At 36.5% G+C, this 72089-nt stretch overlaps 1 long non-coding RNA gene across 1 annotated transcript; it reads left to right on the top strand.

The window, feature by feature from the left end:
- The first annotated feature begins 41522 nt into the window (after positions 1–41522).
- On the top strand, positions 41523–50967 carry LOC118765748. Its single transcript, XR_005001620.1, has 3 exons — positions 41523–41593; positions 46520–46525; positions 50955–50967. It is a non-coding gene; the product is annotated as an uncharacterized LOC118765748 (long non-coding RNA).
- The last annotated feature ends 21122 nt before the right edge of the window (positions 50968–72089 follow it).

The following is a 72089-nucleotide window of genomic DNA, read 5'->3' as shown; positions in this document are numbered from 1 at the left end:
GTGGTAAAATACACAAAGGAATATGAAATCAAACGCCAAATGTAAAAGACACAATAAATGTGTCTGTGCCATTCTACTATTCTAAAAAGCTTCATTCTGATTCCTCTAAAAATTTCCACTTTCTAAATGTACAACTGACGTTGATATATATATTTCTTTATTGCCCATAAGGGGCTAAACATAGAGGGGACAAACAAGGACAGACAAAGGGATTAATTCGATTACATCGATCCCAGTGCGAAACTGGTACTTTATTTATCGACCCTGAGAGGATGAAAGGCAAAGTCGACCTCGGCAGAATTTGAACTCAGAGCGTGACGACAGACGAAATACCGCTATGCATTTCACCCGGCGTGCTAATCTGTCTGTATAATTGATTTCTATAACTTCACTAGGTGTGAAATAGTTTAATACTAAACAACCTTTTCCTAAACAAGAGGTTTGTTTTGTTTTTTTCACAATCAGAGTTAAACCAGTGGTTCCCAAGCATTTTCAGGCTGCCACCCACTTGGCACCCGGGCCACAGCAGCCCTCTCCCCCACCACAAACGTAGACCACTTTCATTTTCAAATTCAAAGCAGCTATATTTCACAAATAAAACTTAACCTAATTAATCCCTTATTTTGTTGTTTTTACATCCATCACCCACTTTTGGTCACCCCATTAACGTCCCACTTTTTCAATGCCCCCACCTCTCTTTGGAAACCACTGAATTAAACTGAGTGTCGTAAGTCACCCCTTATCAGTTTTATAATGCTGTTCCTGTATGCAACAGGGAAATAAACCACTATGTAGGTGCAGGCATGGCTGTGTGGTAAGAAGCTTGCTTTCCAAGCATGATTCCAAGTTCAGTTCCACTGCATGGTACCTTGTGCAAGTGTATTCTACTATAGCTTCAGTCTAACCAAAGCCTTGTGAGTGGATTTGGTAGGCAGAAACTGAAAGAAGCCTGTCGTATATTTTTATATATATATGTATGTATTTATGTGTGTCTTTGTGTCTATGTTTATCCTCCCACCATTGCTTGACAACTGATGTTGGTGTGTTTATGTCTTAGCAGTTCAGCAAAAGAGACTGATAGACTAAGTACTAGGCTTACAGAGAATAAGTCCAGAGGTTGATTTCTTCAACTAAAAAAAAACAAAAAACGCTGTGCTCCAGCATGGCTGCAGTGAAATGACTGAAACAAATATAAGACTATATGGTTCCTACCTAGTTTTAGTTGAATGTGGTTGTTGAAAATCAAATACGCAGGGTATGAATGTGACTCTTTGTTGCTAATAGGACGAGTGCTGCTAACCTGTGAGCATCAACACACCAAACAATCTCCATTTGCTCACTCGATCTGCAACAGATTGCCACTAATTCTTCCTCAAAGTACAGCCTACTGCCTTAGAAAACGAATGAATACATTAGATAAATTTATCCTATATATCTGACCCAGTGGTTAAGTTGCTTGGCTCATGACCTTAAGGCCATGAGTTCACTTCTCATACTGAAGAGCACAGTTTGTCCTTAAGAAAGGTATTTCAATTCAAGTTGTTCCAGTCCACTCAGCTGAAGAGTATCAGTAACAGTTGTGGGTTAACACTGTAACAGGCTGGTGTCTCATTCAGGAAGGAGTCATGTTTAAAGGAGATCTGGCTGCTATTTCTAACATAAAGAACGACCACATAGGGTTTACCTCGTAAGTCATTAAATGACTATGTGTTTGTCAAATACCAGCGAGGCTGTTTTGTGACTGTTTACTAAGGTACTAAATGAAGTCAACATGACAGGCTGGTGTCTCATTCAAGCTGATCATCTCTAATAGTTGTGACCTCCAACTGAAGACATGCGAACTGTGAAAATCCAGTTTTTTCTAACAAATCTCTTTTATCTTTTGTTTGTTTCAGTCATTTGACTGTGGCCATGCTGGGGCACCACCTTGAAGCATTTTAGTCAAATAAATTGACTCCAGGACTTATTTTTTGAAACCTAGTATTTATTCTATCAGTCCCTGTTGCTGAACTGCTAAGTTATGGGGATGTAAACACACCAGCACTAGTAGGCGAGCAGTGGTGGGAGACAAACACAGACACACACATATATATATATATATTAGTGAGTGGACAAACAAAAGAAGGGCACTCAACAAATTTATTGGGAGTTACATGTATGGATCAAAACAGTTTGATTTAAATTCATTGGTGCTCATGAGTTTCAAGTGTGATGCTAGTCATCAGCTATTCAAATTAAAAATGGCTGACAACTAGCATCATGCTTCAAACTCAAGAGTACCAACAGATTTGAATCAGACTGTTTTGATCCATATGTATGAATGTATACATAACACGCTTCTTTCATATTTCTGTTTACCAAATCAATTCACAAGGCTTCTGTTGGTCCAGGGCTATAGTAGAAGACATCTAGCGAATGTGTCACACAGTGGGACTGAATCTGGAACCATGTGGTTGGGAAGCAAGCTTCTTACCACACAGCCATGCCTGCACCTATATTTCTATATCAAGAACTAAATAATCTAAGATGCCATTTCCCCCATTTTGTTTCTCTTTACACAAATCATGCATAATTTAAGGAGACTTAGCTACCATTTCTTTTAAGAGGAATGGTCATGTAGATGCTCTCATCGAATCAATCAGACTGAGTATATCCAACATACACTCTTTGAATTAGGCATAGACATTTTCTTATAAATATTCCATTAAACAGACAATGTGGATGTAGTAGTCAGCACTCGTGGCATTTACACAAGAGATGCAAAACAACAATTAACTTGGTTGGCCTTTGGACAGAATCAAAGAGAGGCAATAGCAGGTCGTTGGTTACCAGATGAGGGGGACTGATTGAGTAAAAAGGAAAGGTGGGGGGTTTTGTACTAGCTACTGCTCATAGCAAATTTCACTTAAGACTAATCAAAAGAGGTGATGATGATAGTTGTGGTGGTGGTGGTGTTAGTGATGGTTGCAATGATGATGGGGTGGGTGATGTTGATGATGATGGCGATGGTGACACTGACACGGGTTGTAATTGATGATGGCAAAGGTGGTGATGTTGATTATGATGGTAGTAACACTGATGATGGTGGTACTGCTGGTGGTGGTGACAATGATGATGGTGGTGGTGGTGATGATGAAAATGATGACACTGACAAAGGTTATATTGATGACAAAGTTAGTGATGTTATGATGGTAGCAATGATGACGATGATGATGATGGTGCTGGTGGTAATACTATTGGTAATGGTAGCGATGGTGACAATGATGAAAGTTACATTGATGACGACAGAGGGAATAATTTGGTAGTGGTGGCAGGAATGATGATGATGATAATGGTGCCAATGCTGATGGTGGTGATATGATGATGATGATGATGATGATGGTGGCGACAATAACAGATATATTGATGATAACAAAGGCAGTGATGATAATGATGATAGCAACAATGATGGTAATAGTGGTGGTGGTGGTGGTGGTGGTAATAATGCTTTGCTGTATGAGCAAGATTTCACTGGAAACAAAACCAAGGCAAACCACACCGCCCTATCATAATGAAGATTTGAACAGCAGCCGGGATTTTCCCATCATTGCTTTGCGAAGGATTGAAATTGAAACTGATCAGTGTAACGGCATCTTTCAATTTTCTTCTTTTATTGGCAAACTTCCATTGCAATATTGGAGGTGTCAAAGGTCGGTGTCTTTTAGTTTGTTTATCTATGTAAACTCTCCACATCTCGGTACGCTCCTCTCATCTTGGTTATAGTCATTCTAATTCCTCTTTTCTCAGAATAGAAAAGTAGCAATAAAATAAGAAAACCATAATTTTCTAACGAATTTTATACATAATATCCTTGTGCGTCTGCATATATGAACACTAGAGTGTGAAGAAGAAGAAGGAGAAAAGAGTCTATTGAATAGTGAAGGTGGAGTTTATTTACTGTATTTATTGGAATCTGGAAACTTCACAAATCGTTACTCCTGAATTTCTCGTTTATGATCTTCGGATGATTGAGATCAATGGATCAGGGAGAAATATTATAAATAGAAAATGCAGAAACACACACAGATACATGCATATTTATATCTATATCTATCTCTATATAACCACATGTCACAAGGCTGAACATTTGGAAGCAGGTACAGTCCATTCAAATAGGTTACTACATGGTTTTGCATACTTGCTGACACAAGGCTACTTTGAAAGACATTTGCCCACAATGCTGCACAGTGAAGTTGAACCCAGGACTTTGTGGTTCTGAAGCAAATTTCTTAACCATTCAGTCATACCCGCATTGAAGACATGGCAATCTGAAATTGTTACACAGTGTAGAAATCCTGAGTGTGATATGTGTGTGTGTTTCTATGTGTTCTGTCTTTATGTTGATACTGTTTAAAAAGAGATGCTCTTTGCTTATGTTGTGACCTAACAGTTTGACAAATAGTTATCGATAAAATAAGAACAAGACTTGAAAATAAGTACTAGGGCCAATAGGAAATCAACTAAAACTATTCAAAGCAGTGCCCCAACACAATGACTCAAACAAAAAAATAAAAGTGTGTGTATGTCCACACACACACAATCATCATCATCATCATCATCGTTTTAATGTCCACTTTTCCATACTTGCATGGAATTTTTGTTGAGGTGTATTGCTTATGACCAGATGCTCTTCCTGTCACCAACTTGTACCTGTTTTTAAGTAAGGTAATATTTTCCCATAACCAGGCATGTTTCATTGAAGACAGGGAACAAAGGTTACCCCTTTACATGACAATGATGTTTATTTACAACTACCATGTGGTGTCAAGGCAAAGAGGCAGTGACACACACTTGTATATATATGACAGGCTTCTTTCAGTTTCTATCTACTAAATCCACTGGTAGAACTTTAATCAGTTCGGGTCTTTAGCAGAAGACACCTGCCCAATGTGCCATGCAGTGAGACAACCCAGAACTGTGTGGCTGGGAAGCAAGTGTCTTAACCACATAGCCACATCTGTACCTATATATACATATATATAGCTACACCTGTGCCTTTGTGTGTGTGTATATATATAGAGGCGTATTCATACACACTATGAGAATATGCTTCAATGTCTTCAATATATCTCTTTTGAATGATGTGAAGGAAACCTGCTTTAATTACAAGAGAAGCTGAAGCCTAAATCTGAATACCTTTTATGGAATTGGCTCTATAAATTAGAAAGTAAAATAAGATTAAATTCTAGGTAGAAAGAATCTAATTAAACTTGTTTCCTTTGCTATCGGAATCTAATGCTTCACTAACTGGCAAATTCAACATCCTCTCAATATCAACACTACTCTGATCCACTTAGCAACAGAGAATCTACACAACTGGGAGAGTAATTTAAATTTTTAAATTATGTACATTGTGTATTGTAAATGCCCTGCAGAAAATAAATTCAATTTTCAAGCAGCAGTTGCATGCATGCATACACACCACTTCTTCTTCCTACATCTCTTCCAACCCACAACAGAAAAGTTGTAAGTTGATAGTTGTAGTATGTGTTTTAGTAATAGTTTAGACATTGGCTGATACTTAAATCTCAAGTGCACAAGCAAATGTAAAAGTGAAAAATAGATCATATCGCTTCTCCGATATCATATATTAGCAACTTTTTGATGTTTGATGCTAATCTTTTATCACAATTATAGATATTAATCTCATGTGTATCATTCCTAACTAAGGTATCACAAGAATTAATCAAATCCCTAGGACTTTAGTTTTAGGGCTTTGTATTACAGTAGTTATTGGTAAATGTTTTAAGTGGTATCAGTAGGAAGCCATCAATCAAACTGCTTCTCCTGGGTGTAAGTTATACTGACCAAAGGTCATTGAGGTTTCTTACAGACTAGCAGAACATTCTCCAATGGTTGAAAAACTGTTATGTTTGTTTGTTTATCTATCCTTGTTTAAATAATAAGCTTTCTAGTGAATGTTTTTATTGATAAACCATATTCTGCAAAAGGAAACAAACTGCAGACCTGTTATAGAGGCTTACATTGAATATAATGATAATAAGAATTTAAAACCATTTTTAGATATTGAATTTTTTTTCCTTTTTCAGTAATTTTACTTCACACTTATTTTCATATTCCTTTGTGATGTTGTTGTTTACCCTCTTTCCATCTATGACCATCTCATATATTATTCTTGGTCAGACATAGTGCATCTATGGCTACAATATTCAAAGTGCCCTACTTTTGAACACAATCATCATCGTCGTTTAACGTCCATTCTCCATGCTAGCATGGGTTGGACGGTTCGACCGGGGATCTGGGAAGCCAGAAGGCTGCACCAGGCTCCAGTCTTATCTGGCAGTGTTTCTACAGCTGGATGCCCTTCCTAACGCCAACCACTCCGTGGGAAATTTGGCTTCTATTTCTAGCAGGTCATGGGACCACATAATGGCTCCTTTGTGGTTTATACTTTATTGCTGATTAGGTAAGAAAAGTTTATACACTTGAACAGTCGTATGGGTACAATATGATATGGGTAAATAGTAGGGTGTTCTTACTAGCACCAACTGCCTCTTATGATCTATTGATTTACCAAACAGCAAAGTAAATAAGATATCAAACTTCATTTTTCATGCCATGGTTTACTTAGCTGTGGAATAGGTAGGTGGATATGGTTCACTGAACAGAATCCACTCTTTCAACCACTCCTACTTCAGTGATAAAAATGAAAAATTAACCAACTTACAATAATATGGAAAATGACAGAACCTCTATGTAATCACTCAACCTGCTAGAAATAGCAAATAGATTTCCCTCAAGCACATCCTACAATTTAGAGAAGAAAAAATATGATAGACACATTCAACAATGTACTCCTAGATATACAAAAGGATGGGACGGTCATGGTTGGAACATGTTTGATCATGGGTCTGCCTCCATCAAGTCTAACGTTCTCATGAACAACTACAACTACATCAAAAATATATATCTTTTATCTTTTATCTGTTTCAGTCATTGGTATGTGGCCATGCTGGGGCAACAGCTTGAAGGGTTTAGTCAAACTGCCCCTAGTACTTATGTTTTTTTTAAGCCTGATACTTATTTTATCAGTCTCTTTCACTGAACCAATAAATTCGATGATTTAAACACCAGTCGTCAAACAGTAGGGGGCAAACAAACACACACATATCTCTGACAAATTTCCATTCATTTTCAAGGCATTGGTTGACCCAGGGATAATTGAAGACACTTGTCCAAGTTACTGTGCAGCAGAACTGAACCGAAACCATGGGACTGAACCTGAAACCAAACTGACCCTCTTAACCACATGCACACACACACATACACACAGCTATGTCCGCACTTATATATAAATATTGGTTTGAAATTTTGGCACAATGCCAGCAATTTTCGGGGGAGGGAGTAAGTTCATTAGATCAACCCCAGTGCTCAACTGGTTCTTATTCTATCAACTCCAAAAGGATGAAAGGTAAAGTCAACCTCAGTGGAATTTGAACTCAGAACATAAAGACAAGACAAAATACTGCTAAGCATTTCACCTGGTGTGCTAACGATTCTGCCAGTTCTCCGCTTTAACCTGTGTATAAATATGAAAATAGAAATGTATGTAATATTAAAATAGTAAAAATGTTTAACTTATTTACTTCTTTAATGTAGCATTTTATGAAAAATGTAGTGCCATTGGTTACAGGATTCCAATAGGCCAATCTCTGCTTCATTGCATTTACAATGGTAAAAACGATTCTTTGTGTAAGTCAGGCGGAACAAATACCACAAAGGATTTTCATCTCAAAGCACAGTTTATCGGTGTTCTCAGCAATGTTAAAATTTCATGCTGATATACGGATATAGATATATAGATATACTGTATCCATATGTGTATGAGTGTGTGTATGTGTTTGTATGTGTCTCTCTTCACACACACACACATATATATATGCAGATGATATTTACATATAATATACACACATAAATATGTACATTAATACACACAAACTTATACATGCAGGGGACATGGCAGTGTGGTTGAGACGCTTTCATCTTAACCATGTGATTTTGTGTGTGACACCTTGGGCAAACATCTACTATAGCTCCAGGCACCAACCCAAGCTTTGTGAGCAAATTTGGTAGACGGAAATTGAAAGACACCAGTCATGTATGTATATATGTGTGTGTGTGTGTGTGTGTGTGTGTGTGTGTGTGCCCTTGTCTTTGTGTGTGGTGTGCCCTTATCTTGACATCAAGTGATGGTTGTAAGTGAGCAGCATCCTCATACAAGCAGTGTTGCTTTGTTTTCAGTCCTCTGTGAAAGACATGTTTGGCCATGGGGAAATACTACCTTGTTTGAAAAAAGGTGAGGGTTGGTGGCAGGAAAAGCATCCGGCAGTAGAAAATCTACCACAACAAATTTTGTTTGACACAGGCAAGCACATGAAAGTAGGCATTAAAATGATAACACACCAACACAAACACACACATCAGGCTGAGTATAAAGTAAGCAATGTCTTGAAACATGAATTTCATCACAATATATTTCAACAATGTGGAAATTTTGTTCATCAAAGTAAGTACTATTAAAATCAACACATTTGTGCCAATGAGTTACAAGTTTGTTTATTCCGGTAACATAAAGATCTGGAGTTCTGGAGCTGATGAAGTCTTTGAACAAATATTCAGCATCAGTTTGAGTTTTTACCTATTTCTCTTGCAGGAAACCATCAAGGTGCTTGAAAAATTGGTAGTTGGTAGGAGAAAGGTCTGAGGAATAAGCTGGGTGGAAAAGAACTTTATAGCTTAGTTCCCTCAACTTCTGGATTTTCATTAGTGAAATGTGTGGTCAAGCATTGTCATGAAGAATGATTTGCCCTCTTCTTTTGACCAGTCTGGGATGGAGGAGTCACAGTTTTTCATTCATTTTGGCAATTTCATGGCAATATGTTTCTGCAGTAATGGTTTTTCTGAGTTTTAAGAAGTCATAGTGGATGAGTCCAGCAGTACACCACCAAACAGTCACCATAACTTTCTTTTTGAAGAGCCTGGATGTAGGGAAGGTTTTCGGTGCTTCATTTTGGTCCAACCACTGTGGAGAATGCTTTTTATTATTGTACGGAATCTACTTTCCATTGCAAGTTCCAATGTGGTTGAGAAATGGATTTGTCTGGTTACAGAGAAGAAGTGACGGGTAAATTTCATATCTGCGCATTTTCTGATTTTCATTCAAACCATGTGGAACCCATTTGTCGTGCTTGTTTGATTTTTAGATCGCATGCAAATGGTTGCAGGCAGTTTTCCGACTAACTAAAGTTCTTTTACCAGTTTACGATCGGCTTTACGTGGATCTTTCTCAATGACAGTCTTTAATTGGCCATCATCAATGGCAGATGGACATCCAATACGCTCAAAATCTTCAAGGCTCAGGTATCCACTGCAAAATCATTTAAACTATTTTCGAGCTGACCTCTCACTGATCATTTTTTCATCAAACACTTTGTTGATATTGTAAGCAGTTTCAGCTGCTTTACATCCTTTTTTGAAGTTGAACAGCAAAGTTGCTTGAATATCGTACTTTGACATTTCAGATTATTGTAACAACAGTGAAAAAAACATCAATGTTAATTTATTGATACTTTTGGGCAAGTTTATGTCTGTATCATCAGACAATTGCAAAAAAAAATGTTTAAAAAAAATTCAAACCCCTGTAGAAATCCGGTACAAATTCTTCATGATTCAAAATATTGCTTACTTTTTACTCAACCTGATATATATATATGAGTCATAGTGAATTTTTCATTAGCTAATTACACAACCATGGATGCCACCTGTATGGATGTGTTGCAGTTACTCTCTTGAGAGGGCTGGGTGACCCTGACCGTTGATTAAGATTCCTCTGCTCAGCATCAATGTAAGAAGCATTTTTGGCTCAGTTGAGCTCTTCTGCTGCCTCTTCACAATCTGCCATGCTGCAATCCCACTTTGCTATATCTCTGGCAGGGTGACTGGACAGGTGCTATGCCTTGCCAAAGGGCAGCCTATAACCATGCAGAGAATGGTTGCCATTCCATAAAGTATTTTCAAAATACCTGCACACCCATGGATAAATGCTGATAGTTTTCAACTGCTCAGAGAATGTTGATTCATTCATAATTGTTGCATCCAAGCAATTTAGAAGATGGTTCAAGTGGGGTTTCATAAAAACTTGTAAAAATTAAATAGATATAGAACCTAAAAGTCACATAGTCTGATACAATCTCATTGAAAAGAGATACCCTTATGCAAAAATTCTGCTACCAGGATGCAAAATTAGAATATATATACTTTCACTTTTATATATTACGATATTTCATCTTTAACATTTTTGTTACCATATTTTGTTAAAATACTCTAAACTTATTTCAATTCCATTTGAAAATAATGAAGAATTTAGTAAAATAACTGCCATTATTAAGCTGGTGTTTGGAACATAGATAAACCTGAAATTTTGTATTATTTGAAAACCAGAAGTTTTGATCTAATAACCAAGGGTGGTCTTAAGGAGACTGATTTTAAAAAGGGTTAAAGATAAGGTTAATTGTCTTAGAAATTATAAATTTTTAAGTGTTTAGTTTCTATTCTCTGTGTTCAGAGTTCAAAGCTCACCCGGCTCTAATTTTACATATTTATCTATCAGAGATTGATAAAATAAGGAGGAGTATATAGCACATAATTCATTCAACTGCATGCCATTCTTTACAAAAACTAACCCTTTTTTTTTTTCTTTTTGATTTCGAAATAAAAAAGAAGTCGATATTATCAATCAAAATTTTCTCTTCTTTCTCAATATCATTTTTACATATCTTTTCTTTCCAAATTAGCATTTAAAAAAAACTCACTCTTCCACTGGCTTTTGTCAATAAACTGCAGCTATGCTTTGGTTCTGCTTTAATGGACAATATTGACTCCAATATTATTACAGTCTGGTACTTATTTTATAATTCTCTGTTTATTGAACTGTTAAGTTACAAGACACAGAGGGACACAACATAAACAAACACACACATATACACACATGTATATTCACAAAGAAACTCATATGACTAAAGTGGGATTGAACCTAGAATCATCTAGTTACAACTTCTTAACCACATGGTCGTGTCTGAACCTGTAGGATTGATTGCTTTATCAATTCATACACTTACATATACAGTCAAAGCAGGTGTCATTAGATTTCTTTTTTAAGGTTTTTTTTTCTTCTTTTTTTCTTCTACATATAAATAACTAATAGTGACATTTTATTTTTCAGCTACATATGCTGAGTATTGCCCAATGACTTGAAGTCATCTCACATTATTTATGGTATGAATTAAGTTTATGGTTTATGGGCCAACAAGCAAAAGGTTAAAGAAATTCTCTGGCAGAATCCTTATGGGATACTCGCAGAAGATCAACACTACAGGAAGTTAGAAGAACTTGGTTTAGGAAACTGCTTGTCTAGTCAATCAGGAAATGGCTATGATAAATGTAATTTCAAATATTTTATAGAGAAATGCTTCTTTCTCTTTAAAACTTTTGTGGATGATTTATTATTATGTTTTGTTATCAGTGGAGATAGCAAAGTCAGTAGAGGGCCAATTTAAATAGCCATATGTTGTTGTTACTTCAGCTCAGGCCAGTTTTGAACCAACAAATCTATGATCAAAGGCATTCCATCTATGATTATCCTGCATTTTTTTTTCTTGTAGATTAGTATATCTAGAACTAAATCCTTGTAGTATTTGTCCTTCATTCTTTAAGATGGTAGAATGTGATGAGAGAGAGAGAGAGAGAGAGAGAGAATTGGTGTGTTGTTTCTAGGTCGAGAGACTACACACAGAATTGGGTTTTGAGGAATGCTGAATGTTATATGCTAATTCAATGTTGCATTCAGTGAAGCTGAGGTATTACTGCTGTGAATGTGGCTTGGTGAATCACCACTGATGATGATGATGATACTCTTTTACTTGTTTCAGTCATTTCACTGTGGCTATGCTGGAGCACTGCCTTTAGTCGAGCAAATCGCCCCAGGACTTATTCTTTGTAAGCCTAGTACTTATTCTATCGGTCTTTTTTGCCGAACTGCTAAGTTATGGGGATGTAAACACACCAGCATCAGTTGTCAAGCAATGTTGGGGGGGGGGACAAACACAGACACACACATATATATATACATATATATGACAGGCTTCTTTCAGTTTCCATCTACCAAATCCACTCACAAGGCTTTGTCAGTCTGAGGCTATAGTATGATGGCAATTTCTTTTATAATATTAATAATAATGAGAATGATGGTGTTTTTTTTATAATAGCTTTTTATAATAATGGTTTCAAATTTTGGCACAAAGCCAGCAAGTTTGAGGGAGTGAGTCAATTACACTGACCCCAGGGGTCAACTGGTACTTATTTCATTGAACCTGTAAGATGAAAGACAAAGTGCACCTTGGTAGAATTTAAACCCAGAATGTAAAGATTGATGACATGATGCTAAGCATTTTATCTGATGCACTAATGATTCTGCAAGCTCAACGTTACATACCATAATAATAAAAAAAAATAATTGTTTCTAATTTTAGCACAAGGCCAGCAAGTTTTAGAGGAGTGGGGAAAGCAAGTCAATTACACTGGTTCCAGTACTCAAATGGTACTAAATTTTCTTGTTCCTGGAAGGGTAAAAGACAAAGTCAACCTCTTAATAATAATAATCCTTTCTTATTATAAGCACAGGGCCTGAAATTTGTGGGGAGGGGATTAGTTGATTACATTGACCCCAGCACTCAACTGGTACTTAATCTATCGACCCCGAAAGGATGAAAGGCAAACTTGACTTCAGCGGAATTTGAACTCAGAACATAAGGACGAACTAAGCATTTCGCCAGGTGTGCTAACAATTCTGCCAGCTCCCACTCCTTCTCACAGCTGAGAGGTATTTCTCTTATTGATGCTGGTGCCACATAAATTGCAATCTTGCTGGTGCCACATAGAATGTATTTGTGCCAGTGCCACATAAAATGTACTGATGCCGGTGCCACATAAGAGCACCCATGCTGGTAGCATGTAAAAAGTACCCAACACACTCTGTAAAGTGATTGGTATTACAAGGGGCATCCAGCTGTAGAAATCATGTCAAAACAGACAACAGGAGCCTGGACAGCTCTCTGGGTGGTGATCTCCTGTCAAACTGTCCACCCCATGCCAACAGACATCAAATGATGATGAAATCTCTGTTGATTCACCAGAAACAATAAATTATAGAACTCAATACAAAAGTAGAGTATTCTTTAATACATAATAACTGAAAAGCTCCAATTGCCAGTACTCAGGGTTACTCATTTCCGATCATCAGCTGGTGAACTAAGCTTGCTTTTCTTTTGAAATATTCACTGTCTGATTATTTATTTGAAATATGGAATGAAAGTTTGAAGAAAACGCTTATCCTTATGTGCTTTGGTTTAAAAATCTTTGTGAATGCCATATACAAAATTGGAGGTTGGAGCCTTTCAGTTATAATGTGTGTGTGTGTGTGTGTGTGTGTGTGTGTGTGTGTGTGTGTGTGTGCGCGCGTGCGTGTGTGTGTGACAGCTGAAGATGAAATGTACACATTAGATATGCTTATTGACTGTATTTTGTGTTTTCATGGTTTTAAATTGACCTTCATTGGAATTCTAGTTCTTTTAAGACTGAGCTTGCTTATGGGTTCTTGGCTTCTTGGCTTATGGTGATTTTATTATATATATATATATATATATATATATATATATACATATATATATCATACCATACATTAATATTGTGTGATTATTCTTTATTGGGATTCTAATTATGGTAAGGATAATACTCATTTGGGGATTTCTAGTTTAATGTTTCGTTGCATATATAGAAACACCTAGGTCATGATTAAAATACTTTTTGTTCCAGATTTGTCTGTTCAAGGTTGGCATGAATTTAAACAAGAAGTACAGCATAATACACTTCTGGCTGTGTACTGAAGGTAGGCCATGATACAAATTTGAACATGTCATGTTCAAAGGGCTTCAACAGAAAATTCAATTTGCTCCACAGGTTGGTGGTGCTCAAACTGTTTGTTAGCTTGGGGTACATAATACGATAAATATAAGTGTTTGAAATGAAATTTTCTTTATTTTCCTTTGATAAAAAAATATTTCATATTTTTCCCAACAATGAAACACCTTGTTACAGGATATAATAATTCTATTTACTTAATCTAGGGAAAATTTTCATCCAAGTGAGAAATTTTATGATTCAGGGGTAATTTTGGAATTCCATTGGAGGAAATTGCTTTTAGGTTGAACAATATCATTATTGGCACCGTTTTTACTAGATTTATTTTCCTAAGTTTTGATTTTTTTAAGGATTCTAAGTAATATAAAGTTCTTAATATTAAGCAATGAATTGTGTTGTGAATAGGACTGCTTTTCCTCTTAGCAAATGTGAAGTGTGTGGGATTGGAATAGTGAAACTGATAAAGGAGAGAAATACATGAAGATAAAGGTTAAAAAAACACTGCCTTATTCTCTTCTTTCTTTTGGCCCTATTAACCAATTGGCAAGTTATTTCACTAAATACTCTCTTTTTCTCAAAATCTCACTTCACTGACTTCTTCACAACATTTAAAAACTAATGACATCTTTCTTCTGCATTTACAAGAAGTTAATCAGAAGGTGAAAGGCAGTGTTTATGATCTTTGCAGGCTTTCTTTTTGGAAGGATTGATGGTGGGGTGTTAACACCCATCCTATAGATCAACATTTGCAGAAAAATAAAATGGGTGTAGATGGATTAGAAGTTTGGGCTGGATATTTGCTAAAGACATCCAAAGACCAAGTGGCTGATGTTGTTTAGCACCAGGTCAGTCATAACCTGATATACCAATGATGACAGGCATTCAAGTCATGTCTTTTCTGAGGAATGGTATATACTGGATTGCATCATACAATTACAGTCATGGCCAAAAGTTTGGAACATATTTTTTTTTAAATTTAAATTGTTATGCCCAAGTACAATTTGGTTCAAATATAACTTTGGGCATTTAATATATAAATTCTAATTTTCAGACCTATGTTCCAAATTTTGGCCATGACTGTAGGTCCTCCTTTAAGACAGCTTTTAGTGGACATTCTGACTTTCCCCCATGATGTTTGAGTGTAGGAAAGGAATATGATAATTCTAGTGTTATTAACACTTTAGCATATAGATTACTCTTTCAAATGAAATGCTCATTTCTTCACATTGTTTTGAATTAATCATGAATCATCTCATAGCTTTAAAATTTCAACGATGTAATTGCTTATTGTTACAATGACATTGTAAGTAGGTGTGAGAGGCCAGAAATGGCCAGTTTGAATATAAAAGCAAGTTGAATATTTAAGCTGAATATGGCTGGTTTAAATGCTAAATGGTTAACGATTCTTTCATATACAAACCAATATTTACAATAAATATTGATTTCTAACATTGGCTAAAAATTTTGTTGCAGTGTAATACAGTCAATTACATTGATCCCAGTACTTGACTGGTAATTATTTCATCAACTCATGAAGGATGAAAGAGAGTTGAGTTTGGCATGATTTGAAGTCACAATGAAAAGTGATATGTCTAAATGCCACACATGCTTAGGAGCAAGAATGTCAAACTCATTTGGCTTTGGAGGCCAATTTGAAGCATAAAGTAGATAAGTCAGATAGGGACAATCATTCCCAAAATCCCTATTTGTAATGTAAGTCAAAGTAAATGGTTAAAGGGATCAATATATGTTATACCAATTTTATCAACAATAAAGAAAGGAAAAACATGAGATGTTAGTAAAAGTTGTGTTGCAGAGACGTGTTGGAAAACCTCCTCTATTTGGTGTATTACAGTTCTCTTTAAGTAAGAGTCCATGCAGTAAGAAAGAAGATAGAAATAGTCTAAACGAATACACACAGTTCTTTAAAATTTCAATGCTTGGTAGAAATCTTGCATTGTTTGAGCTGCAAAACCTTTTATTATTGTTTATATATATCACTAGAATCCATTCAGATATATATACATCTGAATATATATCACTAGACAACTGGGTGCATAAATTTGAAAAGAAAACAACAAAAAAGAACTGAACTATTTCCATTTAGCTTTGCCTGCATAGACAAAAAGGAAATGGGTCACATTCTTCAGTGTATGGATCCATAAGCTTCTTTCTTATTGGTTGAGATAGAAAAGATTCTCTTAGATGTGCTGATTTGACTAATCAGAAACAGTGTTAATCTTAAATCTGGTTGGGCACCTAGTCCCAACAAATGCTAGTGATGTATATTATACAATATTTCAAAATTTGTTTTACAAAACTGAGTTGGGGGCCATAACCAGCCCACTGGCAGTATGCTAGCCATTCTTGCATTAGAGTCACAAACAAAATGTCTGGTCAGATTTAGTACAAGTAATGCTACCTAAATACTCAACAATGGGCATGGCTGGAATGGCATCAAACCAAAAGTTTTTTGATCCGAATTGAAGATTCATAATCTGGTCATTCAATCCCCAAATTCCCCCAATTACCCCAAAGTAAGATGGTCATAGATAGGGCTGGTTTTAAGCCAATTAGACGGATTTGTTCAAATTGGGCCCTGCACCAAGAAAGAACCCCATGCACACGCTCGAGTGGAGGATGCTATGATGAAGTTATAGTACATCATTGTGGCTAATGACAGAGCCTCAAGCCCTCAATACCTTTTGGCTGGGACTGGCATACTACACAAAACATAAAACGTTAGCTTTTGTAGAGAAGAGGGCCTCACTGACAATTCTCTAATTGGGTCCTGCACTTCCTAGCGCTGGCACTGGTCACAAATGACTTGCTCAATCAGAGCTGACCTGGGTCTAAACAACAACGAGACCCTTCAAAATGCTGTTGTTGTTGCTTAAGTCAGGTCAGTCCTTATATCAAGTAAGTTTGGTTGCTAAAGATTAAGTTATTAAATATCCTTCGATAACACTTGGACTTCCGAATTTTATCTAAGTATTTCTATTCACCCTAATACTCTGAAGCATCTCCACTTTCTAGTGCTGATATCTCTTCATTGTTCTTGTTGTTGTCATGGATATAACAACAACAAAAGAAGAAATGGCTAGTTAAATTGGAAATATGCCAGAAAATGGAGGACGGGATGAGAAAGAGGAGAGATAGATAAGGAGGGGAAGTTTGCTGGTCATACAGAACCACTAGATATCTACTAATAAATAAATGAATACATACATAAATGACCAACAAATAATGTTAACATAAAACTCCTTCTTCATCATTGACTGAATGAACAAATTTAATCAATAGTTAAGTTAGGAAATTACCATAATATTTGCGTGTAGTCTTTGGAACTAGAAAGTCGATTTGAAACAGAAAACTATAGTGAGACAAAAACAAGCAACTCTGAGACTAGGTATAATGGTAGACATATAACAAATAATTTCATAATTTTTGAAGACATAAAAAATGTGGTGGGGGGGGGGGTACCATGAATGCTTAAAAAAATAAAAACTAAACAAAACAAAGTATAAAGAAAGACAATCTTAGGATTTAAGTAAGAAAAGAAGAAGAGTATGTTTAAGTGTTTGGGGTATTAGGAAAGATATTAAAAAGGGGGTAGGAAAGAAAAAAGCGTAACCTCCTTTAGGGACAGTTTATTGACCTAAATTCCAAATCAAAATAGATTGGAAGGGTCATGAAAGGAAATGGAATTGGGTTGGAAAGGGGGTAATATTTGTTATTAGTCTGACTATCTCCACCCCATACAGAAAAAAAATATTGTCTGGGCTATATAATTTTTTTGGTTGCTGGATTTACTGGGTAGCAGGGTAGGATAGAAATATTAGTATTGGTTCCCAAGGGAACTGAAAAACAAGAAGAACTACTACTGAAATCATCAAAACTTACCAAGAGGAAGAAAACTTCAGTAACATTGAAAGAAATAAATCAATAAATTGTTTAATATTGATGTAGATAAGGAAACAGGCTGCTGCTGCTGCTACTACTACTACTACAAGATACTGCTGCCAATGATGATGATGATGATGATGATGACAACAACAACAATATTGATGTTTGATGGTGGTAGTGGTGGCAGTGACAAAAGTTGCTTAAATGTTGTTTTACTGATGTTTTTATGTTGTTGTTTTGCCGAGGTTTTTATTATTATAGAATTGCTATGGTAATTATTTCAAAAGTCATCATTAGAAATCTTTGGAATGCTGTAAACCATAGACAGACAGAATTAACGAAGCATACAAGTTGTTTTAAGAAATTGCTTTGGAGAAAAAGTTGTGAGTTATTCAAAGCAGCAGCAACAAAAAGAAAATAGACTCAAAAATTCTTACAAGAAGAAGAAGAAGAAGAAGAAGAAGAAGTAAAAAGGCAGCTGTGACCTAATATAGGCACTCTTGGCAGACCAGAAAGTCATTCAGAATAGATCAAATAAATGGTGACAGCATCAATTAATAATGGCAGCAATAGACATCAAATGTCCCTCAACAGACAGCTTACTCTCTCTTTAAAATACAAATTCCATAGCTCAGTTCTAAGTCTATACGCAGTAGGAGTAACACAAGTTGGTGAAACAGCTGTGTCAGATGGGTCAGGAAGGCCATAGTAGTTGCACTCGGAGAAGCAGGAAGAAAGAGGAGACAACGAGAGAGGATAGTGAGTCTGTGTGGGTTAGATATGCGTGTCTATAATGTATAGATGCAAACATAGCAGAGATACCCATTATTGCCTGGATGCTGAAATATGTGGAAACAACAGTAATTTCAATGAGAATGTGCTTGTAGAAGACAAAGGTAAGCTATAGATTTGACTTTTGTTGTGATGAGACACTAAAGGAGCTGAGGATAGGATGATGAACAAGCGAAAGAAAATGAGAATAAAATGGTTCCTTGCTTTGCTTGGAGAATGCAAGACTGAGAATGCAATCCGTATCAGTCTGCATAATCTTCCAAGAAGCATCTTCTCTGGTCAGCTTCACAGTATAATGTTGCATAGACATATCAAACAACTACTTTGAGATCATAGAATGAAGTCGGACCATGAATGTTGTTCTAGAACTGTCTGATGCTTTAAATAGGTTACCAAAATTGCTTATTAAAATATCATTTCATCTAGCACAGAGTAGAAAATAATTCGTTCTTCCATTATTTCGCATTTAAATTTCTATGTAACTATAAAATCATGTTTACTTCGTGATCTACCAGTATCTATCTATAACAACACAAGGAGACAATAATATTTCACAAAAAAAATCATATAGGCAATATATATATATATATGTGTACACACACACACACACACACACACACACACAGCAATGCTGTCATTACACATTAAAAAAAAATATTTTCAAAAAATTATCATGTTGTTTCAAATATCATGGAAGATAGAACATAATTTATCGCTTCAGTATTTTACATTCAAATTTGTTTATATTTTAAAAATCTTCAGTCATTATGCTCTATAAATCACACTTAACTTTTATAAAATTTGAAATATAATTCAAACGTTATGAAAATTAACAGTCTGATTTATAGGGCATAAAACATGAATATTTCAAAATTATAAACAAATTTAAGTGTGAAACAATGGAAGAAATTAATTTTTTGTTTTTTGTGATATTTGAAGCTAACTTCAAACTTTTGGAAGATGTGACTTTTAAATGTTGAACTATAATAATGACAGCGTTCCAATTACATGCGTACATTTTTAGACAGAAAAGGATAACAGCGGTGCCTATAATTTGATGAATGATAAAACCTATCAGGACTTTGCCAAACTGTAGGAGGGGCTTTTATAGATGATACAAACATACACACATTGTACAAACATACACAATCATCTTCATTTAGCATCCATTTTCCATGGTTTCTATGGCTAGATGCCTTTCCTAACATAAACTATACATTACGTGTATACATACATACATACATATATATATATATATATATATATATATATATATATAGTGCTACATAAAAAGCACCCAGCACACTCTGTAAAGTGGTTGGTATTAGCAAGGGCATCCAACCATAGAAACCAAGTGAAATCAGACTGAAACCTGGTGCAGCTCCCCTGCTTTACAGAGTATGCTGGGTGTTTTTTACATATATACATGTATATATGTATTTACAGTATAGCCATCACTTCTGTGAAAGTATAGCATGGTAACATGTATCATGTTCTTGCTAATTATTTTAGGTGCCAATGTAACCATGAGCAGACACAGAAACCATTTTTGCCCATGCACACATGAGCAACCAGGATGTAAGAGCTGAAGGAAGAGAGAACTTCAGCAGTTCCTGATTGGTACTCATCCCAACTGCGTAGAGTGGAGCAATGTGAGGTGCCTTGCACAAGGATACAGTACACTAACAAGTTCAGTAATTGGACCCACAACAAACATGAGCAAAACACTCTAATCACGAGTGTATGGATCTAAATACACACACACATGATTATATACACATCATCATCATCATTGTTACAAAGTCCAATTCATTGAAGTTGATTTTCTATGGCCATATGCCCTTCCTGTCACCAACCCCTCGTCTACTTCCAAGCAAGGTAATATTACCTATTTCTTTACTACCCACAAGGGGCTAAACACAGAGAGGACAAACAAGGACAGACAAACGAATTAAGTTGATTATATCAACCCCAGTGTGTAACTGGTACTTATTTAATCGACCCCGAAAGGATAAAAGGCAAAGTCGACCTCGGCGGAATTTGAACTCGAAACATGGCAGCAGATGAAATACCACTTAGCACTTTGCCCGGCATGCTAACGTTTCTGCCAGCTATATTACCCTTGGCAAAACATGTTTTCCACAGAAGATTGGAAACAAATGACATCACATGTATGGTGACACTTGTTTACAACTGTCTCACAATGTCAAGACAAGGACCACACACACACACACACACACAGAGGACGGGCTTCTTTCAATTCTCAATTTCCTTTGAATGTTGGGGCTAATGACAAGCTGATGACAAGTGACTGAGACCTTTGGTGATATGCTGTGCTTGAGAAAATTCATCAAGCCAAGTGAAACCATATGTGTGGCAGTTGCCAGTGTCATGTACATGGCACCTGTACTGGTGACATGTAAAAAGCACCCATTGCATTCTTGGAGTGTTTGGACTTAAGAAGGGAATCCAACTGTAGAAACCATGCCAAATCAGACTGGAACCTGGTACAGCCCTCCAGCTTACCAGTTCTGGTCAAACCATCTAACCCATGCCAGCATGGAAAACAGAGACTAAATAACGATGATGATTTACCAAATCCACTCACATGGATTTGGGTGACCCAAGACAATACCAAAAAGACACTTGCTCAAGGTACTATGCAGTGGGAGTGAACCTGAAACCATGTGATTGGGAAGGGAACTTTGTAACCACACATCCGTACCTGTACCCACACACACACACTCAGCTATAAAATAGTGCCTCAATGAGAAACCTTTACTCTTTTACTTGTTTCACTCATTTGACTGTGGCCATGTTGGAGCACCACATTTAGTCAAGCAAATCAACCCCAGGACTTACTCTTTGTAAGCCTAGTACTAATTCTATCAGTCTCTTTTGCCGAACTGCTAAGTTACGGGGACATAAACACACTGGCATCGGTTGTCAAGTGATGTTGAGGGGGGACAAACACAGACACAGAAATATATATATGACGGGCTTCTTTCAGTTTCCGTCAACCAAATCCACTCACAAGGCTTTGGTCGGCCCAAGGCTTTAGTATAAGACACTTGCCCAAGGTGCCACACAATGGGACTGAACCCGGAACCATGTGGTTCATAAGCAAGCTGCTTACCACACAGCCACACCCGCGCTTTTGTACAACATTCATGCTTATCTCTGTGCGTATGTGTGTGTTGAAAAGTGTGCATCCATAGGAATAAAATCTGTTATATATATTCCTCTAATCCAAGTTTCTGCAGGGACATTTGATGAAAGATTTATGGGTCCATATTCTATTTTTACAATACTACTAGTAACATCTATTCATATGTCAGAATACTTTTTATGTTATAAATTAGATGATGTTCCTTTGCTAGGAAGATGCAAAAATAAGGTTTTGATGTGACTATGCTCCACTACATTTTGCAACTAATATGAGTAATTATTTAGATGAAACTTTTCCAGGAAGATAGATCAGGAAATGAGGTTCATTTAAATGACTACCTACCTAGGTCTCCAGGCATGAAACAACTCAGTTTTTTTTTTTTCCTGTAGAATCCACCTGAAATCAGTAATGATATATAATTAAAGTAAGCAATCATATCTACCTTTGAATATCAGTACACGTGTTTGGTGGAGGAAGGAAATATTCAGCAAAATTTCAAAAAATGTTGGGGTTCTTTTATATATATATATATTTGACCCCTCATCCCTATCCATGCCCAAAAGAAAAAAACGCTCAATTCACATTCTTTTACACTGAAATTTAAGTTGGATGACTGACAATACATAATAGAGTGATGGGCACAGAGGAATCCTAAGCACTGTTGAGACAAATAGCCTTCTAAATAATCATCATCATCATCATCACCATCATCATCATTGTGAACATTTACCATCCATTTTCCGATCTGGCATGGGTTGGATGGCTTGAGAGGAACTGGCAAGGTCAGGGCTACACAAGTTCCATAGTCTATTTTGGCTTGGTTTCTACAGCTGGATGCCCTTCCTAATGCCAACCACTTTACAAAGAGTGCTGAGTGCTTTTAATGTGGCGCCAGCACCAGTGTTTTTACATGACACCAACACTCACACAAATGCTTTTTCATGTGGCATCTACATTTTAGGATATCAAATCTGTTGCAATGGGCAAGTCTTCTTGAGTACAGCAATGTGCCATATATCTCACTCCTTTGTCACGTTCATAAGGCTCAATTTAGCTATAAATCAAATAGATAAAGAAAATTCCAATCAGAATCTTGGGGTTAGTAGCCTGTACTCTTAACCACTATGCTATATGCCACAGGCATATGGCATAGTGGTTAAGAGCACAGGCTACTAACCCCGAGATTCCAAGTTCAATTCCAAGCAGTGACCTGAACAATAATAATAATAATAACATTGAAAAATACCTTAGGAATGAGAACCCGGGTTCGAAATTTCCCCAAGACACCCGAAGAAGGCTGGAGGGTATATCAGCTGAAATGTTATGTTAACAACAAACAAGATGAGGACAAATATCCATCGAATGTAAATAATGAATATCAACTCCTATTTTACAATAATAGTTCACTTAAATACACATTCAAATTTGTAAATAATTCACTAACTCACAAAAAGAAAAGAAAAAAATGTAGCTAAAATATCAATATTCTTTAGAAAACTTGAAACAGGTTTTGTGGCAAATTTGTTGAATGTTGAGTTTCCGTCCTTCACCTAATGTGTCATACACACTCAAGAAGGTTCAAAGTTCACATATTCAACAGAGTTGAAAATTCTTAGATATCAAAGACCCTCGAATAATTTGAGCATTTGCTGAAATTTCAAACATTTAAAGTTCTCTTTCTGTGGAAGCAGTCTTTCAGGACATCTTGAATATATTAATAATGACACTACCAATACTGTGTGGTTATGAATAATTATGTACATAGAAATCATGTTCAGAATGTCATCTAATAAATATATATTTAATCTCGCTGTGAAAATTGATCTTGCAGATAACCTGTTATGCTTGTTATAATTTGTATACAATTTCTGTAAGAAGCTGTGAGCTTCTTAACTTCAACAGGTAGGTGTGGTAAGTGATCCCTGATGAGTCATTAATGAAATGTGAAACTAGTTTGTATTCAATCATGACTTCTGGTTGCTGAAGCTAATGTGATTTATTCATGTTGTCTATTTCACAGCAAGATTCAATATATGTTTATTAAACATTCAGTATACTACTTCCATATATATACAGACGGTCTTTGAATGTTGGGCTTCACAGAGGTAAAGGACAAGGTGGTGATGCATGATCTTTGAATGTTGGGCCTCGTGGAGGCAATAACAAGTGACCAAGACCTTGGTGATATGCTGTGCTTGAGAAGACTCAGCAAGCCAAGTGAAACCATAGTTGGGGCTATTGCCAGTGTTGTGTAAATGGCACCCATGAAATCATAGTCATGGCCATTACTGGGAGTCACGTAAATGGCACCAATGCCAGCGGCATGTAAAAAGCACCCATTACACTCTTGGAGTGGTGGGTGTTAGGAGGAGCATCCAGTCATAGAAACCATGCCAAATCAGTCTGGAATCTGGTGCAGCCCTTTGGCTTATCAGTTCTAGTTAAACCCATCTAACTCATGCCAGCATGGAAAGCAGATGTTAAATGATGATGATGATGATGATACACACACACACACACACACACACATATAAGAATCATTGGACAGAAATCCTAAGGGTGCCAGTAACATGAAAAACTAACTGTAAAGTGGGTGCTAACAGACTTAGCTCACCACATCAAATATGTTAGTACCTACTTTACTAAATATATTCTACAATGTACAACAAAACACATTTATAGATTTACTACCCAATGCCGTATATGCATGTTTCAACTCTAATTGGAATCTTTGTTAGAAACTGTGTACACCTTTTCATAAACCTTGAACACACTGTTTATAAACTGACTAATATTAGGGGGCAGTGGAGGCATGTGGCTTAGTGGTAAGGGTGTTGGATTCATGATTGCAAGATTGTGGTTTCGATTCCTGGACCAGATGCTGTGTTGTGTTCTTGAGCAAAACACTTCATTTGACATTGCTCCACCAATCCACTCAGCTGCCAAAAATGAGTAATCCTGTGACAGACTGGCATCCCTTCCAGGGGAAGGCTATATGCACCAAAGAAACTGGCCCTATGAGCCAATAAGACTCAGGAAGGGTCTTTATGTCTTTATTTTTAAATTAGGGGTTAAAGGAGACAGAATCATTACTGTGCTGGAAAAATTGTTCAGCAGGATTTCTTCTGACTTTATGCTCTGAGTTCAATTCCCACTGGGGTTGACTTTGCCTTTCATCCTTTCAGGGTTGATAAAATAAGTACTAGCTGGGTACTGAGGTCGATGTAATCATCTTAACCACCCCAACCCCTAAATTGCTGGCATTGTGCCAAAATTTGAAACCAATAAAAGAGATTCAAGTAAACTGGATAGACCATCCACACACTTTCTCACCCACTATTCCTGGAAAGGTTGTTGGGATAGTGCCTACAGGCACCTCCTCCATAGGATCCAATCAGAAGTAACCATCGCTACACTTTCCACTGGAATACCAAGTGCAACTAACTGAGACTATAGATATTATCCAACCATCTCACTTTTAGTCGACCCAAAGGTCTCCTGCTGTTTAGCTTGGCTTGAAGAATCTATCTTGCAATCCTTTCCTAAGGCATTCAAACTACGTCTGAATTACTGGGCCTTAGACCCTGCAGTGCAAAGAAGTGGCTACCTGATCAGAGAGACTCTCTGGCCTCTAAGTTTTGCACTCTGTTGAGTAACATCACTCCAGAGCACCTTCAGGGGAACCCCAGTTTAGATGGGGGTCATACTCTTTTTGTTATTGCTTAACATTCATGACCTGAGATGAGAACAGGCATGAAAAGTGAATTGCAGAAGCTCTCTTCTTTTGAAGATTGAATGCTGGTTAGACCAATTTCCATATTTAATACTTTCTTGGCAGCGAGATCAAACGTTAAATTGCCGGTGTGTTAGAGTTTCATTTCATTGCAATATAGTACTATGAACTTTCACTATAATGTACAGTGTTGTCTAATAAATCTATAGATACGCACAATAGTGCAACATAGCAATAGAATAAAACACTATTAAAACATCAGTAATTTCATATACATCATCATCAATATTTAGTGTCCGTTTTCCATGCTGGCATGGGTTGCAGTTTGACAGGAACTGGCAAGGTCAAGGGCTGCACCAGGTCCCATAGCCAGTTTGGGCTTGGTTTCTACTGCAGGATGCCTTTCCTTAATGTCACCACTCCACAGAGTGTCCTGGGTGCTTTTTACATGGCACCATCACCATTATGTGGCACTAACACCAGTGCTTTTTACATGGCACTTTGGTTTTAGGAACTCAATTCTATGGTGGTGGGTGGGTCTTCTTGAGTACAGCGATATGCCACATTGTCTCATTCATAAGACTCAGTGTTTTGAGGTTGACTTTCAATATTTCATCCCATGCCTTTCTGGGTTTCCCTCTTTCACAAGTTCCATCCACTTTAAGTGATCAGTACTTCTGTATGCAACTGTCTACCACCATATACATCACATGTCCAAACCAATGCAGTCTCCTCTCTTGCACACTGCATCTAATTCCTCCTATGTCCAACTTCTCTCTCAATGCACTAATGCTCAGTCATACATGGATGCTGACATCGCACACCCCGCAGACCATACCAGCTTTGTTCTTCTCCAGCCATTGCATGTCCTCTGCATTCACTACCATCTCACCACCATGCAACATTGCACATACTACATACACACATGAACATTTTTTCACTTATTCATTTTATGGATACTAATTTGAAGCTGTATTTTATGGCTGGATACTCTTCCTGCTGCACACCCTTGCCTGTGTTTTAAGAAAGGAATTCTTCTTTATTCCACTGAATTACAAAACCACAGACCAAAAAGATGTAACGTTTCATGAGAATGTGAACACAATATAGAAGATAGTTTAGGTAATGTACTCCCTGGTTTACAGAACGACGAGATGGTCACAGTTGGAACGTTTTTAACTATAGGTTTCTTTGACTAGGTCTAACCTGGGTAGCTAACTAGTAGTTGTTATAGTATAGGATAGAATATCTTTGCAGTATTTGTCTGACTCTGTGCTTTGAGTTCAAATCTTGTAAAGTTAAATTTTTCCTTAAATCTTTCCAGAGTCAATAAAAATAGTGTAGCAATCCACAGCATGGATTAGCAAAACTCTAAGAATGTCAGACAAGAGGCCTTGCAATATTCCAGGTCTTAACCCATTGTCCAATTTAACACTACCACCTGGCACTTAAGTTACTTTTAGTGGAGTCTTCTCTCTTACAAGCATTCAGGCCAAATCTCATGTTTGAGCATATCTTCCTCCTTTCCTCCTGCAAGTAATCTTGGAGATCCTGAAAACAGGGCTCTCATACTTTTTCTACTGGCTTACCCCTTCATCTGTGAGTAGAGTGTTGGGCTGACAATCATGAGGTAGCGAGTTCAACTTCTGGACAGGCTGTGTGTTGTGTTCTTAAGCAAGACACTTTATTTCACATTACTCCAGTTCATTCAGCTGTAGAAATGAGTTGTGATGTCACTGGAGTCAAGCTGTATCGGCCTTTGCCTCTCCCTTGGATAACATCGGAGGCGTGGAGAGGGGAGTCTGGTATGCATGGGTGACTGCTGGTCTTCTATAAACAACCTTGTCCAAATTTGTGCCTTGGAGGGGGGACTCTGTAGGTGCAATCTCATGGTCATTTGTGATTGAAGGGGTTCTTTACTCTTCACCATAGAACAGATAATAGGCATGTATCTATTTGTTACTAATTTAATTTAAACAGTTCAAATCCTGTGGTCAACTTAGTCTTTGATCTTTCTGGAGCTGATAAAAGAAAATAACCACTTAAAAACTAGAGTCAGTATAATCCTGTCCGTTCCCACCAAATTTCTGGCCTTGTGCCTATATAAAACAAAAATTAATTTTACTGTAATTTAAAGTTACAGTTTCAAAGAAGAATACCTGCGGATCTTTTCGGTTTGAACGGCAGTTTTTAACATAATTTCTAGGTAACTAAAAAATTTTAAACTTCGTATACTGGTAGAATGTGTTTATAAAACATCTTTTTCTCTTGGCTTTATTGAGAAAATTCTATAGTTTGTAAGATATTTGTTGTTGTTTTCTTCAGTTTCTGCAATTTTAATCAATCAATGACGTCTATTGAGGTGAAAACATTCTGTGCCGTATGAATATGTCCCTTGTTTAAGAAACAGATTGGGTTTATTTACATTTGTGAAGGAAAAAAGATACCCTTACCCCCACCCCTAACCCTAAAACAGATTGAAATGCAATAGATTGATACTAGGTTCATAATTATGGTTGACAATTTCATATGATACCGCTAGAAATAACTGCCGTTCAAACCAAAAAGATCCATACCTGCATATCAAACTCAGTTGACAGGGCTGCACTAAATTTGTTTTTGATTATAAGCATTACTGAAAATCCCTTTCTTACAACAATAAAGGGATAGATACACTAAAAAAAGGTACACCACATATTTTCTAGACACACAAGTTGCGGTTTGTTAGTTGTGTTTAGTTAAAAGTTCTAGTGTTTTTACAAACTCCAAGTAATCCCCTGCGATTCCTCATGCATATGCTTAAAGGTACTCATGCCTCAGTTTGAGAACTCCTGCCACAAAGGGTTATCAGCATTGCCTTACTCTTCATGCTGACATGAAAAGAACAAAAAAAAATAATAAACAGTCAAACCACCACCACCACATCATTTGCAACAGCAGCAACAACAACAACAAAGATAATATTTATTTTCATTCCTACTGCTTTAGGTTGATAACATATTCATTCCTTATGTTAAATGAAATTAACACTATTTTGAAAGAAATCATTAGAAACAACAACTTCAGCAGTATTCAATAATAAAATAATTAAGATAAATGAATGAAAAATAAAAATTAAAAAAATGAAATAAAAAATTACTTTAAAAAAATAAATTTAAACAGATGGTGATGGTGGTGGTAGTGGGAGTACCAGAAACTCCTGCAAGTAAATGAGTTTTAGTCAGGAGAATATTTCAGCCAAAGTTTAAGGAAAACAACCCAACGGCAACATTATATGGTGTAATAAGTTTAAAAAGAATTTCCGAAATGAAGATATTTTTATTTACGTGTGTGTGTGTGTGTGTGTGCGTGTGCGTGTGTGTGTGTGCGTGTGCGTGCGTGTGTGTGTGTGCGTGCACGTGTGTTGAAAACTTAATATTGTCTGGATGAAATGAGATCACTGTTTGGCTATATTTTATTGGTAATTAATTTGTTTGTTAAGAAGCCTATATGGAGAGACTGTGTGAGAGATTGAGATAGATAGACAGAGGGGGAAAGATAGACAGGAAGGAAGAGAAACATGCATACAGATGTATATATATATTATATCATATGATATATATATATATATATATATATATAAAATACATACAAATGTTTGTGTGTATTTATATATATGTGTGTGTGCATATATATATATAAATATATATGTAATATATCATGATATATATACATATATATAAAATATATACATATGTTTATGTGTGTATTTATATATGTGTGTGTGTGCATATATATATATATATATAATACATACATAAATAAAATATACATATATAAAAAATATAATATATATAAAATATATATATAAATATATATATATATATATAAAATATATAAATAAAATATATATATATATAAAATATATATATAAAATATATATATATATATATAAAATATATAAATAAAAATATATATATATATAATATATATATATATATATATATATATATATATATATATATATATATATAAAATATATATATATATATAAATATATATATAAAATATATATATATATATAAAAATATATATATAAAAATATATATATATATTAAAATATATATATAAAATATATATATATATATAAAAATATATATATAAAATATATATAATATATATATAAAAATATATATATATAAATATATATATATATAAATATATACACACACACATATTTTACAAATATATATATTTTATATATATATAATTTAGACATACACATACATACTACACACACATGGCTTTAGCTATTTAAAGTTTCCAGAAGATGATCTTTTAGTCCCAGGAGGTGTTATAATTAAAATAAAAGCCAAATTCTGAAGACAACATGGAAATAAGCTGACATCAGCAACTCTGAAAAGAAAATTGGTAACGACTTGCTTTCAGCAAATATAAACTGAATGAGACTCGATGAAAACTATTCAACATTAGTTAACAAGAAAAATATTTAGTTTCATGTTTGCTGAAGTTATACCCCTGTGTGTTCTGTGTATATGTATGTGTCTGTGTTAAATATGTATCCTATCAAAGAGTGCATCACTGTCGTTGTTGCCATCATCAGCATCATCATCATACAGTTGTTTTTCCATGGTGACATGGGCTGCATGTGGCATTATGGTCTGTGTTGTCTTGTACACACCAAAAAAATTGGTTCACTTTGTTGTTGTGTATGTCTTAGGCACATGGCTCTTGCTGGTAAAAGCATTGGACTGACAATCATGAGGTAGCATGCTCAATTCCTGGACCGGGTTGTATGTTGTGTGCTTGAGCAAGACACTTTATTTCATGTTGCTCCGGTTCACTCAGCTGCGGAAATGTGATGTCACTGGTGCCAAGCCTTTGCCTTTCCCTTGAATAACATCGATGGCATGGAGAGAGGTGGTTAATATGCATGGGTGACTGCTGGTCTTCCATAAACAACTTTGCCCACACTTGTGCTTCAGAGGGTAACTTTCTAGGTGCAGTCCCATTGTCAGTCATGACTGAAGGGATTCTTTACCCTTTACCTTTTTTTGGTACATATTATTATTTAATCACCAAAATTTAAAAAGCTGACTCATGCAGGGAGGGCTAAAGAATGCACTCTACTCTGAATCAGTTATTTGCAGTTATTGCAAGTCATACACAGATAACTTGCAAAATAGTTTGCAAAGCCAATGTATGATTTTGAAATGTCGTTTTTATTGGCAAGATCAGATTCGTGTCGAACAGTAATGACCAACTCAACTGTCATCCTGAAATTATATTCTGTAGATTAAGGAATACCGCAATGGACAATACATATCAATGTCTGAATTCCAATGTACCATGGGGAATCTCATGGCAAGAAACTTTCTCTCAAACTTTCTCAGAAGGCAGCAAGCTGGCAGAAACGTTAGCACGCTGGGCGAAATGTTTAGTGGTATTTCCTCTGCCGTTATGTTCTGAGTTCAAATTCCGCCAAGGTCAACTTTGCCTTTCATCCTTTCAGGGTCAATAAATTAAGTATCAGTTACACACTGGGGTTGATGCAATCAACTTAATCCCTTTGTCTGTCCTTGTTTGTCCCCTGTGTTTAGCCCCTTGTGGGCAATAAAAAAACAAGAAACTTTCTCTCAAGCATTCCCAGAGACCACTATTTATGTTCTTCCTCAGTTCCTGTCATTCACTATTATCAATGTCCTGCAAGGGAGATAACTCCCTATCTATAAAATCCCAGAGAACATTAGCCTTGAACATTAGGTTTTTTTTAATATAGTTTCTATAGCAGGATGCTTTCCTCCTCACCAACACCTTTATAACATTTACTAGATGGATTTAAACATACCATCTGCACTAGGACTACTATACGGTACCCGACATTGGTTCTTATTCAAAGTTACTGATTTCATAATGGGAAGCTGTTGAAGTGACTTGCAGAGTTAGGTTTTATCTGGAATTCAGAGATGTGAAATTTAGAGCAATGAAATCTCAATTTCCATCTTAATAAATGTATTTTGAATCATTACTTTCACTATAAGCACCCTCTTTGTTTCACTTCTTATCAACATGGAAGGTTTTTATTCTGGTGTTTACACACACCAACTCAGATATGTAAAACAGCTGAACAATGTGCAGGACACGCATATAAACAGTTTGAGAGGAATGAGTATTTTGTGTGTATGTGTGTGCAGTTTTGTTAGTTTACACAAGCTTGCATGCCAATATAACTGTGTGTGTGTGTTGAGAAAGGGAGAGAGAGAGATATGCAAAAAGATACGACTTAGTTCTTGACCTATGAAGTCCTGATATATTCAGCCATATATTACAAACTTTTATGCATAGAATCATTGACATACAATGTGGTTAGAAACAGAGTGATACAGAAGCAATTGTGATAAATATTAAAGTTATATGCTGATGACCCAGTTTCCATAAGTGAATTGGTCAAAGAATTCAAGAGGGAATCCCAAGTGTGGAAGCAACACCTAGAACTAACACTTATATTCTTAAAGTAATTCTAATAAAGAGAAAAGTTTTAGTTAGCAGCAAAGTGGACAAGACTCTGGTACCATCTGGGAAGTGGCTATACTTGATATACTTATTTTACTTGTTTCAGTCATTTGACTGTGGCCATGCTGGAGCACTAGCTTTAGTCGAGCAAATCGACCCCAGGGCTTATTCTTTGTAAGCCTAGTACTTATTCTATCGGTCTCTTTTGCTGAACCGCTAAGTTACGGGGACGTAAACACACCAGTATTGGTTGTCAAGTGATGTCGGGGGAACAAACATATACACACACATACATATATATATATATATATATATATATATATATAATATATATATATATACACACACACATATATACGATGGGCTTCTTTCAGTTTCTGTGTACCAAATCCACTCACAAGGCTTTGGTCGGCCTGAGGCTATAGCAGAAGACACTTGCCCAAGGTGCCACGCAGTGGGACTGAACCCAGAACCATGTGGTTCATAAGCAATCTACTTAACACATTCATATTGTGTACCCATTGTAAACTGTGTGCAAGTGGTATGGTGAGAATACAGTGGCTGAGAAGAAGGACTGAATTTAGTAGATACACATGAATTGTTAGTATTATGATCATCCATAACATGATATTCTTCAAATGCTCAGAGAGTTCTCTAGAAGTAGTTGACAACTTCTGTGACCCAAGTGCCCTAACTAGTAGTGAAGGCAAGTGTTCCTAAACCCGAGCAGCTTGAGTAAGAACAGAATGCAAAACATTCAGGTGACAATTATTCTGTTAGTAACAAACAGATTGCTTCTCTGGTTATTTCTCTGAGTGGTGGGTAGATTGTATGATGTTTGTGTAGGAAGTGCAATGTTTCATGATAGAGAAACATGAGTATTTAACATGAAGCATGTGCAAAGACTGGAAAGAAGTAAAGTGAGCATACTCTGCTGGATGTGTAATGTTAGTGTGCATGGATGGCAGAGCACAGATGAGCTGAAAGAAAAACTGGATATATAGATAGATCAGATGGAGTATGCAATAGAGAAGACTGAGCTGGCACAGACATATGAAGCAAAGAGAAGATGACAGTTGGATAAAGAAGTGCCAAGTGATCCAAGTGGGAAGAACATGGGGAAGAGGAAGAACCAAGGAAAATATGGGACGAAATTGTGAAAGCTGATCCCAAGTAGCTGGACCTCATGAAAGAGATGTCAAAGGACAGTAACAAGTGGTGAGATGCTGTGCTAAAGATGACCACATCCAACACATACAGGCATGATTAAACAGAGCCAAATGCTGACAATGATTTCTGAGAGAGAGAAAGAGACACAGAGAGATCATGTGTGTGTGTGTCAATGAGCCTGTGTGTGAGTGTACATCTGCGTATATGTGCATATATGCCTGGACAAAATGGCTATTGTAGATTTATATACACATTCATGAATGAGTGTGTGTGTGTGTGCATGGACAGCTTGTTCACAGAATTATGCATACATCTGTGTATGTGTGTATGTTTACATACACGTGTGTGTGTATGGGCAACTTGGTCATTATAGATTTATCTTCAATATGTTATCTAGGGAATACAAATTAATAGTAAAATAAGATAAATAGTTTTGGCAATAATTCCTATAGTGTAAGTCTAGCTATCTCAACGTTCTCTTGGCATTTCAGTCAACTCACTCTCTGTAGGATGCCAGTGTTAGTACAAGCATTGGTGACCATGGTGGCGTTGGCACCGGTGATCATTGTGGCAGTGATGCTGAGACTAATGGTCATGGTGGTGTTGGTGCTACTTCAATAATAAAGCCATCAAAAAGCCCCAGTAGATTTAGGAAGAGATGTGGGACAGATACAACACACACACACACACACACACACACATATATATATGCATCTGTGTGTGTGTATGTATATAATATTTTATATATATATATATATATATATACCGGAGTAAACACATAAATGTGAAACAAGGTGGAAAAAAGAGTACTCAAATACCAGGGGTAGAGTAATATGTTTTATTTAAAGCAGCAGAAATTCAACAAAACCTGTTACTCTGAGTTTCACATTCCCGTTTGTCGGACAGTTTTGTTTTTGTTTTTTTGTTTTTTTTTTAACAAAAACTGTCCGACGAACGAGAACGTGAAACTCAGAGTAACAGGTTTTGTTGAATTTCTGCTGCTTTTAAATAAAGCACATATATATATATATATATATATATATATATATATATATATGCATATATATGTATGTATGAATGTGTGTGCACATGCATATGTGTACGCAAGTACATATATGGGAAAATGGCATCTATCACTGAGCCAAGTTGACTCAAGTCCTATGAGTGAAATTTGTAGAAGAAAACTGTAGAAGCTAGTCAGATGAGCTGTACCAGTAATTCAAAAGTCCACAATGTCTGTCTAAGAACTATCTTAAATGCACAAGTGTATATAGAATACTCGACACTTTTACTATAATGCAATGAGTATGTAGCTTCATTTACATGCATGTGCACACTGACAGACAGACCACACATACGGAGTTACAGTCACCAAGAGAATAGTTGACTGGTTGAATTCACTGGATGGTTTGGGAAAAGAACGAATGACTTATTTGGTTGATGGTTTGATTTGGAAACTTGCCAAATATTATTTTTGCACTAAAATATTTAAGGAAGCAATAATTTAGATATTGTTCCTTCATTAATCCATAATTGAAGCATTTCAAAACCATATGAATAGCTGTAGTGTAATTATGCATGTGTGTGTGTGTGTGTGTGTGTGTATATACATATATATATAAAGAGAGAATTTTAAATGAATACTTTCAGAAACAGAAAACATTGCATATAGCGATCAAAATAAGTGTACAGTTGATTTTGTGAGCCTCATATATATATATATATGAGCCTGGTGCAGCCCCTGGCTTCCCAGACCCCGGTCGAACCGTCCAACCCGTGCTAGCGTGGAAAACGGACGTTAAACGATGATGATGATGATGATATATATATATAATATACTATCTCCAGATAATAAGCCTGGTCTCTTTCTTAATGGCATGTTGACTTTTGAGCATTTCTGACTTGTGAGATTATCTCCCTTCCTCATACAGAGCCGTTCTCAATTGGCATTTTGTAATTGTGACTCACCATCTAGAGGTAAAGATGATTTTAATAAATCAAGAATTTATGTTCTGTTGTATTTGATTCCTTTTTGAGGCCTATAAAACAAGCATGCAATTCTTGGCAATGTTCCTGTGATTTCTCGAAGGCTTGCTGAAGGTGACTGCTTGGTCTACTGTGCTGTATCTGAGGAGAAAACCACTCTGTTCATCAGCTAGCATGGACTCAGTAGTATCCCTACATCTCTTTGCCAGTCTTTCACAGGAGTTGTTATAAAACATTCTGCAGAAGTATGGGATCAATGGACAGGTTCTTGTTGTCTTGAAGTCCCTTGAAGTATTTGTGCTCGAATAAATGGTACTAAATCAAAACCATTCAATGTAGGTATTGGACTCCACCAACCATGCATGGAACAGTTCACTGGAGCTGGCCAGGTAGAAAAACTACCCTATGCTACTCTGTCTGTTTTGGGAGGGTTTTTATGGCTGGATGCCATTCCTAACACCAACTATTTTGCAGAGTGGACTCAGTGCTTTTTACATGGTACTAGCACATGTAAGGTTAATTTTTGCAACTAGATGCCCTTCCAAATGCCAACCACTTCACAGTGAGAACTGGATGCTTTTTATGTGGCACCAGCACTGGCAGGGTCACCAAATAACTTGCAAGACAAGGAATTATGAGAGAGGCAGGGGCATTTGAGTGGGAGGAACTTGTGTCAGAAGATGAAAGATTAGAGGGTGACAAAGATACAGAGATGCAGAAAAAGGTGTCTTGCTATAATGGCGGGGGCATTGGAGGAGGTGATCCAGTATCAGATGATGAAAGGTTAGAGTGTGGCCAAGAAATAGGGAGGCAGAAATAAGTGTCTTGCTATAGTACATGCTATAGTATAAATACATGGTTACTCAGCAAGAGAGGGAGAGCAAGAATGAGGGCAGAAATAGATGTGTTCCTGTAGAGAAGATATGTGGTTACCCAGTCAGAGGGAAGAGATAGTAGGAAACACCAAAAGTGTAAGAGAGAGCAGGAGTGAGATGGTTAAGTGTCAGGGTATACTCACAAGTAACAAGGATCAGAGCATAGATGTGATGGTGGCGCAAAGGAAAGAGAAGTATGAAGGTCATAGTATGCGCAGTCAGGTGTTGTCTAGAAGGTGCAAGTATCTTCAAATTCAGTGTTCATGCCTACCTTTACCTATGGCTTTGAATCTTGGGTAATGACTGAAAGAATATGGTCGCAAATACAAGCAGCTGAAATGGGGTTCCTATGAAGTGTCTTTGAAGCAATGTTCCTCAGTAGACTGCATAAGTTGGAGATCAGAGAGGTGCTCCAGGCAGAGCTACAACTTCTCCAGATCGGGAGATCACAGCTCCAGTACTACAGACATGTGGTAAGAATGTCTCAAGAAAAAGGTGGCGAGCTGGCAGAATTGCTAGCATGCCAGGCGAAATTCTTAGCGGTATTTCGTCTGCCGCTACGTTTTGAGTTCAAATTCCGCCATGGTCGACTTAGCCTTTTACCCTTTCGGAGTCGATTAAATAAGTACCATTTATGCACTGGAGTCGATGTAATTGACTTAATCCCTTTGTTTGTCCCCTCTATGTTTAGCCTCTTATGGGCAATAAAGAGATAAGAATGTCTCAGGAAAGAATTGCTGGACAGGTTTTACAAGCAAAACCAACCAGCAGGAGACCCAGGGTTAAACTCCAAGCAAGATGGTTGGATAACATTCATGAGCTCAGTTGTCCCACTTTTAGGATCCAGCTGGATTAATTAGAGATGGTTGCTTCTGACAGGACTCAATCGAAAATGTGCTCAAGGATTCCGCCCCCACATCCTCCCAGGAATAAGTAGGTGAAGAAGATGGGATGAAATGAGATGGTATTTGATGTAACTGTATTTGTAGATGTTGTTTATATGCCAATGGCCATTCTGAGTTATCTTTCTTTGCTCATTTTTGTTTCATATGTGTGTCTTGTGTGTGTATGTGTGTTGTTTGTGTCTGTGAAGTTATTTTCCTGTATATCAAAAGATGACTTAGCTGTTTGATAAAGTGATCAATAAAATACCAAACTAAAATAAATTCTGGGGATGGAAAGAACTGGCTAAATGTCTCAAAGGTGGAATTTGATCCAGCATGTCCAATAACTGAAAGCAGTAACAAAAATAAGAAAATATTCAACTGTGCTATTGATCACGCTCGTCTGTATTGGACAGGTCTACATTATAGGAATATATTTTCACTCTTCTCTGTCCTGTATCAACTTGACACATATGACACATCGTTTTCATATCTGCCTTCAACACTTTTCTCTACTTTAGACTTGCCTGCCATCTTTCTCATCAACTCACAATACTTTTTCACGCAGCATGTTCTGTTTATTTGCATAGTCTACCACCGACCAACATAGCTGATTCTCCTGCACACATTGGATAATACCAGTGGTGTACAATGGTTGTTGTCAAAAGATGTATTACTTCACTGAGCCTACTATTCTGGCATAAGTATTGCTCAAAAATAAACATACAAATGTTAGACTATTTCTATACCTAATATAACTTTGACTTGTCTTTCACTTTGTTTCTGAGTGAATGTTCTGAGATTTAAAAACAAATTCCACCTAGGTTATACTATGGTACTGCAAGAACAGAATTATCATAAAAATAAATACTAACCTATTTTGTGCATAGGCCCAAGAACAGGTGGTGAAGAGGGGTGCAAGCCCACTCCCTAAAATTCTTGAGGGCAGGGAGTAGTGGTGGTGGTGGTGGGGTCCTGCAAACATTTTGAACATCATCGGCTGGAGCTGGGTTTTCACCCCTTAAGCAAATTTCGTTCCTGCACTTATGCTTCTGTGGATGAGCAGTGTTCACACTCAGAAGATATTGTCTCATAGTAAATACCTTCAATGCTAGCTACTTTTTCACCTTTCATGTTTTCAAAATGTAGTTTCCCTTTTATCATTCACAGTATTAAGAAAATTTCCCACTCTTATATCAAGTGAATAGCAGAATCAATAGTGGTGACCAAAAATACCTTGAAGTATTCAGTTGTGTCCCATTACATTCTGAGCTCAGACCCAAGGTCGTTTCACATTTAATAATTCCAATGTTTCTTATTTTCGTTTTTGTTTTATTTTTCCAAATCGTCACAATATATTGCAATATACAGGATGCCTGGTTGGAGCACTGTTACTGTTGCTATTGCTTAGACTGAGATAAGACCTGATTCAGCAGACATGATCAATCTATTATCCACAAATACCTTGTTGCTTCACACTGCTTTCTCTGCAGTAATCACACTGGCCTCTGCTCCTGAAAGCTAACTAATTGCCCACCATTGCCACCCATGTCTGTCTGAGACATGCAGGCCTCCATCCCTCTTCCTCCATTCTGTTTCATCTTCCTCGACCAAACCACAAAGCTCAATCTCTCCACCCCAGAGTGTCAAACCTTCCTGTATAAATATTTCCTGCTGTTGCTGACTGACAACTGTCAAAGATGAACATCTACCACATCAATCTCATCAGTTCCAGATAATCTGTGAAGGTCTTTCTACTGATTAAACACTTTAAAAGGAAATAAACAAAAAAACACGTTTAACCCTTTAGCATTCAGATTACTCTGTCAAATGCAATGCTCATTTAGCCACATTGTTTCAAATTAATCATGAATTATCTTGAGGTGATTGTTTAGTTTTATAATGGCATTGTAGGGTAGGTGTGAGAGGCCAGATCTAATCTGACTAAACATAAAATACTTAGAATATTTAGATTGGATATGGTTTAAACACAAAGGGTTTTGCTGTGATCATCTCGTCTTTTTTTTTTTTCAGGCATCATATATCCAGAACTACATTATTTTGGATACATAAGTCTTTTTCCATTTCTAAGATGGTAGGGTGAAATCTGAGGGAAATTTGGCTGTTCATTTTAGTAGGTGGAACAACCATACAGAAACTTCCACCTTCGGATTTTCTATAAGCGTAATTTCATTTGCTGCATTCAAAGCCTTATAAAAAGGCATCAATAGTGTAAATATTCATTTCCTTTCTGTTATGTTGATGGCCTGGTTAAAAAATTTGCTCTGCAACAATGATGTTTCCAGTTAGAACAAGTATATTCTCTGATAACCTCAGAATGACCAATACTTTGCTAAAATTTGATAGACAGGCTCTTGGGGGTAGCCTGTTGTGCGTATGTATATTCATTCGTTTATCTTTTGTCAATGTATTCCAGTTATGGATGTAAATATCAACGAAGAAAAGAAATGAAAAAAACGTTTAAAAACAAGCGTTTTACAAATGATATCTTTTACAGTATCAGTATTTGCTCTGGATTGAATTAGGCACCGCTGTGTCACACTCACCACTGGACAAAGCAGGGAGCCTGTTATTATCCCATCGGAGTTCAATAATGCTATTATTCACAAATTATCACATAAAATAATATATAAATCATCATCGGCTAAAATAAATAAGTCATCAAATGTATCATAATCATGAAATCATTACGAATGTTACCATTGCCATTTACAGTATCAAACAATAAAAAAAAAAGATTCACTATTGGGAGCATAATACAGTAGAGAGATCAACTGTTAAGAAAATCATAGAGTAGAGAGACCCACTGCTGGGAGGATGTCATGCCATGCATTTGAGAATCATTTCCTGACAAATAATGGCGTCTGATTCAGCTGAATGGATAATAATTTCTATTACAGGCAATATCTTTTATATTCTACTTGTTTCAGTTATTGGACTGTGGCCATGTTGGGGCATTACCTTGAAGGGTTTTAATTGGTCAAATCAACCCCAGTATTTATTTTAAAATCTGGTGCTTGTTGTAGCGGTCTCTTTTATCGAACCACTAAATTATGGGGGGCTGTCATGCAGTGGTAAGGTGGACCCTGCACCACATATATAACAGGCTTCCACACAGTTTCTGTCAACCATTCTCACTTACAAAGCATTGGTTGGCTTGGAGCTATAGTAGAAGATACTTGCCCAAGCTGCTAAGCAATATCAAACTTGAAACTACATCATTACAAAGAGAGGTTCTTAAACACAAGGCCATGCCTGTCCTTATAAATAAAGTCAACTGTTGCCCATGGGACATGTTGCTACAAATTTTGTAGGAGAGTTACGGTTGATTTTTATTAACCCCTGTACTTTTGTGTGACTTAATTTATCAACCTCAAAAGCATAACAAAGTTGACAATTGTGAGATTAGAACTCAGAACATACAGGGGAATAACTAAATACCACTAAGTATTTTGTCCACAACTCTGCTGGTTTGCCAGATATCAGTTTCTAAGGAGATCAGGACAAACAAAAATCCTTGCAGCGTTTAGTTATTTTTTCTTATAGTCTGAGTTCTAATTGTACAGGGATCATACTTTTAACTTGCTTCTGAGAGTGATAAAATAAACACTACTGAAATACTAGCATTGATACAATTAACTGTCCCTTATTCTACATTACATTGCAAGCCCCTTTAATCAGAGAGATTTTTATGAGGGCTGCTTGTATGCTGACAGAATTGAAAGCATTTTACTTTCTCATTTTATTATTACGATAAGGAATGAATGATCATTGATTCTATATGAAATATTATCATTGCAAAAACACTAGTATCTTTCTATTTTACTTTTCATTACAATCTTTAGTTTTTAATAACATTTTTTAAATGTTTGCTTAAATAAACCCATTTCAAGAAAGTATCAAGTGGGCCGCAAGATAAAAGTCTGCAGGCGAGCCCTGTTCAACACAATGTGTTCATCATAAGCCATAGTTAAAACTTAATCATTTTCCCAGGGTCATAAGTACCGGGGAGATCAATATAATTGACTGTTCTTGTTTCCCATCAAATTTCTGACCTTGTGCCTATGTAAGATATTAACTATTATTATTATCATATTTGATGGGGTAAAAGACGTTTGGACATATTAGATGCATTCAATTTCAGCAGAGCATATCCAGGACAAAAACTTTTTAATGCATTAAAGTATGTAACATAAACCCAGCTTTGCAGATGAGACATTTATTTTTTCCTTTGGAAAAGTGTTCATCTTATATGTTATCAAAGACAGGATGATAAACATTATATAATGAAATAAATTCTTATCAAACGAAGTTTGTAAACTAATTTCAATTCCGGTTGGGCTTCTTTTTTTCTTTTCTTTTTTGAATATTTATATTGCTAATACTTATAGAAGAATTGCTAGTAATTACTGAAGAAAGTATTGTTGCACCCTCAATTGCTAGATTGTGATTTCAGCTCCTAGATTGAGTGGTGCACTGTGTTCTTAAGCAAAACAATTCATCTCACATCGTAACCACTTTGACACCTGATGTGTGGTTCACTGTTCAATGTTGATTTGGAGGGAGTGAGCTATTGTGCGGCACATACATTTTGATCATTTTAAGCAAATCATTTGCGCAGGTCGTTCAGCAAAAATAGCCAAACATTCATCAGTCATCTTTGACGGTAGAGTCCATCATTACAGTGAGCTGATAGTATCATTAAGATGCCAGGGAAAATGCTTAGCAGCATTTCATCTATCTTTACATTCTCAGTTCAAATTCCACTGAGGTCTATTTGTCTTTCATCCTCTCAGGGTCGATAAAATAAGTACCAGTTGAGCACTGGAGTCAATATAATTTACTTACCCCACTTCCCTGAACTTGCTGGCCTTGTGACAAAATTTGAAACTATCATTATAGGCAAGAGAAAGGCAATGAACTGACAGAATCGTTAGCTCAATGGACAAGATGCTTAGCAGCATTTCGTCTGTTTTTATGTTGAGTTCAAATTCAGCAGAGGCTGACTTAGACCTTCATCCTTCCAAGGTCGATAAAATAAGTACCAGCTGAGCGTTGGGGTTGATGTAATTGACTAAACCCCATCAAAATTTCAGGCCTTGTGCCTATATTCGAAAGAATTATGACTATTATTATGATAGGGAGATAAGTGCTACATCGGGAAAAAAAACTCTTATCAAACGGAGTTTGCAAAACTGATGTTAATTGCACTTTTATATATATACATACATGCGTATATTTAGGGATAACCACTAAGTGGATAACCAATATGCTAGAAGAAGATCACATACAATCTATGCTAGAAGAAGATCTTCTGGCATATTGGTTATCCACTTCGTGATTATCCCTAAATATACGCATGTATTACAATTTTTTCTGATTTTCCAGATTTTTCTATATGCTAGGCTACTGGTTTTAATTTGATATTAATTAAATTAATATCCAATTTATCACCCTCATTATATATATATATATACATACATTCACATACACATATATATATATACTGCTAATACTTATAGAAGAGTTCCTTATAATTATAGAAGAAAATATTATCTTTATTATTGAAGGTAACAAAGCGGTATTTCGCCCGTGACTACATTCTGAGTTCAAATTCTGCCGAGGTCGACTTTGCCTTTCATCTTTTCGGGATCAATAAATTAAGAACCAGTGAAATTCTGGGGTCGATGTAATCAACTAGTCTCCTCCTGCAAAACTTCAGGCCTTGTGCCTATAACAGAAAGGATTATTAAAGGTAACAAAGACAAGATAGAGAACGATGACAGATGCTGTACAATATCATGATTGAAAGATTTTGCTACCCAACAGAGCTGCTATTTCCTCACTTTGCTTTTCTACTGATACCACAATGGTCTCTGCTCTTCAGAATTAGGTCATCTCATGCTACCTCCACTCTCTCAATCCTACTTCACTTCTATCTGTTTCTTTTGCCATCCCCAATGTGTCCAACACCCTCCTCGTGCCAGTCCCTTGTCCAGTAGTTTCTCTCCAGAAATGTTGACCTAGTGGAATTCTTCCCTCCACCGGCATACTCCATATTATTCAGCTTGCAACTCTTCAAGAGGAACATTAATTGTATTGATCTTGCAAGTCTCTGAGGACTTTCAAAGTCAAACTAAACTAATATTTTTTCAAAAAAGCGGAAAAAAAAGAAGCAATTTCAAATAGTACAGGAGCCAACTTTGCTCTTTATCATTTTATTCTTTCCTAAATGATAAAATAAGGGATTAATTTGACTGACTTCAAGACCCTTTTTCTACAAACAGGAAAAGAATAAAAAAAAAAAAACGATTTGTAGCTTGAAGAAAAATTTATGTGGTTGTAATTTGCTTTTAAAGCAAACTGTAGTAGCTTAAGTGGTTTGTGATGGTGGATAAGATTACTTTTAACTCTTGCAGTCACCATATTTTACTTGTCAACATGACATCTTCTCTCAAGGGGTTTATTTTCCAAAATTATTTTATAGGAAATTAATGAACAGATTTGTTCCAATTTAGAGAAGTGGAAAGGAGCTTCCATGTAAGTCACTTGTGATGTTAGAAACAACAGTCAAACCAACTGCAAATCACACCCTACCATTTTCTTAAAAAAGAAAGAATACATTGGATAATATCGTAAGAGATGCACAATTTGAAAAGAAGAAATAAGATGGAGAGGTCACAACTAGAATAACTGAGTGGTTATGGATGGAAGGCTGCTCAATCAAATGCTAAAGGTTCAACAACCAAAACAGCAAATCTCTCTCATTACCCTTCTTCACTTTCAAAAGACCCCCTAAATTAAAATAAATATGAAGATATTTTCTAAATTAATAGAAGAAAGAATATTATCATCACTATAAAAACCAGGAAAACCGTTTTTCTTTTCACACATACACATAGGCACTAATGTTCACACACTCACAAATGTTCAGAATAATCAGAATATCTTTCCAAAAGACTAACCCATTTAAACATCAGCCTATAAATTTGACACTTATTTCATCAATTAGTTTTCAATTATAAGTTTTGAATATATATATATTTTCTTTTTTTTTATTGCCTAGAGATTTATAGATTCCATATGAGTTCCAACAGAGCGGATTCTTGGTTATTAAAAAGGTGGAAGAAAAATCATTACAGAGTGAAAGAAATTTACAAATTCTTAAAGCATATGATCTAAAGATCAAGTAAGATTTACTTTAAGATCATAGACTAATCCATCGTAAAAGATTATCAATAAGCTAATGTCAAACCCTGTTCTCTATTAATCTAATTTTTGTACTCACTGATAAACTCTCTCTATATTTTTTTTAACTACTCTCTTTTTGATTTATAAAGTTAACACACACACAAGTATATATATATATGTATCTTGCAAACACACACACACTATGCACATTCACAAAGATGAGAGAAACATACTTTCTCGTAGAAGATGCAAAAAAAAAAACCACGCAACTCTTTGAAGTCTCTTCAGTAATTAGAAATAGAAGTCACATTTCCACAAATTGCAGCCTACTACTTTAAAAAGAGACGGGTACATTGGACAATGTCATCCCGGATATAAAAATTGTAGAATGGTCACTGCCTGGAATATTTTTCATCATAGGTCTTCTCAATCAGGATCAACTTAGGGTTAAACGGTAACAATTCACTTATAATGGTACCACACACACACACACAAAGTCTTACTTATACTGGTGACTTACATACACACACACACAGAATATCAGAGATAAAATACATACTTCATTCAAATTTTAAAATTTTAGCAGAAGGCCAGTAATTTCCAAGTGGTGGGTAAATTGATTACATCAACCCCAGTGCACAACTGGTACTTATTTTATCAACCTTGAAAGGACGGAAGCTAAAGTGGAATTTTAACTCAAAACGTAAAGATGGATGAAATGCCACTGAGCATTTTGCCCAGCATGCTAATGATTTCGCCAGCTCGCCACCTTCTACTCCATTAAAATTCTATTATATATATATATATAAATAAATAAATACAAAAATGGGACAAGAACACAAAACATCCAGACAGTTGGGTGAAACAAAAAAAGGGAAACAAAATATCCAGACAGACGATACAAGGCAAACAAGGACAGATCATTTGGAGTTTTCTATCCTCAGTCGAGTTCCAGATTATCTTTGCAATTTCGGCTGGTTATACTCGAGATTGCTCCAATATGGCCAGCCCCAAGGAAATATATATATAAACATACACATACCAACAATAGTTACACACACATACATATCCACACACAAATATTTTCTCTATAATTGTTACACATGCTCCTTTATGAGTTTACGAGGGTTACACAAATATATATACAAAGTGTGATGGGTAAACTGCTGCCATTTTATATTTTTAATTTCACACATGTGCATTGTTTGTGTTTGATTTTGTCACCTACACAGTATAATAGGGTTAGCTGAGCACCATTTGTCAGAAATACAGCACTATGACTCAATTCGCTCTGCCAGAAATTTGGAAATAACATACTGTACTGCTTGGCATTCGCACTGGAAGCTCCAATACAAATCTTTCAGAGTGTTTGGGTGTCCATCCGAGGACAGTGTAGAGGATTCAGAAAGATGTGGATGAGTCTGATGTCAGCTCAGAAAACTCACTCTAATCATTCTGATAAGAACTCCTAAATTTGCTGGTGAGATCAAAGCCATGATTAACAACGATTCTTCTAAGCCAATCAGGTCCATCACCAGGGACATGGTAGTGTCTGAGTTTCTTATCAGGCAGTTAGTGCATGAAGACATTCGGTATTCCTCATACAAGATGAGAAAGGGACAATTTTTATCCTAAGGCATTGAGGACAAGAGGAAAGACCACACTACAAAGCTTTTTGAACAAACTCAGGCATCCCCTCCAACTGAACATGCTTTCGTTTTTCCCAGATGAGAAAATTTCTGACAGGATCAGATGGTGAACACACAGAACAACTGTACCAAGAGTGATAAAAATCAAACAGCCAGTCAACATCATGGTGTTTGGAGTGATCACTAGTGATGGCGACGTTATGCCTCCATTCATCTTCCCACACACCCTCAAACTCAACACAGAGGCCTACATCAAGTGCCTGGAGGAGGTAGTGTTGCTTTGGGTCAAGAGGGTGGCTACTGGAAGACCCTCTGTCTGGCAAAAGGACTCTGCACCATGCCACACAAGCAGGAGAACCCAGTTATTACTGTCAGACAATTTCTACAATCACATCACCCCTAGCATCTGGCCACCTAACTGCCCAGACTGCAATCCCCTTGATTATTATGTGTGGGGCACAGTTGAGCAAGAGACCAACAAAACTCCTTGTAACACCAAAGATGAATTGAAGGCAAAGATTATGGCAGTGTTCACCAACTTAAACAAGGAGACCATCCAGAAGAGTTGCAGGAGATTCCAAAGTCGTCATCTGGAGGCTGTGGTTGAAGACAATGGCGATTTTATTGAATAAATTTACTCTTTAATATTTCAAGATATTTTTATGTAATTTTAGTAAATATAACTGTTAAAATGAGACGTCAGTGTTATTTTCATTTTTACATAATTTAAATGACAAATTATTCACTGCACCATGTGCGTGCATGTGTGTGTGCGTGTGTGCATGCATAGCCACCCACTTTTATATCAGTGTAACATACACCAATATAACACATTTTTGTAACAGTAACAGCTGCTGTGTCCATGAATAAATTTTATATCTGCATAAATAATCGGGTGATGGTTAAGAAACGCAACTGTTAAGTTACAGCCATCATAATTGATATAATGAGGAAAAACAAATTTAATTAAAACTTTATGTAGTGAGAAGAAAACGTTTATTCAATGACTAATTAATCTAAATATAATCTGACTTTGGTGAACAAGAAAGAATACTGGACACATTTTGATTTTATTAGATCACTACAGCAAAGCATAGCCTTCTCTGTATTTGCTTTATTTCTGATAAGAAAATCATTTTATTGATGTACATAATGTACACATCATAAATTATCGAGGGAAATTATGCGAGAGTACTCTTTGTCTTGTGGGTATTTAGTGACCTCACTAGTGCTGGTGCCACAAAGTACCAAGTACTATCAGCTGAGAGGTTGGCATTGGAAAAGGCATCAAGCTATAGAAGCTGTGCCAAAGTAGACATTGGAACTCAGAACTCAGCACAGTTGTCTGGCTTGTCAGTTCCTGTCAAACAGTTCAACCCAAGTCAGCATGGAAAAAGGGTCATTAAATGATGATAGTGATGATGATGATGATGATGATAATGATGATGATGATGATTTAGTTCTTCTTGACTCCTGAAATTTCATTTCAATTCTCCTTATCTCACAGAAAGCTACAACATGCTGAGGCAACAGGGAGTTAGAATCCAGTCAAAGGTCAGCATTGTGCATGACCAAAGCATTTCGAAACAGCCTCTACATGGTTGTCCCACAAGCTCAAAATAGCAACCAAATACCACTCACATTAAACTCTATTATCTCACAAAAAGGATATGACAAATATGAAATAAGTTAATCCAGCCATTTGATAAATACATATCAATTATGTGAGCATTGAACTAAGAACTAGGGGAAGAATCAAGATAACTGACTTGGAATATAGTTCTCTAGCACAATCAAGTAAAAGAGGAAAACAGGTAGTAGGGCAGCATATGACCTAGGCAAGGGCTCAGGCCTCAAAGACTGGTAACCATGACTCGTTAAAGTTAGTCCTAGTCAGGGGTGGACTTAATCCATCACCAGGTTTAACATCACTAACTGGCTCTTGAATGCCTGTAGCAAGAGCCCATTTTATTGTGTTTGGACCAGCTCTCTAGTTTCAGGATACGTTTCTCCTTCCCTTCCAGAAGTCATGGCAATGCCCATGACCTACAGAAGATCTGGCAGTGCTCATGACCTATAAACGATCACAATGGTGCCAATAACCTACAAAAGGTCATGGTATTGCCGATGACCTATAAATGGTCATGGCAGTGCTTATGACCTACAAAAGGCAGTGTCTATGGCTTATAAAAGGGCATAGCAATGCCCATGACCTTTAAAAGGTCATAGCAGTGCCCATGACATAAATGGTCATGGGCATGGCCTTCCTGCCTGACTAAAAGATAAATGAAAAAAAGGTTGGATGAGTTTCTATAGGGTTTCCGTCTACCAAATTTCCTTAAATGTTTTGGTTTGGTACAAGGTTATAATACAAGGCATTTGCCTAAGTCCTGTTCAGTGGAATCAAATGTGTAATTTCCTGATTCACAAAAACTTCATAACCAATCATGGCTATGTGACTATTGATGGAAATAAAAGATAAAGAAGATGAAAAAAAAAAAAAAAAAAAGTGGTATGTGCAAATGAAGAAAATGTTTATCACGTGTATCATGCCAAAAAATTTGACAACGAAGAATCCAGACTGACAGACTATCAAACAGAAATGGCAGAGAATGCTATGCGTATGCAGAAAATTAGATTTCTAGTAGAGAAAAGAAGAGTTAGATAATGGTTAACATCACATGTCAAAGTTATCCTTTGAGAATCAGTTTTGGTTTGTTTCATGCATCTGATATATGTGAGTGTGTATGATACACATACACACACACATATATATTGATCACACACACATACATATATTACATATACACACACACACACACATATATATATATACACACACACACACACACACACACACACACACACACATATATATATATATCTCCTGCTTGTTCATCCATCATGTTTAGATCTGCTCCTCTTTTGATCATGGTGTATGGGCAGTTATCTGTTGTCTGAGAGTTAGGAATATGAACATGTGATTATAAACATATACACATTCTGATGTATATGTATGCACACACACACTCATATATGCACATATACAAGCATAAATTTAATGTGTATGTATGTGTGTGTGCATGTATGTGAGAGAGATCGTTATCATGACGACAACCGCCTACACCAATTCTCATGTTTGGTTTTCTATGCTAGCATGGGTTGGCTGGGTTTGCACAACAGAATATCTGTAATTGATTTTTATCTTGCCTCATCTCATCAGTCAAGCTTCACATCATGATGCCTAATCTAATTACCCCCACACCTTTTTTCCCACCTGCTCTTACTCTAGTTTACACCACTGTAACCACCCCGTCATGCCACACCTTCCTGAACAGAAGTACAAATCACCTATCATCCCAAACCTTTCCTTATAGATGCACCTACACCTTCCTCCACATCCACCCAATCACCCATAATGCCACATCTTACCTTACAGACACACCCACACTCACCCATCACACTACACACTCCTTTACATTCACTCACACTCAACCATACCTCCCCTTACTGAGACACAATCACCATCATTCTACATCATTCTTCACATCATTTACATACTACATTCATACTACATCATTCTTTAGACCGACCATTCTTTGCCCATGGGCACCTCTGATTCCTGTTTTACTTGGGTGAACTCTCGTTATCATTCAATGTTTAAATAATCATATTATATCTCTCTTTTACTCTTTTTACTCTCTTTTACTTGTTTCAGTCATTTGACTGCGGCCATGCTGGAGCACCGCCTTTAATCGAGCAAATCGACCCCAGAGCTTATTCTTTGTAGGCCTAGTACTTATTCTATCGGTCTCTTTTGCTGAACTGCTAAGTTATGGGGACATAAACACACCAGCATTGGTTGCCAAGTGATGCCAGGGGGGACAAACAGACACACAAACACACACACACACACACACATACAATGAGCTTCTTCCAGTTTCCGCCTACCAAATCCACTCACAAGGCTTCAGTCGGCCCGAGGCTAAAGTAGGAGACACTTGCCCAAGGTGTCACGTAGCGGGACTGAACTCAGAACTACACAGCCACTCCTGCGCCTATATTTATAATATAATATTATAAAGAATTGTATTAAAAAAAATTATAATATTTTATGCATTGAAGAAGTATAATCGATTTACTGTACATAAATTTTAACAACAAAATCTTATATGGACCCCCAAGGGCCATGCAGACTCCCACAGGCCATATGGACCCCTGGTTGAGGCAGACCTCCAGCTGAGTAATTGTGAAAGCATCTGTATGGTCACTTGACTTACTAGAAATAGCAGCAAAATTTCTCCAACATACCCCAATACTTAAAAAGAGAGTACATACAAGATAATGTAGTCTTAATGTAGTTTTAATGTAGTTCAAATGCCTATGACCATAGGTTTTCTCAATTGGGGATGACCTAGAAGTAACTAATAACAACAGACCCACAAGCATTATATGGTAAGATCTTCACACAACCTGGTTTCTCTGTTCTTTTCTTTCCCATAGAGCTGGGTGGGGAGGCTGAAACAGGCAGAATGAGATGGTGATAAAACAGAGTGAGATGAAAGGAAACCAGTGTGAGAGAAATTGATGAGAACCAGAGTGCTAAGAGTAAGGAGGTGATACACATACACAACGCAGACCTACCCACAACATACACACACACACACAACATATATACAACACCCATAGCATACACGCAACAAACATTTTATTTTTCAATTTGCTTTAAAAGAATATTTTATCTGAAACTATGCTTTGAAACCAATATTGTTATACTTTGAGGAGGGTCATACTGCCAAGAATCACTCTCACTGACTATGGTTTAATTCAGTTTTGACTATATTGCAAATTTCTGATAATATAACTAAAAGTGAAGTGAACCACAACCAGTGAGTGTGACACTCCCAAAGTATAACAACACATGCATACATATACATTTAGAAAGATCTTTTCTATAAACACAATACTACTTACAAGTTTTTGTTGTTCTTTAGATTCAGGTCAGTTCTTATTGAGAAAACCTATGGGGAGTGATCATTTCATCTATTTTGGAATTTCAGAGTGTGTTGTGAGGGAGATTTACCTTCTACTTCTTGCAAGTCAAGTTATCATCTAGAAGCTCTTTTGATGTACACCAATGATTATAAGATAAAGATGCAGTTTAGACTTGATTGATCAGACTTGCTATCAAAGACATTCCAGCTGAGCCTATCCCAACTTTTGATTTTTAACTGCAGTTTATCTAAGATTACCTTATCCAAAATGTGATATAAGGGTGATTTGGTTACTATCTCTAGCAGATCAAGAAACCATGTGGAGGCTCTCGCATTAGCTTCCATGTTCACAATGAAAGGTCGTAAAATGTGAATTCTAGCATTTGTAGAACATTTTAGATGTCATTTATAAAATGTTTGACGATAAAAATGTCTTAACATCTTTATGAATGAGCTGGAAAAGTGTTGCATGGTTGGTTGGCCCCAGTCATAACTTTCTTAGCTTTTCATTTTCAGGCAAAGTATTTCATGGACTAAATAATTTCCTACGTCTTCATGCATCTCTATGGTCATTTTATAGAATTGGTTTTGAGGGTTATGTTTTAAAGCATGTTACATAAAGGGGACAGCAAGTAAACAAACATGAGTGAGGATGAGTTCGGTGTGTGAATGTGAAACTATGATTAGGAAATTATTAGTGTGTGTGTGTGTGTGTACGTGTGATTGGTGCAAGAGTGTATGCGTGAGAAACAACTGAATAGAACTTTCCGAAAAGCTCTATCTGCGACGATTTCATCTCAATCGAAGGAGAGGGGCTTTCTCCGTGGAATAAGCTGCCAGACGAGATGGTGAAGATGCCGACGACCGCTCGGTTCAAAGTCTCCCTTGACCTCAAGTGGCCTGAACTCTTTACATGAACACCACCCTGTACATAACTCCATGTCCCCCTACATGGCCTTGCTTTTTGCTTTCTGAGCTAAAAAATTAACTAACTAACTAAAACTGAATGACTGTGTGTGTGGGAATGAGTGAGTGGGACTGTGATAAGAGTGCATGAGCATGTATGTGCATGTAACTCTCAAATGATAGTATGTAAATATGTGTACATGTGTATGTGTGTATATAAGAGAGAGAGAGAGAGAGAGAGAGAGAGAGATTGAGAATGGACAAATGGGTTTAAGCGCTTGGACAGCGTGAGTTTGTATATAGTGTGTGGATGTCTATTTTTTTGTTTGTTTGTATGTGTGTTCACATGTTGGTTGTTTGCATTTGTGAATATCTCATAAGCTCTTTTCTCTTGCCCACTAACTGGGCCATCCATCCATCCATCCATCCACTGAAATAACATGAATCTGAGCGAGGTGTGTGCCTTGTTTAAGAAGACTTTATTGGCTGACGAGTTAGAGTGGTGTGGTAAAGTTGAATTTCCAATTTGTAAAAGATTCAAGGAATTCATGTGGGGGTGGGGTGGTGGAGAGGAAAGGGATGGGGTGAGGGCAGGGGGAAAATAGTTCAACTTATGTCAACCAGGGCAAGATTTATTCCATTTCAATAATCTACTGTACATCCTTCACTAAATATCATTGGCCTATAGAAGAGAAACTGGCAATGATTTATTTCAGCTTACTGGTTGGTGAATTTAGATAAAAACAAAGTATGAAGACACCCATCAAGGTACCGAACATATGTGCTTGTGTCTGAGTGTGCACACATATATATGCAGATACATATATCATCATCATCAGCAACAGCAGCAGCATCATTATAAGCATTATCATTTAACGTCCATTTTCTCTGCTGTTATGGGTTGGCTGGTCTGACAGGAGCTGGCGAGCAGGAGGGCTGCATTAAGCTCCAATGTCTGCTTTATAATACACACACACATATATAAACGTACATGTATGTATAGATACATAAGTGTGTGTGTGTGTATATATATATATATATACACACACACACACACATATGCACACTTACACATGCAAAAATATATAGTACGTATACATATACTTATGCCTATAATCATACGTATGTGTATGCACATATACCTACACACATATATATATTCACACACACACACACATATATATATATATTTACACACACACATACAGACACACATATCCATACATCATATATCTTCAGTTTTATCATTTTGATATTTATTGTTTCAAAAGATGCAACCCTTCATTTCTTATTTTACACGAAATCACTTATCTAAAACACACACGTGCAGAAAAGCCAACAAGGTCACTAGGGTAGCCTAGAAATAACAACCAGATTTCCATCAAATCATAGCCTACTGGCTGAAAAGTGATGTCTGATTAATGCAATATTACATAGATGGACCCTGGAAATGAAAATAGGACGATCACTGCTTTAATGTTTTTTGTATAGGTTTGCTCCATCTGGACCGACCTGTGGCTAAACAGCAACAACATATTCTTTTATTCTTTTACTTGTTTCAGTCATTTGACTGTGGCCATGCTGGAGCACCGCCTTTTGTTGAACAGATTGACCTCAGGACTTATTCTTTGTAAGCCTATGTTGGACTTCCCTCATCCTCACCTCTCCAATGTGTTCTACTCTAATTTTGCTCCATTGTACTTGCTCTGCTTTATTACCAACCAGTATCCTCTCTTCCACTACCCAACACTTACTCTTGCCTTTAACTCCCTAGGGTACCCTCCATCTTTTCTTTTTCTCACTGCTCTCAGTAAATTCACCCCAATGTTCCCCCTACTCATTCCACCACCCTCTTTTCACAACCTCCTCAACTGGGATGTTTTCTCTGCATCCATGCTCTGCTCTTCCTCATATCCACTGTGGTATTCTCTAATCTCTCTTTCTCTCATTGCTCTCACTGTACTCAACTGCTGCTCCCCCACTCTTTGGCTCATCTTTCACTGTCCTCTCCCCACACTTTCTTGGCCCCTTTGACAGTTCATTTGGCCTACCCTCAGAGCCCTCACCTCTCTTTCATTCAAGATTCCTCACTGTCCTCCCTTCTTTAATCTCTTCATCTCATATCTTTTGTCCATACTCACTCTTATAATGTTACTGGTACTCCATCAGTTTACAATGATAAGGGTTCCAATTGATCTGATCAGCAGAACAGCCTGCTCATGAAATTAATGTGCAAGTGGCCGAGTACTCCACAAATGCACGCATCCTTTACATATTTCTCAGGGAAATTCTGCGTGACACAAAATGTGACAAGGCCGGCCCTTCGAAATACAGGTACAGCTCCTTTTGCCAGCTGAGTGGACTGGAGTAATGTGAAATAAAGTGTCTTGCTCAAGGACACAACACACTGCCAGGAATCAAACTCACAACCTGGCGATTGTAAGCTGAATACTCTAACCCTCACAATAATGTAGGATAACACTGGACCCCTCCCTCCACCACCATATCACCTTTTCACTCTGTCCCTCCCTTTCTCAATGACCCCTGACACTAATCCATTCTCTTTCCCCAGTTCCCCGCCATGTCCATCTCAAAACACTCATCTCAGTTTACCTTCCTTCATCGACCTGCCTGGAACCATAGCACTATCTCTCTCTTCTAGTGTTCTTCAGTTACAAGGCCCACTTTAGGCCATTAGTCTAGCAATTTGCGAAGTGATCTCACAAGTGTTCATGCTATAAAAAAAAAAGGTACCCACTGCACTCTGTAAAATGGTTGACACTACAATAAGCACCCAGACCTAGAAACCAAGCCAAAAAGAACACTGGTGCCTGATGTAGGCCTCAGACTCATTAGACTGTGATGAACTAATTCATGCCTGCATACAGAGCGCACATTAAATTATATATATATATATATACATGGATCATCAGTAAATCATAAATCCGAAAGAGAAGCACACACTAAGTTATAGGACAATAGAGTAATCAGATAGTTATTAGACGCAAATAGCCAGGCCATTAGCGTTTGAAGAGACACTGTAAGGATAAGTGGTTTATGGATGTGAAACCCTTGGTAACCCCAAAGACTGGCCATGACTATACTCTTTACTCTTTTACTTGTTTCAGTCTTCTGACTGTGGCCATGCTGGAGCACCGCCTTTAGTCGAGAAAATCAACCCCAGGACTTATTCTTTGTAAGCCTAGTACTTATTCTATCAGTCTCTTTTGCCAAACCGCTAAGTTCCAGGAGACGTAAACCCACCAGCATGGGTTGTCAAGTGATGTTGGGGGCACAAACACAGACACACAAACATATACACACACATACATATATATACATATATACAACAGACTTCTTTCAGTTTCTGTGTACCAAATCCACTCACAAGGCTTTGGTCAGCCCGAAGCTATAGTAGAAGACACTTGCCCAAGGTACAACGCAGTGAGACTGAACCTGGAACCATGTAGTTGGTAAGCAAGCAACTTACCACACAGCCACTCCTATGCCTATCTATCTATCTATCTATTTATATATATATATATATATATAGGGAGAGTTCACAAAAAAAACAAAAGACGAAAACAGGTGGTGTACAGAACAAGCAGATATATTAGTATAACGCTCAGGAATAGAAAAAGTCTTTTACATTTCGAGCCTACGCTCTTCTCCAGAAAGATATATAAACATATTTGTTATGTGCACCAGAAACAGTATTAGTTTAAAGTGGCAAGCAGTGTATAATACGTAAAGCAGATACATTGTAGAATTCCTAATTAACAGTATCCATGTCATGAATACTGTTGGACAATTTTCGGCTGCTGCTGTTATATTTTTGTGTTATCTAGCACTATATGTCTATAAGTGATATTATCTCAGGACAAATACTGCAGCTAATTAGACTTTCTATGATGAATCTGCTCTGAAGATATGCATACACACACATACATAGATATCTATGAGTATGCTTGAAGATGCGACTCTACTGGTAAATGCCTATTACTGTTACTGCCTCCAATGCTATTTGATGTAAAAGGTCACATATTCTCACCAACCTCATTTTTTCTCTCTACGTCTGTTTCAGCCTATGCTCCTTCACGATCTCTTCTTTCTCTCTGCATTTTTCTCGTCCCCAGTGGGCCTAGGTCTTCCTATCTTGAACTATCTTGAACTACCGAGGTCAACTTTGCCTTTCATCCTTTCGGGGTCGATAAATTAAGTACCAGTTACGCACTGGGGTCGATATAATCGACTTAATCCGTTTGTCCGTCCTTGTTTGTCCTCTCTGTGTTTAGCCCCTTGTGGGTAGTAAAGAATTAGGTATCTTGAACTATCTCATTTTAACTACCTGAGACCGAAACACATGGCCCGACCATTACCATCTTCATTATTTCTTCATCTATATATGGTACTTTTATTATATCTCGAACCATCTCATTTCTCACAAAAACTCTGGCATTTGATCTCCAAGATTCTTCATAATGCTTTAATTTCAAAGACTTTAAGATGATTAGCTTTAGCTTGATTGTTATGCCGTGGCTCTCCCACACACTAAAAACACTTCTCACTTGTGATGTATACATTTTAATTTTCATATGAATTTCTAATCTTTGCGATTTCCACACATCTCAAAGAATTTCTATGGCTAGATTTGTCTTCTTAAATTTTTCATTATATTAACTTTCTAAAGATCCATCACTTTCATGATATCTAAACTTCCAGAATGTACTCGTTCAATGATACACTTCTTTCATCTGCTTACTCTGTCTTTATAATTTCAGTTTTATTGGTGTGTAGATCTTAAGCCTACTTCATCACGCTTGTATGTCATTCTTCATATAGTTGATTTCATTACGAAGCAAAACAATACCATCAGCATATCTTTTATCTCTTACTTGTTTCAGTCACTGGAATGCAGCCAAGCTGGGGCACCGCTTTGAAGGGTTTTGTCAAACAAATCAAACACAGTACATAAGTTTTTAAGAATTTTTTTTTTTAAGTCTGGGAATAACTTTATCAGTCTTTTATTGCTGAATCATTAAGTTATGGGGATGTAAACAAACCAACACCAGTTTTCATGCAGTGATGGGGGACAAACACAAAGACACACACACATGCATGCCCATGTGCATACAACAGGCTTCTTTCAGTTTCCATCTTCCAAATTCTTTCACAAGACTTTAGTCAACCTAGGTGTATAGTAGTATAGTAGAAGACATCCAAAGTGTCACACAATGGAACTGAACCTGAAACCTTGAGGTTGGGAAGCAAACTTCTTACCACACAGCCATGCCTAAATCTATTAAAACACTTTCTATAGGTCCATTTAATTCCTTCTCTTCCATCTCTAATCATTTCCTTTCTGAAGTAGTTTACTAGAACAACAAACAATAGCTGCACTAGAACATCTCCCTGTTGTATTTCATTCCAGCTTTGAATTCCCTAGAGAGTTGGCTGGTTATGCTTGATGCACTGTGCCCCGTTTTTTTCTTTTTTCTTTTTCCTGTACATGTTCCACAATCCCCAAATGCTTAACCCTTTAGCACTCAGATCACACTGTCAAATGTAAATGCTTACTTATTCACATTCTGAGCTGTTGATGATGTGATTGTATATTTCTTCGCATGGCATTGTAGGATAGTTGTGAGAGCCTAGATCTGGCCAGTTTGAATATAAAACGGTAGAATATCTGGATCAAATATGTCTGGTTTAAATGCAAAAGAGTTAAACCAATTTTTAATGGTAGTGTACGTGGTATTTCTGTTGAATAGCATTCAAAATGTCAACAGTGGTTATTTCCCTGTTCTTCATAGGCCAGCAGTGAGTCCATCCTTTCAGCAGTACTACACAGCTGCCCTTGGTCAACAATGATCAGAACAGCCACCAGCTTCATTGCAAATGTTCACAGCATGGTGGGCTCGGTTACTGAGGAAGCAACTTTAGCAGCTGTGGCTTAAAATGTCATTCTATTTTTGTTATACAACTGGACAATGTCTCCATTGCATTTCTGATAAGCTTTTGTTTACTCATGACAAAAGATCTTTAAATGACCTAATCAAATGATTATTAAGAGTTTGTATTATTTAAAGTGAAATATTGAATATGAAAATTAAACTACTTTTTTCTAAATGTACTAAAATTAAGTGACATTCATTGTTGTGGCTTTATTAATACTGTCAATAATTGCACAATGCTAATTAAAATTTTTGTTTAAACTTAGATCATTTAAAAGAGGTAAAAAAAAAACTCTTCATTCTGAATTGTAAATGATTAAATAGAAATAATTAACATTTGCTTTTAATCATCATAAACTAAGTCAAGTCAATGTATAAAGGAAAAGAAAAAGAGACAGAGAGATACAGACAGTCATAGAGACAGAAAGAATTATCTCTTATGCCTTAAAAGGGTATTTTAAGTCCACTACTTTATTCCTGTTTCTGTAACATTAAGATGAGAGGATTTTTATTCTGGGATGGTATGTCAGTCTAACACTATTATCTTTCCCAGACATTCTGGTGCCAGATACACAATACTTTGTGACAATTTTGTTTTTGTCTTTGATCAGTAAGTGTTATTTTGTATTTGCTTCCGTCTAGAAATCAAAGGAAATGACTACTATTCTCTTCAAACTTTGCTTTCGTCAACTGAACGTCAATGTTTTGAAACTTACCTATTTTCCATTACATTTAAGACAGATTCAGCATTGAGTTGCTGAAGCAGAAATATCATTATAGCAAATATTCTGCTCAATATCACAGATTTGCTTATCAGTTGCTTGATCTTAACCACTTGAGTATGTCTCTTAGTGGCTGACAATATGTGCATCTCTGACCATAAGCAGGAGTAGTGGAGAGCATCATAGTCATGTGCTGAGAGGGTTTCTTTGTCATTTTAATCATCATCATCATTTAACATCTGTTTTCCATGCTGGCATGGTTTGGATGGTTTAACTGAGAACTGGCAAGCCGGGAGGCTACACTAAGCTCAAATCTGATTTGGCTAGGTTTCTACAGTTGGATGCCCTTCCTAATGCCAACCACTCCAAGAGTGTAGTGGATGATTTTACATGCCACCAGCACGGGAGCCTGTCAGACGGCACTGGCATCAGCTACGCTCAAATGTAACAAAAGCAAAGTTTTAAGGGAATAGCCAGTTTTCACACTTTTTAGGGGTAATCAAATAGGAAATTAGTTACTACCCAAGGACAAAACTTGTGTTACACAGTGCTATCAACAACAGAGACAAAGGTGAATGAAAGCATGTTGAATAAAGCATTGTGTAAAGAGAGACATAGGTAACAGATTGGTAGGATCATTAAAAAGAAGCAGACAAAATATATGCAGTATTTTACCTTAACATTTTATATTTCATGTTTAAACTCCTTTACATTCCATGTTCAATTCTTTACCGAGGCCAACATTACCTTTCATTGTTCCAGGATAGATAAAGTAAAGTACCAATTTAATATACCTATAAAGTATCTTAGATGGTGAGTACAATTATAATAAAATATAATGATACCCCTGTAGTGAATTTAAACTCATTTTACTTGAGCTAGTAGTGTGATACACTAACCAGTTGTGGAAATGATACTGAGTCTGATATCAAACCCAATGGGAGATAGGGATAGCAATTAAAAAATTTGTGCTAATGTAGTGAAACAAAGACCAGTCAACCTCATGGTTACAATCAAACTCTCTCTCTCTCTCTCTTGACTGCTCCCTATAGTTGTAAAACTGCTGTAGTCTGAGGGTTGAAATGAAGTGAAATGGCTCATTCAGGAACTGAACTTGAATAACAGGTTTCACTTATTAAATCTTACCACACGATTTGCACACACCTGACTACATATTTTACGAAAAGGATACAAGATGATATTTTTAGAAATGCCGAAGCTGAAAACCCAAATTGTTGTTTAGCCCCAGGTCTGACCTATGAACAACAGTATTCCAAACATAGCCATCCCTTCAAAAGATCTAAGTGATTGCAGAAATATGCTTCAAATATATGAAATATATTACTGGTAATCTTTCTCTTTTCCTCCTTAGTCTATATCAGTGGTTCTCAATTGGGGTCGATATAAGATTTTTAGGGGTCCATGCTAGCAAAATAGTAAGTTGGAGATCGACAGTAGTATTTTAGGCCCATGAAAAATTTTGGTTTAAATACATGCATTGCAAGAAAATTTTAGGTTTCATTCTCTAACATTTTACATGATTCAATTTACATATGTTATTGTGTGAATAACAGAATAGGAATTTTGAAAAAAAGTACCAAAAAAATTAGTTTTTAAACATCAAATGGCTATGGTGGGGGGGGGGGGTCCACCAGAATAAAATAGTAAACAAAGCAGTCTATAGATAAAAAAAAAGGGGGTTGAGAACCACTGGTCCCAATGATCAAATATAGCCTTCCTTTTCTAAAACATTAAAACGAGTGATCCCCAAACATCATATGTTATGCCTATGCACACAGATATAACACATGATGTTAACTATGAATGCTGCAGAAATACCAAAACTGTATTTAATCAAGAAAACGGATGCAAACTGAAATTCTAAAAATAGGTGTAGGCATGGCTGTGTGGTAAAAGCTTGCTTCCCAACTACATGGTTCTGCAATGGCACCTTCGGCAAGTGTCTTCTACTAATATAGCCTTGGGCTGACCAAAGTCTTGTGAATGTATTTGGTACACAGAAACTGAAAAATGCTGTTACATATATGTATACACACACACACACACACACACACACACACACACACAGATGTATACATGAAGGGGTGCTGAAAAGTTCCTAATTTTAAGGGTGTCACGAAAGGTCTGGTTGGAAGCCCAATCTTCCAAGTTCTTTTACAAGGCTTAGAAAAACTGAAGGACTGCTGAAATAAGTGTGTGAATCTGAGAGGGGTGTATGTTGGATAAAATCATAATTAAATGATCCTCCTGTATTTTCTTTTATCCAAAGCCAGGAACTTTCCAGCACTCCCTCATGTGTGTGTGTTTGCCTCCACCACTGCTTCACAACCGGTGTTGGTTTGTTTACATTCCTGTAACTTAGCAGTTTGGCAAAAGAGACCGACAGAATAAGTACCAAGCTTTAAAAAATGTAAGTACTGGGGTCGAAACATTCAACTAAATCAAATTCACCAAGATGGTGCCCCAGCATGGCCACAGTCTATTTATTAACTGAGACATGTAAAAGATAAGTCATGATAAATATGCATTGTTTATTGAAAAAGGACTTAATAATATTTTGTGGTTTACATTATATTTATATTTGTAGACTAAAACATTTATCTTTTACTTGTTTCAATCACTGGACTCCAGCCATGCTGGGTCACTGTCTGACAGTTTAGTCAAACAAATCAACCCCAGTACTTATGTTTTGAAGTTTGATACTTACTCCATTGTTCACTTATGCTGAGCTGCAAAACTATGGGGACGTAAACAAACCAACACCAGCTATCAAGTAGTGGCAGTAGACAAACCCATACGTATAGTTTCATCTTCCAGACTCACTCACAAGGTTTTGATCATTCTGAGGCTATAATAGAAGACACCCAAGGTGCTGCACAGTGGGCTGGGATACTAAACCACATGGTTGCAAAGTGAGTTCCTTAACCACACAACAATGGCTGCACCAATACACAACCTTTTTTAAATACATTTCTTTAGTCCAGGGATTCTTAACCATTTTTTACCTATGGACCTCTTTGATTCCTATTTTACATGAGTGGACCCCTATTGCCATTCAATGGTTAAAAAATCCTGTAGTATTTTAATAATTAGATGTTATTAAGATCTGTATAAAAATTGTTAAAATATTTTCTTTACTGTGGACATATAAACAATTCATTGTTCATAAATTTTACTGTTCTGAAGCACAGTTTTTTCATGGCCCCTGAAAAATTATTGTGGACCCCTGATTTACTATATTGCATCCGTGGATACCAAAAAATCTTATATAGACCCTAGTTGAGAATCCCTCCTTTAGACTATGTACCAAGTGCATCAAAGTGTTTTTATCTACTTGAAAGCACACTCCAAATATTAAAAGGTCTGGAATTATTGTGTCCAAGTAGGAGTCGAAAGAAATTTGGATGCTGCTTGTAGTTGGTCAAGCAACCCTATAAAGATCTAAGTAATTGCAAATGTGAAATCATTATCATCATCATCAAAAGCAGCAGCAACATCTCTACCTGGTAGTTTATTGATGTACTACACTATATATATATTCACGCAATGTTCCCTAACTCCACAAGCTTAGATCCTTTATCAATTATCTCACCCTCTCATGTATACATGTTCATAACTGTGACTGCATGAGCTCATTTAATCAGGAATTATAGCTAGAATCAACATCTATACTCATTATATCCTGAACGTGCCTTTATAGTACATTCATCTTAAATTATGTGAAGTTAATTCTTTTAAATTTTATTATTGTCAATCCTTCTGAGATTGATAAAATAATATGCCAGGCAAGCACAGGGATGATACAAATGGCTACCCCCGGTCCTCAAAAGTGCTGGCCCTAATTATTGTTAGAAATAATAATTATTATTCTGCTGAGATGATTTTTGTCTTTCATCCTTTCAGGAACGGTAAAATAAGAACCAGTTGAACACTGGGGTCAATGTAATCAATTTAGCCCCACCTCAAAAAATGGCTGGCCTTGTGCCAAAACTTGAAATCATTACTTCTATTATTATTTAGAAACAATTATTATTATTAGTATTATAATAATGGTAGGCAGCACAGAAATCAAAGTGGTAACAAGAAGATGCATTGAGCAAGACAAAGTATGTAGGGTGGGGGTTGCAGCTTGGTACCTTTGGGGTCACGTCCATACTGACTAGCATCCAGATCTGCAGAGAGATATGTATGTTGTTATTGAGAAATACATGTATATAGATGCAGGTGTGGCTTTGTGGTAAGAAGCTTGCTTCCCAACCACATGGTTCCAGGTTCAGTCCCACAATGTGGTTCTTTGGGCAAATGTCTTCTACTATAGCCTGTTGGTGTGTTTACGTCCCCATAACTTAGTGGTTTGGCAAAAAAGAGCAATAAAATTAATACTAGGTTTTAAAAAATAAGTCTTGAGGTTTATTTGTTTGACTAAAACACTTCAAGGTGGTGCTCCAGCATAGCCACAGTCAAATGACTGAAACAAATAAAAGAGTAAAGAGGAGTAACTTTACATGAAGGAGTGGAATGTACAATTTCCTATGAATCAGACTGTCTTGTGGTCCCAGCAGACAAAATGGAAAAGGCATTGCCTTCGAGGATGGCAAGAGATGTGCTAGAACAACCACTTTTACCCACAGGGCTCATACTTACAGACAGCCATCTCTGCCCCGACAGCAGTGGGCAGGGATATGGTACAGGAGCCCCGAGAATGCTGGAGGACTCCACTGCCACAGGTTCAATCATAAACCTGTCAGTGACCAATATTTTAACAGTTTGATGAGTAGCAGAGCCTAGGTTAGTAGCTGAGCACACCAGTTGCCACTGGAGAGAACTAGGATGAGGTTATGAGTGACCAGTGTCACATAGAAAGGGGCAGAAAGGAAGCTATTATCACTGAAAGGTTTGGCAGAACAGGTGAGCATGTGTATCATCTTAGCTATTATACCTTTCCCAACATTGGAGTGTCAGTTCTTTTATTTCTTACATATTCCACTTGTCAGCAAATCCATCTGCTACCAACATATTCTGATAGCAGTAAAGTAAAAAGAAATTAAAGAATATTGTTAGGGTAAGATCTAGAATCCAAGAAACTGAGGTCTATAATACAATTATTTAGTTTGTTTTTTTTTGTTAAAAAAAACAAAAAATGTCAAGGTGCATTTACATATAATTTGGTGCAGGCATAAGTGTGTGGTAAGAAGTTTGCTTCCCGACCATATGGTTCCAGGTTCAATCCCACTGCATGGCACCTTGGGCAAGTGTCTTTTACTATAGCCTCAAGCCAAAGTCTTGTGAGTGGATTTGGAAACTGAAAGAAGCCCCTCATTTATAAATGTGTGTGTGTGCATGTCTTTGTGTCTGTGTTTATCCCCACCACCACTACTTGACAACTGGTGCTGGTTTGTTAACATCCCCGTAACTTAGCAGTTGGCAAAAGAGAATAACAGAATAAGTACCAAACTTCTAAAAAAAAAAAGACAATAAGTACTGGAATCGATTTGTTCAACTAAAAATTCCTCAAGGTGGTGCCCCAGCATGGCTGCAGTCTAATGACTAAAACAAGTAAAAGAGAAAAGGTAATTTACTATAAACCTTTGTGTGTGGGTGCGGGGTGGTTATTATTGTTGTGTAGTCCCCGTATTGACTCTGGTTATGCAGACCCATAATCGAGTAGACATGATCAAAAGCATTCCAGTTATAATTATCTGATCTGTGTTTTAGATCAGAGAGCTATTGCTGGAATTCCTTTGATAAAACAAAAACAAAAAAAATGCTTAAAATAGCAGCATCAGTTCCAAACACTGAGAGATGTACAGCTCTCACGGTAATTGTAGAACAACTACCGTCATGTTCCAAATGAGACCACCTTGCTTGCCACTGCTAAACTAAAACGCTTGATCTACTAGTAATAGCAGCCTAATTTCTCTCAAATCATATACCCTACTGTTTTAACGAAAAAAAAAAAAGATCAGATGTACATAATTGGATTGCTTTTAGCTTAGTCAAGTTTTACCTTCGACTGAATGCATTAATTGGCAGACAAAATCAGAATGGGCTGCAGGGGAAAAAAAAGAAAATGGACAAGCCCAGGTAGTTACTAAAAAAAAAAAAACAGAGAGATAATACTGCATGTTAAGATCCTTAGTCCTCAATCAAAATCATAATGTACCGTGTGAGTGTGTGTGTGTGTGGTTTGGAGGGTGGGTGGTTCACTTGCTAACTAACTCACTATATGCCATAGGTTTGTTCAACCAGTTCTGACCGACAGCTAAACAGTAGCAAAAAAAATCAAAAGGGCTTAAGTTATTCTGGTCATGATTTAAGGTCTAAAAGAAACAAGAATCTAACTAGAATAGATACTGTCATCCAGTTCTCTTTTGTGTACCAAAGGGACACGATGGTTTTTTATCAGACCGATGGAATTTGGGTAGAGTGGAAAAGGGGTGAATTAATGATCCATATATCCTACCAAATAACAGTTCCACCTCATCTCAAAAGCGATACAATTTTTATGAGGGAAGGGTAAGAGAAAAGAGAAGTCTAACCGGGAGGAATAAGGTGCAGGTTAGAGGAAGACAAGGTGTGGGAGTAGAAAGAGGTGGGTGGTGAGAAAAAGATAGTGTGTGTGTGTGTGCGTGTGTGCACGTGTACAATTGTGTCTATGTGATTAGAAGCTTGCTGGTATTTTAAAAGGAAAATTGAGGAGGATAATGAGAGAGAGAGAGAGAGAGAAAGAGAGAGACAGACAGACAGACAGACTGACAGACAAACTGACAGACTGACAGGCAGACAGAAAGAAAGAAAGAGACAGACAGAAAAAGAGAGACAGAGAGAAACAAGTAGACAGAGTTATGTAGAAAACTAAGAGGGTAAAGAAAAAGCAGACAAGAAGAAAGGAAAAAAGAGAGAGAGAGAAAGAGAGAGAAAATGAATTAAATTTATGAGAATGAGAAATATATAAATACAAACAAAAAAAAAAGAGAAATACACAGAAAGTCACCAAAGATAAGTGATAAATGCGATGATAAAGAATTAAATGAAGAGAAATAGTCTGCAAGGCATGAAATTAAAATATGAGAATCCCTTAAACTCCCCCCCCCCATCACTCCCGTTCACTGTTCCATTAAAATTTGAACATTTTGGTGTGTTTACGTGGCTAACATCTGCCAGACATTTCTGTTATGAATATTATGCATGAATTGCAGCAGAGAAGAATGGAATGGTAACAACTCTGTGAACAACTCCGGTGGCACTATCAGAGATAATAACACTGGAGATTCTTGTTCCTGTGAATGGTTCTTAAATCCTGAAAGCTAATACTAACATGCATGGTTCTTTTCCGATTTTCTCTCTCTGTTACTGCAAATGGAAAGTAGAGAAGAAATATATGCGTTTGCATACATGTATGTATATATATATATTATATATATAAATATATGTATATATATATATATGTATATATATATATATATACATAAATATATGTATATATATATATACATAAATATATGTATATATATATATATACATACACACACATTCATATATGTATATATATATAACAATATAAGGATTACTATTAACTTTTTACAAATAAATATATATACATATATATATATATATATAAATATATGTATATATATATATATTATATATATATATATATAATATATATATATATATACATAAATATATGTATATATATATATATACATACACACACATTCATATATGTATATATATATAACAATATAAGGATTACTATTAACTTTTTACAAATAAATATATATACATATATATACATATATATATATATATATATATATATATATATATATATATACATATATATAAACATGCACACATGTATATACACATTTACATGTGTGTGTGTATACTTTTATCAAAGCAATGGATCCTTACAGTAGCACAACTGTTTCTATACAGGGTCACATCAAAGATCAGAATAACTAACAGTTAAAATACCCAAAGCACTTTATATACAGGTAAGAAAAAAAAACACATACACACAAAAAGAAAAAATAGAAAAAAAACTAGGAACATGCTACTGGAAAAAAAAATTAAAAGTAGAAAATAAAAGAGAAATCTATATTTCTTACAAACAATTTCAAACAGGCTGCCTCTCCGGTTTATAATATGAAAATTTAGAATACAAAGCCAAAAGAAGGAGATGAATTATTTGATTGACAGCCATGCAACATCACAGAATCAAATGGAAAATAGGAAGAGTGAAATAGCAACTGAGATGCTTCTTTAAAAACTCACTATCCGAATCTAAGAAAAAATATCGATATAAAGCTACACGAATTTGGTTGCCTAATAATAATACATGGTTATAGGTCTAGGTTAAGAGATATTTGAGAGGATTCTTTAGCTTATAATGGGGGTGGGTAGTGAATGTACACGGCTTAATGGTTAGGGTATCCAGTTCATGATTGTAAGCAGCATTGGATTAACCATTAAGCAAAGTAAGCACGTGCTTAGGGCATCAAAGGAAGGAGGGGGCACCACAGAAATGGTAAATGGTTTATGGCACAAAAGAAATCACTTTAAATTTGCTAAAATAATATTCGGGATGCCTTTATCTCTACTAAGTTTAGATGCAGATGTGTTAGCTAAGATTAATTTTGAGGATCTGATCAAATACTTTGCAATTCAAAAAAGTAGGCGGAAACTTTTCCAATATATATAAAGTGGAAGTATACATAAGTAAACATTATGTTCCCTCTTGCTGTTTTGTTTTGTTTTGAAAGACAGAAATTCATTGTACAGTTTGTTACTGTTTATACTTTGAATTACATAATCTTTTATTGGGGCACCAAAATCTCTTAAGTGCTTAGGGCCTTGATGGGTCTTAATCTGGCCCTGATTGTAAGGTGGTGAGTTTAATTCCTGACAGTGTCACCAGTTTGATACCCAACTGTGTGCTTGCTCCAGTCCACTCAAATGGCAAAAATTAGTTGTACTTATAATACAAAGGGCCAACCTTGTAACATTCTGTGTCATGCTGAATCTCTCTGAGAATTACAGTACACGTGTCTGTGAAAGGTATGTGTGTCTGGTCTGTGAAGGGTATGTGTGTCTGGGAAGTGCTCAGCCATTTGCAAGTTAATTTCATGTGCTAGCTTTCCATTGATCAGAACAACTGGAACACTCATTGTTGTAACCAACTGAGGGCCAGAAGAGAAGAATGGGAAGAAGACAGATAAAACAATAAAATCCACTCAGCACTAGAATGGTTTGTGAATGTACATTGAGAATGTAGCTTAGAGAGGACAATTTAGCCTTAGGTGGTGATATGGGAACCTCTCTAGGGTTGAGGGCACAATGAAATGCATTGAGTTACACTCTGTAAAATAGCTGGCAAAATGAAGGGTACCCACCCATAGAAACTATGCCAAAAATGGAACTTAAGAGCGATCAGAACAAGAAAGCAAGGGACAGATGTTTAGACACTGATGATTGAGCACAGCTGGCTGGACATTCAACCTGTTTTGATGCTGAAAGCAAACACGCATGCATGTACATACACACACACACATACAACATGCATGTTTGTGCAGAAATATACACATACACATAGAGAAAGTAAGAGAGAGACATTACACAGGTGTGGCCGTGTAGTAAGATGCTTGCCTTCTTACCACATGATTTGGAGTTCAATCCCACTGTGTGGCACCTTGGGCAAGTGTCTTCTACTATAGCCTCAAGCCAATGAAAGCCTTGTAAGTGGATTTCGTAGATGGAAACTGAAAGAAGCCTGTCGTAAATATATATATATATATATATATATATATATAGTTATGTGTGTGTATGTGCCTTTGTGTTTGTCCACCACCACTGCTTAACAACTGATGTTGCTGTGTTTACATCCTTGTAACTTAGCAGTTCAGCAAAAGAGACTGACATAGTAAGTACCAGGGTTTTAAAAAAAAAAGTATTGGGGTTGATTCATTTGGTGAAAAGTTCAAGACATTGCCCCAGCATGGCCACAGTCCAGTGACTGAAACAAGTAACAGATGAGTGACAAAATGTGAGAAACATTAAAACGTCTGCTGTCAAATAAGTCAGTGTCAAATCAGTGGCGCCAAAATGGTGGCACCAAAATGGCTGTGTTAAAAAGGTTTCATACCCAAGAGCAATGCCTGGCCCCCAACCTGTCTGGGAGGGGAGCAGTTCTGAATGAAAGCCGACTCAAACTGTGACAACCTGTCTAACCCAAGCCACAATAATGGAAAAGCAGACGTAACGATGATGATGATGATGATGATAAAAATGATGGTAGTGGTGGTGGTGGTGGTGAAAGTGGTGGTAGTGATAATATACGCATGATTAAAACTTTACTTTGTGTTATTATTATTTTAGAGATATTTCAGAATATCCTATAAAAAAAAAATTCTGTAGTGAAAAAAAACCCCAAAAAACATCATTTGCCACAAAAAGTGCTTTTTATTGCTTCTTATATTTTATCTTATTTAATTTTGTTGTTTTTTTTGCAATGTTTAAATTCTGCATCAGATGGCCTCATGTGTGTGTGTGTGTGTGTGTGTGTATTCTTTAATCTGAGCAAACTGATGCTGATGATTATATACTTTTTATTTTATAAAGCAATTTGTGAACAATACTATCAATGGTTGCATATATCCAATGGGCCAGTTACTGGTTCACTGCATTTCTGGCAGCAAGCATTACCACTTTTTTCTTTTTTTTTCAGGTTCTCATCAATGTTTATACCATTTGAAATATACATTAGCAAAAAATACACACACACGTATGTGTGTGTTTGTGTTTACATCTATAAAATATATATACTGCTAGAGATGTTGAAAATTGTAAACTTTTTATTAATGAAGTTGTATCTATGGGAAAAGAACATCCATTCTACCAGATTAGTTGTTGATTTGGTGTAAAAGTGGTAAGTGTTATCTGTATTAACACACTTGTACATCACATTTTCGTGGGCACAATTTCCATCCAATGGACAGTTTGTCTGTGATTTTAACCCTCTCATTACCGTATTTATTTTGAGATGCTCTTAGTTTCTTTCAATTACTTTATATATAACAAAGAATTTAGTAAAATAACTTAGTTATCATTAAGCTAGTGTTAGGAACATAGATTGTGACTAATGTTTGGTGGAAGATTTTAATTCAGAACTTATGAAAACAAAACATTTGTACTACAGAGCCATAGCTGGTTTCAGCCGGGTTGGTAACAAAAGGGTTAACTTAGATTTATATTCCTTGTGATGGGGTCTGGGTGACTGTTTAGGATATTTTATATTTGCATTATGTAATAGAGATGTAACCAACTTGTTGGTCTGTCCACCTGGTTCATTAGTTGAGGTAGTTAGCATTAGATTATTAATATCAGCATTGCCCAGGCTTAATGCCAGGCTAATGTCGAGGGTTTTGCCTTTGCAGAGTTCCTTGTGTGAACTTAAGGATTAGGCAGAGAATAATGAAAAGCTATATTAGAAAGTTGGCTAAGTAGAGGTAAACTGGTAATATATTCTCTAATTTTATTTCTACTACAGACTGCTATAATTGCTTCCAAGGTATGTGTAGTGGAAGAAGTAAATTTAATAGGTTTCCTATGAAAAGTTTTACAGTATTTATTCATGGTGAAGTGGCGGGGGGGGGGGAATTGCTGTCTGACAATTAATAAAAGAGTTTTGGAATTCGAGTTTTAATATTATTGGTGATGAGATTACATTAGCAGGTCTTTATACTTCCTACATTAAAAAGTTGGACATTTCCCAGGGTTAAATATCATGGTAGTGAGAGTGACCATCTGAGCATTATCCTCTCTCTTTTATCTTTCACACCTGAAGATTGCAGTGGTGTGAACCTCAAATCATGAGACAAAGTTTCAGTTTCAATAACCACACACACACACACACACACACACTTATACTCACATCCATCTCTATCATTATCCATTACTCTTTCACTCCAACTCGTGCACTGATTCTACCATCATACTCTTGTTCAATTTACTCACACACTCTGATTTTTCTTCCATCAGCATCTCCTCTATTCATCTTCTTGGTTATGTTGCCTCAAGCAAATGAACACGTATTGGAGTATTAATGTCTCTCTATTCCAAGATGGTACAAGGCAATGCCACTTATACTGGTGCCATGATAAAATGCATCCAGTAAAATCTAGTAAGTGACTGCTGAACATGTAGAGCCATAAGGTTGAGAGGGTCCCATTTAGTCCTGTAGAGGACATAAAACCCTCTAGGGCTGTGCCATGATAATATTATACACTTAGTATACTCTATGGAGTGGTTGGTGACAGTAAAGGCATCCAGCCATAGAAACCAAGCCAAAAATGAGATGTATGAGCAAGATGTGTTCCTCTGACTCATCTAGAAGAGTAGTAACTAACTTGGACCATGATGACCTGCCCAATCCATCCAATCATGGAAAGAGGGCATAAAATGACGATGATGATATATGATGAGCTTTTATCCAGTGTCCCTCTGCCAAATTTCACTCACAAGGTTTTGAACAACCCATGCTGAAATTGTCACATGCTGGGATTGAACTCAGAACCATGTAATTGTGAAGTGAACTTACTAATCAAACTGCCATGCAAGCTAGTTTTTTTTTTTAAAAAAAGGGAACATTTGTTTTTTACTCATTTTATATCTCGATTTAATATTCCATTAGCCTTAATTGATCTACTATTGAATGAAGTGTCAATATGCTGTTGCCAGCTTATCTGTACTGGCTGTAAGTCTATCTGTCTGTCCATCAGCGCTAAGATGGAATTTGAAATCAGAATGCAAAGGGCTAGAAGATATTATAAGGCATCTCATCCAATAATTTAGCATTATGGTAATATATATTGATTAGAGAGAGTATCATATACTAAGTTCAAATTATAATTGTCAATCTTATTCAGATAACACTTGATATCAAGTATAATTGATCATTCAGCTGATTAATTATGTGTATGTGTATCAGTAACACAGTGTGACTGGCGTATTAAACTAAGTCACCATCCAATTATTTATTGGTAAAATTAAATCTATATCTAACCATTTGACTTCCACATGAAATACCTCATGATTGCAAATTGAACTTCTTAATCATTTATTCATACCTGCCCCCTTTAAGTAAGATAACACACAGACAAACAACATCCAAAACTTTATTGAGATGTACTTGCATAGCAAGTGTTTTGATCTGAGATCCTGTCCTGAAACTAAAGTGGTTTGCAGTGTGGAAGACATAAACTGGCCATTCGGAAATACATGAAAACATCAACTAAGTATTTACTTGTAAGATGATGTCAAAGTTTTCGTCACTCAAAACTGTGATCTGTTCACTGATGTGGCACAATTTTTTGTCAGTATAAAAGGCTGCAGTTTCGAGCAACAAAAATTTTGACACCATGTGTGGCTGTGTGGTAAGAAGCTTGCTTCCCTAACAAATGGTTCTGGGTTCAGTCCTACTGCATGGCACCTTGGGCAAGTGTCTTCTAGTATAGCCTTGGGCTGACCAGAGTCTTGTGGGTGGATTTGGTAAACAGAAACTGAAAG

Source organism: Octopus sinensis, linkage group LG13 (assembly GCF_006345805.1).
Source record: "Octopus sinensis linkage group LG13, ASM634580v1, whole genome shotgun sequence".
Lineage (NCBI taxonomy): Eukaryota > Metazoa > Mollusca > Cephalopoda > Octopoda > Octopodidae > Octopus > Octopus sinensis.
Note: the sequence above shows the minus strand (reverse complement) of the source record. Positions and strands in the feature narration are given on the sequence as shown.